Source organism: Gordionus sp. m RMFG-2023, chromosome 2 (assembly GCF_954871325.1).
Source record: "Gordionus sp. m RMFG-2023 chromosome 2, tfGorSpeb1-WG-v2, whole genome shotgun sequence".
NCBI lineage: Eukaryota > Metazoa > Nematomorpha > Gordioida > Chordodea > Parachordodidae > Gordionus > Gordionus sp. m RMFG-2023.
The window spans coordinates 58,108,619-58,169,566 of NC_088776.1; the positions used below are offsets into that span (position 1 = coordinate 58,108,619).

A 60,948-nucleotide genomic window follows, 5' to 3' on the forward strand; every position below is an offset into this window, starting at 1 on the left:
TCAATTTTCAATAAAGTTAGTTAGAGTGAAATTTTATAAAAAGAAAAATTTGTTTTACATTAATTATAGTATCTGAAAATTATAGACAGAGAGATTCTAAATATTTCTAAATAGAGAAAAGTAATACGATAATTTAATAAATTGGAATTATTTAAAAGAGTTTACATTATATTATTTTAGGTGTGCTCAAAAGTAAGTGGTTAGCAATCGTTATTATTAAAATTAATCCTTTATTTTATTTATATAGATTTAATATACCTTTGATTCCTAATTAGCTCTCCCAATACAACATTAACACCCTGAGTTAAGTTCGGATTTGTAACAATTTGGACCGAAGTAAATCAGGGCCTGTTAGATATTCACTTAGGAATTCAAAGGTAAAAACAAATTTATTTTTATGTTATATAAATTATTATTACTTTTAGTTATTATAGTAGTAATTTTATATGTATGCAAATTTTTTTAAATTATTTAAAATTTTATTAATTAAGTGGTTATTGAGTACTTTATAATGTATATTACACAGATTAATTTATTAAGTTTAGTTTTTGAATATATAGGTATAATTATAATTTTGTTATTAATTTTAAGTTTCTCGGTAGGATTAATCATAGGTAGAAATACTTCGGTAATAAGATTGGAAAATAAAGATTTAGAAAGAATAAAGAACGCTATAAGAAAGGAAAGCAAGATAAGTCAAATAAATAATGTAGGGACAATTAAATGTTACAGTTGTGGAAAGTTCGGACACATTTCGAGGCAATGTGATTTAACTGGACATTTAAATTGCACGAGATGTGGAAGGAAAGGCCATTTAGTAACAAATTGTAGAAGTTTTGCAGATAATAGTTTAATATGTTTAAAATGTGGACTAAAAGGACATGTTCAGGAAACATGTAACAGATGACTATATAAAAGAGAGAATAAGTATATAAATTATAATAGTAATAGTATATCTGATTTTTATAATTTTAATTGTAAATTAGGAATAAATGATAATAATATAAATGATTTAGAATATTCGAATAAATATAAGATAAATGATAAAAAAATTTTTGAAACAGAAAACATATGCAAGATTGATTTGGAAAATATTATAAGGAAAAATAGATGTCCTAGGATTAAAATAAAGATAGGTGAAATGGAAATTAGCTTTTTATTAGATACAGGAGCCGAGATTAGTTTAATGAGTGTAAAAGAATTTAATAAATATTTTTCAAAAGATAGATTCATCACAAAGAAAATAAAAGTGAGACAGGTAGATGGGAGCATGATTAAAATTCTTGGTTTTTATATAATAAAATTGATAGATATAAAGAAGGAAATAAAGTTATGGATAACGACACTAAATATGGAACCAATTTTAGGTTGGAATGACATTAAGAAGATAGGTCCTGATTATAAGTGGTGGTCTTTATTTGAAAATATACAAGAGAACAACAAAACAACTAAAGAGATAATAAGAAGTGAGGATAAAGAGAAGACTGAGTTACCTTGTTTAAGAGTCAATCAAGAGATAGTTCTCGATGAACTTAAAAATCGAACACCAGAATTTTTGATTAAATATAGAAGCAACTTAGAAGAAAATAAGAAAACAAGAGATATAAAGACAATAGAGGTAAATTCAGTCAAAATTAAACAAGAAATTAATAATATGGTAGACAAGAATGTTGTTGAGGATATTTTTGACAAAGAAATAAAGATTATTTTGAATAGGTATAAGGAAGTCTTTAAAGAGGAATTAGGTACTCTGAAAAATTTTGAAGTAGATATAAGATTAGAAGAAAATTATAGGCCTAAGTTTTGCGGCATAAGAAGATTACCATTTTCGTGGATAGAAGAAATAGATAAAGAATTAGATAAATGGTTAAAAGACGGAATAATCAAACCTATAGTGCATAGTGAATGGGCAACACCTTTAGTGCCCATAAGAAAACCAGATAACAGTTTAAGATTGTGTATAGACTATAGAATAACAGTTAATAAGTATGTAATAAATGAAAAGTATCCACTACCTAGTATAGAGCAACTACTAGCGAATCTAAGAGGAGACACCCTGTTTTCTAAAATTGACTTTTCGAATGCTTATTTGCAAATTAAGGTGAGTGAAAGGACAAGTAAGATACTAACGATTACAACACATAGAGGTTTGTTTGCATTCTGCCGATTACCTTTTGGTTTGAAAATATCTGCGCCAATATTTCAAAGAACGATGGCGGCCTTATTTCAGGGAATAAAAGGAATAAGGTATTATTTAGATGATGTTTTGATATCTGGTAGAACAGAAGAAGAACACAATTCGAGATTAGTTAAAGTGTTAGATATTATATTAGAAAATGGTTTAAAAGCTAATTTGAAGAAGAGCGTTTTTGGAGTAAAAGAAATAAAGTATTTAGGACATGTTATAAAGGGAAATGAGATTACGCCAATTGTAAAGAATATTGATAAGATCATGAATATGAGAGCCCCGAATAATAAAGCGGAGGTACAAGCGTTTTTAGGAGCAACAAATTATTATCATCGGTTTGTTCAAAATTTTGCAGAAATTGCTACACCGTTGTATGATTTATTAAAGAAAAATAAAAAGTTTGAATGGAAAGAAGCACAGGAGAAAAGTTTCGAAAATTTGAAAATAAAGATGGTAGAGAAGCCTATTTTAAGTTGTTTTAATGAGAATTTAAATATTATTTTAGCAGTCGATGCCTCTAATGAAGGTATAGGAGGAGTTTTATTACAGATGATCGATAATGTTGAGAAACCTATTTTGTTTGTATCGAGACGATTTAATAGCTCTGAGAAAAATTATTCCACGATAGAAAGAGAGGCTTTAGCAGTGAAATTTAGACTTACGAAATGCAAGGAATATCTGATAGGAAAAAGGTTTTTATTGTATACGGACCATAAGCCGTTGGTAGATTTATTTAAGAAGGAAAATAAGGAACTTATGATTTCACCTAGGCTGCAAAAATGGCTAATTTTAGTTGGTAATTTCGATTTTGAGATAAAATTCAGAGAAGGTAAACAAAATTGCTTACCGGACATTTTATCAAGATTGTTTAATAAAGATATTGAAGACAAAGAGCCAGTAATCAATAGGTTAGAATATATAGAAGAAGAAGAAAATGTAAATGTAAATGGTAATATTATAAGAGCTGTGAGAATAGATACAAGAGAAAAACCTATAACATTTGAAATAGTAGAAAAGATATCCCAACAAGATGAAGAATTAATAAGAATTAAAGCTTGTTTAAAAGGAGATATAGAATGGAAAAATGAAGATAGAGCGTTTAAAAAAGTTAAGAGTGAATTAAATATAGAAGACAATTGTTTATTGAGAGGATATAGATTAGTAGATACCGAATAAATTAAGAAAGGAAACCTTAAATGTAATACATTCAGGTCATCAAGGCATAGAAAGAATGAAAAATAAAGCAAGAGAATATAAGTGGTGGCCTAAGATGAATAAGGAAATAGAAGAGTTAGCGAGGAGCTGTGAAACCTGTAACATGTGGGCTAATGTTCCAGCAAAGAATAAGGAAGATAAATGGCCAAAGACAGACATTCCATGCGAAAGAATACATGTAGATTTTTTAGAATATGAGAAGAAAAGATATTTTATCATGGTAGATGCAGGTTCAAAATGGATAGATTGTCATCAAGTTTCAGGTTTATCAACAAGAGTAGCTTTAGATAAGATAAAGGATTTTGTAGGCAAATATGGATTAATGAAGACGATAGTATCAGATGGAGGTCCATCTTTTAAAGGTAGAGCATTTGATAAATTTTGTGATAGGTGGAATATTAGACATTTATTATCACCACCTTATTACCCAAGAAGCAATGGACAAGCTGAGCGAATGGTAGCGTTAGAAAAGAGTTGGTTGAAAAAGGAAAAATATGGAGAAGGTAAATGGTGGTTATCATTGTTAGCATACAACAGTACGGAAACAGCAAAAGGAAAGTCACCAGCTGAAATATTTTTAGGAAGAAAGACGAGATCAGAATTAGATTTTTTAAAGGAAAAAGTGATAAGGAGAGAACAAGTAGAGATTGAAAGATTTCCAGTAGGAAGTTTGGTGTGGGTATTGTTGTTTGATGGGCCTATTAAATGGGGGAAGGGTGTAATAAGCAAAAATATAGGAAAAAAAAAGTAGAAGTAAAGATTGAAGGACAAGAAGGAGTTTTTACAAGGCACCTGAAGCAAGTAAGGCTTAGAAGCTTAGGGCCTTAGAGAGAAATAAGAAATATACGAAGGATTAGAAGAAATAAATTGATGAAAGACGTAATTATGAGAATCAGATTTACTGATGAGACATAATTAAGAGATTCATAATTTAGAAAGGAATAAATTGATGGTATACATAGTAGGAGAATCATAATTGAAGGAAATAAAAGGGATGATAGACTTAAAGAGTTAGAGAAGAAATTTTAACCTAGTATAGAGAAATAAGAGTTCGAAGAATATATATATATATATGTATGTATAAAGTATTTTATTTAGATGGCCTCATATGTTAGAGTTGGTAACAAGATAATGATGATCGAGATAAGAGACGTTGACGGTTCAGAAGAATCAAACAGATGGGTAGAAGCGGAAAGGAATGAAGCCAGACGAAGATACGGGGAGTGGTTACAAGAAGTTCCGACTAGAACAAGAGGAGATCGAAGAACAACCCCATATGGTGCAAGAAGGAGATTAGATTTATGGCCTGTGGTGGAGAACATAAATTACGGTTTTGTCCCAGCTTGGAGTTAACAACGAATAATAATTCAAAGTTACTGAGCAGGAACATGGTAGAAGCGGCGAACACAATGGGGGTAGGGGAAAACTGAAGGAGGGAGATGTGGTATTATGTAAATTTAATATTGTACGAAATTTAACATTTTTATATTTGAATAATAATAGTTTAATTTTATATGTTTATTCTTCGAAAAATTAGTAATAGTTGTACTAGATTTTACATTTTTATATTTAAATGATAATATTTTAATTTTATATTTTTATTCTTCGAAAAATTATTATATTTAATATGCAAATAATTATGTATATATATATGATTCAATTTCAATAAAGTTAGTTAGAGTGAAATTTTATAAAAAGAAAAATTTGTTTTACATTAATTATAGTATCTGAAATTAATTATAGACAGAGAGATTCTAAATATTTCTAAATAGAGAAAAGTAATACGATAATTTAATAAGTTGGAATTATTTAAAAGAGTTTACATTATATTATTTTAGGTGTGCTCAAAAGTAAGTGGTTAGCAATCGTTATTATTAAAATTAATCCTTTATTTTATTTATATAGATTTAATATACCTTTGATTCCTAATTAGCTCTCCCAATACAACATTAACACCCTGAGTTAAGTTCGGAATTGTAACATAGACAAAGTATTATTGAAATTTCTTTTATTATTTCTTTTGTTGTACATTTGTATATATTATAATTATATATGCATGTGTTTTAATTAAATCGTCAATATGTTTCATTAAATCATCACAACACTGTAGATATAATTTAAAAAAAATATAATGCATATCATAAGTATCTATGTGTCCTTTCCTACAATATGATTTTATCGGAAATGTGTTCAAAGTTTGCGAAGCTAATCACCTATTCTGCAATTCCTACAAAATTTTGAGATTAACTATTTTAACTAACTCTAATTTATGTTAGTTGTTTGTATAGATTTTTTTATTAATATAAATCTTCAAATAAGAAAGAAAGAAAGAAAGAAAGAAAGAGAAGAAAGAAAGAGAAGAGAAGAAAGAAAGAAAGCATAGGAATTCATGATTAAAGTTGAATAAATAACACATTTAAAAAAAAAGACACATGGACGCCAACATAATATATTTATTGTGATATTAATTAGCCAAATTTTTAGTTCATAAATTTATAAGGAGCTAAAAAAAAAAAATCGGCTATATAAATTTTATACTCACATTGAGACTCGCAGAAAAGCAAAGTCAGTAAGATGAGAATTGGTAAAATATTTTTCATATTTTTTAAAATTTTAAAAAGTTTCTTATTGAAATTTTTTAAATATTAAAAAAATTAAGAAATAAATTAAGGGAAATATTTTAAAAAGTTTTTGATAAACTCGACCCAGCCATAATAAATATCTTTCTACAGAATTATTATTATCATTTTCTTATTATTTAATATAAATGATGTAATATACATATTGTTTTCAGAAAAAAAATGTAAAATTTTCATAGAAATTGCTTAACTTAAGACTGATAAAAATAAGAAATTTTTATTATTACTACATATATTTAGAAATAATAAAAGAAATATATAAAATTTTTTATTTCAATTTGTTTTTTGTAAATAAAATCAAAACAATTTTAAAATATAATATGATATTTTTATTATAGAAAAATATTCTATAGGGTAGATCTTTAAAAAATGAGCATCAAGATCAGCCAGCATTTAAATAGCGAAAATTCAACTGACTGGTTCACTTATTCATTATTTTATATCCTCTTCAAAAATTATATATTTTTTTTAATGTAGTAAATAGCTACAACTATAAAGAATGACACTCCTTTCTGAATAGGGCTTTTAAATGGTATAGTATAGTACTAGAGGGAAAAAAGCATGTAAGAAAAAAAAACACCATAAAAAAAGTAAAAATAGTGAGAAAAAATTAATATTATAGAGAAAATAAAAATAAAGAGTCCTTGTGCTGAATTCGTTATATAGACGTTTATATTGATTCCTCTAAACAGAATAAAAAGATAGAAGCTATTTCACACTCAAATACAGAAAATAGTATGTCCTAGTGTCAAAATTTGAATAGAACTGATCTATTACGAAATAAGTTATAAAAATAAGACTGGTCAGGACATTGCCAGAAAAGAAGAACCCTTAGAAATGAAAAAAAAAGTGCTGAAGAGAACATCTCAAGGTGAAGGGAGAAGGGTGAGCTTAAAAATTAGTGTTGTTAAACTGCCCAATTTTGGTTCGATTTTTTAAATCGGCCCGATATATTTTAGCCGAAATAATCAGAGATCTGCAGAAATACCATTAGCACGGCCCGGCTCGGATTGTTTTTTTTAAAAAAAATTTTCAGACTCAGCTCGTATTTATTTTTTTTTAAATATATCATATTTAATTTTCATAGCTAATAATAAGTGAGCCCGACCCTGGTATATTTTTGTATATTTAAAAAAAAAAAATGAATTTTCATAATATTGCATTTTTATCGTATAGAATAAAATAAAAAGCCAAATCAAAAAAATCAAAAAAAAAAATCAAATAATTTTTTTAAACATTTTGGCAAGACGACTTCAATAAAATATTTTAGATAAATGGAGGAAGGGTTGGCGGTAATTTCTTTTTTTTTAAAAAATTCTAAGCGGAAGGGTGGGGGGTTAAATTTCTTAAAACAATTGAAAGACGTTTAGAGTTTCAGACTTCCGAATAAATTACTCCCTGTATTATATCTTTATGTTACAATCATTACTAGGGTGTTGCCAATAATTTTAGCTATCCAGGGAGAAAATGAATTCGATAGCTCTTTAATAAACCCTAAACTAAGCTTAAAAAATTTATAAAAATAAGCGTTATTTTGAAATGGGGATTCACAAATGAGCAGCTTCGAGTATGAATTACATAATATTTAAGCAAACAATTCGTAGTATAATATAAATAATCTGTAATAAAAGACTTGATTAAATAATTAATGTAATATCGTTGCTTTTTAAAAAAATTACAATTCCCTTACAAATTCGTAAGTATAACCAAAAATTTAGCGGCCCTTAAATGGCCTAAGGTCGCTGTCCTACCCTCCCCTCCTTGCATGGACCTAATCTTTAGATCAGCTAACTTTTACATTCAGGACATTGGCTAAATTTTATATCACATATTCTATCTTAGCCCCTTCTTCTGCCACCCCTTAAGTTATTACCCAATCTACTGTTTTTAAGTATAATAAGGAAATTACAAAAAAAAATCTATAAAAATTTTTTAAACAGGTATATACATATTTTTTAAAAAAATTACAAACACCCCCACACCCCTCCCTTTTCCAACTTTTATTAAATTATTAAAATTATTGCTTATAGTGAACCTCCTTATTTGAGCAGAAAATTTGTTATATTTTTTTTTTTGATGAGTATTTTTATGGCCCACCCCTCCATAGGTGGAAACAAAAGATATCTGCGAAAAAAAAAATATATTAATAAAATTTCGATTGAAAAACTGTGCCATCAATGAATTAATTTAAAATTTGAATAACTTGATCATTTAAAACAACGGATCATGATTTTCCAAACTCATCTAATTACAAAAGAAGGTAAGAATTTGCTAATTGTTGCAGAAAGACTTGGACCACAATTTGCCAAATTTCGACCTGCAGGCCTGCCATTAATTTTTTTTAAATATCCAGGCCCGACCTGAAAATTCATTTTTTTTTAAAATATACAAAAATATACCAGGGTCGGGCTCCACTATTATTAGCTATGAAAATTAAATAAGATATATTTAAAAAAAAAAAATCCGAGCTAAGTCTGACAATTTTCTTTTTTTAAAAAAAAACAATTCGGGCCGGGCCGTGCTAATGGTATTTCTGCAGGTCTCTGTTTATTTCGGCTAAAATATATCGGGCCGATTTTAAAAATCGACCTAAATTGGGCAGTTTAACAACACTAATTTTTAGGCCCACCCTTCTCCCTTAACTTTGAGATGTTCTCTTCAGCACTTTTTTTTTCATTTCTAAGGGTTCTTCTTCCCTGGCAATGTCCTGACCAGTCTTATTTTTATAACTTATTTCGTTATAGATCAGTTCTATTCAAATTTTGACACTAGGACATACTATTTTCTGTATTTGAGTGTGAAATAGCCTCTATCTTTTTATTCTGTTTAGAGGAATCAATATAAACGTCTATAAAACGAATTCAGCACAAGGGCTCTTTATTTTTATTTTCTTCTTAATATTAATTTTTTCTCACTATTTTTGTAGTTCAATCCCCCTCCCCTTACTTTATTCATAGTGTTTTTTTTTCTTACATGCTTTTTTCCCCTCTAGTACTATACTATACCATGAGTAATAATAAAAATTTCTTATTTTTATCAGTCTTAAGTTAAGCAATTTCTAGGAAAATTTTACATTTTTTTTCTGAAAACAATATGTATATTACATCATTTATATTAAATAATAAGAAAATGATAATAATAATTCTGTAGAAAGATATTTATTATGACTGGGTCTAGTTTATCAAAATTTTTTTTTAAATATTTCCCTTAATTTATTTCTTTATTTTTTAAATATTAAAAAAATTTCAATAAGAAACTTTTTAAAAATATGAAAATTACCAATTCTCATCTTACTGGTTTTGCTTTTCTGGGAGTCTCAATGTGAGTATAATATTTATACAAATTTAAAAATTAAATACATTAAAATTTTCAAATTAACCGAATTTTTTTTTTCAGCTCCTTATAAATTTATGAACTAAAAATTTGGCTAATTATAATATCACAATAAATATATTACGTTGGCGCCCATGTGTCTTAATTTTTAAATGTGTTATTTATTCAACTTTAATCATGAATTTCAATGCAATTTTACCTTTTTAAATTTGAAGATTTATATTAATAAAAAAATCTATACAAACAACTAATATAAATTATAGTTAGTTAAAATAGTTAATCTCAAATTTTTTTAGAAATTGCAGAATAGGTGATCAGCTTCGCAAACTTTGATATACACATTTCCGATAAAATCATATTGTAGGAAAGGACACATGGATACTTATGATATGCATTATATTTAAAAAAATTATATCTACAGTGTTGTGATGATTTAATGAAACATAATGACGATTTAATTAAAACACATGCATATATAATTATAATATTTTACAAATGTACAACAAAAGAAAATTTCAATAATACTTTGTCTATATATTAATTATTTTTGCAAATATTATCATTTTATATGAATGGGTTTGAATTTAATCGTCAATATGTTTTATTAAATCATCTTCATCACAACACTGTATATTAAAGTTTTATTATTTTTTTAAAAAAATATAAAATCATTTTTAGCTGCCAATAGAGGTAATAAAAAAATGTTATTATCATTATATAACCAAAAACTTTCAAAAAGTAAATAAATTCCACTCTGACTTCTAAGACGTGGAAGACAAAAAAAAAATCATAATTAATACTTACTTTAGACCTTCGAAAGTTAGAAAGGTCTTGTACCATTTTATATGTAATTTATTAATTATTAAAAACAATAGACATCCTAAGGAAATTTCTTATATACTAGTATCAGAGACCTGCAGAAGTAGCATTTATTTTTTATAGCTAATAAAGGCGATGTAAAGTATTTAGTTTTAAAAATATACTGCCCGAGCCGACCCGGATATTTGAAAAAAAAACATTTTATGCCCGGCCTGGGTATATTCGAAAAATATAATATACGGCTCGGCCCATTACCCGGCCAGGCTTAAGACCAGGCCTGCCTGTCTCTGATTATTATAATATGGGAAACTTTTCAAGAGTTTCTAATATTTTATTATAATTGCTATTCCTTGTATATAATAGAATTAATTATTAATCAGAATTTAGTAATGTTATTTTCCACTTTTTATATTATGAATTATTATATAGAAAAACGAAAAAAATTTAAATTTGAAATGCTAAATCAGTAGCTTTGATACCTTAGTTATTTATTAGAGATAACATATGTATTTATACTTATGACATCTTTGGAAAATGTATTTAAATAAGACATAGATTAGTTACCTGTAAACAATAGATTATTTTTTTTTACCATAAAGCTTAGGGTTAAGCGATTGGTTTAGAAAAGCAAAAGTAATACTAAGTGATCGCTGTACTACACTTCGAAATAGAATATGTCACCATTTCCAAAAAGGAAGCTACCTTCTTGAATTCTGGCCACTTTTTTACTCAATATTTTAATTAAAGACACTTTTTGTGAAAAAAAAATATTTTGATATTTTTCTATTTTTACGACATTAAGGATAATTTAAAAAATAAAATATAATTTCAATGATAGTTTATTATACTTATTTAGTAAATATATATATATATATATACGTATATACTACAGATAAGGTGGGAAACGTAAGTATATTTTATCATTATAATTTACCAAAATTAAAATTATTTATAAAATCAAATTACAATTAAAATCTTCTAAACTACATTTATGGTAAATCTGCAGGGTATACCTAAAATCCTTATTAAATTTTCTTGAAAATAGAGCAATGGGAATGAATTTTGGTATATTATTCGCTCAGAATTATGATATGAAAGGCTCAAGAGAGCAGTTCTTGATTTCTCAGAATAAATACTGAAGCAATTGTTTGGAGGGTGTGTACCTTTCCTGAAAATTTTAAAAAACCTGTACTCCCCCCATCAAGATTATAGAAGCCCATGATTAATTTATATTTATATTTTGGGAAAAAATAAGTAAGTTTCTAAATAATATTGGCATCATCACTTTTTAGCTTTAAATATAAAAAAAAAATATACTAGGCCTGAATGTATGAAATATTTATTTTAAAAAAATCGACTAATACTTTTTGTTTTTTCAAATGTTAAATTTATAGAGGTTGTTTTATGCAATAACACTCGTAGTAGTTCCTAGTTTAGCTTCAGAAAAATGATGATTTTATCAAATATTTATCTATCTTGCCGTCAATATTTATAATTATATATAAGAAATAGGGTTTGAAATTATACTTGCATTTTATAAGATTTCGGCTATTTCTGTTATGAAAATAATCAGGAAGGAGAAGTTTTTAACATAATTTGTAATATCTTTCTCATATTTATGGTCAAATTTTGAAATAAAACTATAGAAATTAAGGAAAAAATGTAATTTTTTTTAAAATTCCAACTGAATCTACTAGAATAACTATATCTAATTTAGGAGATCTCTAATCTAGGGGTTAGACAGAGACGATTCAGATCGGATCAGATAAATTGGTCAGAATCGGAGTTTGAGTGTGGCCAAAGATGAAAACGTATTGAATGTGAAACTTAAAATTATCATTATGTAATATAAATCCATGTAACCTGAGCTAAGATAATAAACCCAGGATTCGGCTTATGATATGTGGCAATTCAACTCAGTGAGCCTAAACGCCTTTTTTAACGACTTGGCTTGAATTTGGAGTCATATAAACTCGACTATTTAACAATATATTAGCAATATTACACACAAACGTGAATTCTGGGTCTGATTATTGGTTTTTTTACTCATCGGCTTGCTCATTGTTTTTAACTTAGTACCTGCTTCAATCTTTCTTTGTAATTTTAAAATTAAACTTCGTTTTAATCTATTTTTTCAAAAAAGATATTGAAATATAATCAACCTAATATTTTATAATGTATAATCATTATTAAATAATATTTCCTTTCATTTGGCAAAATTATTCCCTTAATAATTAGAAAAAACTGAGCATATCTTCTAAAGTTATGCTTCGCCTAGTGAAGTTGTCTAGTTATTTAGCCAAATTTCCTCTCATAAACGACACACCTAACTATGTTATTTCTCCTTTCAATTTGGAATTGGGTTTGAGCGTATTAAACATGGGATCTCACAAGTGCAATATATCAATTCAAGGCTTAATACCCAAGTCAAAATATGGTGAAATTAAGGAATTAGTCAAATATTTTGAATATATGCCGCAAGATAAAAATTTAATTAGATTTTCAATGACTTTTATAACAAATAGGGCTAATATTGAATGCTAATTATAAGAAAAATGTGAAAGATAATTTTAATTCTACTGTAAAATCCATAGATTTTAAAAAGGATAATAATTAATGATATTATATCAGAAAAAACAAATGGACTGATAAAAGATGCTATCAAAGACTTAGATCCTCTCACGGTTCTCTTATCCGCAAATAGTCTTTATTTCAAAGGCCTTTGGGAACAACCCTTTTACGAGTATTTATATTCTGATAACAAAAATAATAATAAATATAGGCATGATAAGGTTAAAATCTCATTTTTATTTTAAATGAAATTCGGGAGTGAGATAAGGATATATTTTATATGTAAACTAAAATTTAACTTCTTTATAATGTTCATAATAATTATTCAGGGAAATGAAAAATATGACGTTTTTTGCTGAATCTGGTCCTAGACGCATTAAAATGTTATACGGTGAAAATATGGCACTATTAACAAAGAGGATCAGGTCGCTAAATGCTCAAATCTTTGTCAAAAATTATTACAATCAAGATTTTAAGCTCGTGTTGGTGAAACCTGATGAAAAAAGCAAATTGTTTGAGATTGAGAAATTAATCTATGAACACCCAGAGCACCTTATTGATGGAATAGCTAAAGCAGAAAGCATTACCTTAACATTTTACATGCCAAATATTGATGAGAAATTTGAGGTCTCCATATTAGATATGTTATCGAAACAACTTGAATGTTGGAAAAAGTAATCAAATCTTTCATTCATATATTGATAATGACCTTTTTTCTTATGCTTATTCATACTCCTCTATTTATTTATTAGACAATCATTTCACTAATGTAATCTATTACAATTATTTATATATGATATCTTTTTCTTCTTCTTATACTAAACGATAATTAATAGAAAGAGAAAATTAATTTGTATTATTATTCAGGGATGGTATGGACAATATCGTGAAACATTCAAAATTGTCCGTTAGCAAAATAGATCATAAAGTTAAATTGGAAATTACCGCTGAGGGCTCCGAAGGTTCTTCTGTGGTGGTATCTCATATCATGCCAAGGATGCTTCCTGATCATCAAGCTACAATAAAAATGAACAGGCCTTTCTTGTATTTTATAGTTCATAAAGATGGCCCCATACTTTTCAGAGGCCGATTCGCTTCACCTAAAAACAACACTATTATGAGCGTTTAATTTATAAAGAGCTAATATTTATCTTGGCTGTTTTTTTTTCCGTTATAAAATTCCTTATATAGGTTTGCTATAAATTGAATTTATTATATTTCCAAATTGTGATTAATTAATTATCCTTTGGCAATCATATTTAACCATTTGATTTTATTTTAAATATTTCTTCAGATTTTAAAATTAATTAGTTCATATCAGGACTTGTGGGAATAGCGGGATATATAATATAAAAATAAATTGCCTTTAAACCTTCTTTTTTAAAAAACCTTAGTTGGTTTCGCGTTTAAAATCTATTTTTTTCGGTTTTTTTTAAATGATAAGATTTTGACATCATATGATGAAATCGTTAAAATACGATTCGGTCAATTGACCGATATTTGACCGATTATATATGGTCAAATTTAAATAAATGTTTTTTTAAGACAATATAAATTTGATTTAGTAAATAATAGTAAAATGAATCTATAATATTACAAGAATATTTATTGTCACTCAATAACTAATGTTTCGCTCCCCGTGGAAGAGTTTTTTTTCATATTTTATTAATCAATTTTCCTGTTGTCATGATCTTCAATCGATTAATGAATTATATAGCTTACGATACCTGGAATTATTTCTCCTTCTTCACCGCTCACAGAGGTATAATATAATTATAGTTTGCATTGCCAGAGAAAGTTGGCAAGATATCGGATATTAAAGACGCAAAACTCCTAACCATAGGACGTAATATGACGGTGTTCTAGCTTAATTTGATTAATCCGTCACTATAAATCTTTTATTAATAATTACTTGGAATTTTGATATCCTCCTTTATCCAAACTCATAAATAATTTTCTAAGCTATAGAATTGTTTAAAATAAATAAAATTTAGCTACATTTTGATCTTCTCACAATATAATCATATACAAATAAGTCATCCCAAAAAAAAATCTTATAATTTGATTTCCTATTTTTAATAGTACTACCTTCGCTTAAAATGACTTTTCCTCTAAATTTTATATTATATTTTAATAATAGGTGATCAAAACATAAAAATTGGCAAAGAAGCCAAATATGTTAGTAGCAATATCATTGGGTATGCTACCCTACAACAACCTAAGCTATGAGAGTAAGAATTTTCTTGATATCTGAGAAAACAAGAATTGAAAATTTAAAATACCTTTTTTTTTAATAAACACATGCACTTTCGTGAGAGCGCGCCTGATATCCCAAATTGATATCTTCATATCCAATATTCGCCGGTGATTTAACGATGTTAAGACAACAACAAATAAAACGTATCAGATCACAGGATGCTTATAGCTAATATAACTAAGAAATATATGAGGTTTTTGCAAAAATTAAGATAATGTTTTATTAATAATAATTCATCTCGTTTATTAACCTTTTCTTTATCTCATATATATTTTTTTTGCAAAACCAAAAATTAGCAAATAATTATAATCTAATAAGAAAATGTTAACAAATGTAAAATGAAAGTAAAAGTTCAAATTTGAATAGATGTAAAATAAGTTAAAGATCAAAATTCGTCTACATATTTTTTTTTTAAAAAAAAAAAACTTTATCACGAAAATTTTTTTAACATAACATACGAAAATCGCGAATCTTTATTTCTTAAACAAAAACTTCAACTAGAAATTTTTAAACACAATTATACTTGCTTTTTAGGTACATATTCATTATTAAATTAGGCTCTTTTTAGAGCCTTTTAGAATATATATTTTTAGCTATTTGCTTTAAAAAAATTGAAAAAAGTTCAAAAATATTGATTATGACAATTGTCACCTATCTATGATACATCCTCACTGAATTTTTAATTTAACATGTTTAGAATATATATTTTTAGCAATTTGCTTTAAAAAAACTCAAAAAAGTTCAAAAATAGCGATTATGACAATTACCACTTATCTATGGTACATCATCACTGAAATTTTGATTTAACATGTCTACAATATATATTTTTATCTATTTCATTTAAAAAAGTTCAAAAATAATTATCATGACAAATGGCACTTTTCTATAGTACATCACTTAAAAATTTTAAAATATAACTATGATGAATAGTTAATCAGAGCATTATAATTTAAAGAAGCTTTAAGTAACTTTCCCGCCTATAATATTAATATATACTAAATGTTATTTGACTTTTGGTCGAAAAAATGATCTAGATAATTGGGTTAGGGGTGAAAAAAAGCAACCCTAACTTTAAGTCGTCTTTAAAAAAAAGATCCATATTTTGGGTCGGATTGAATAAAACGACCCGATGTTTGAGTCTGAGTCAGAAAAACGACCCAAACTTTGAGTTGGAGTCGAAAATTACGACCCAAACTTCAAGTTTGAGTCAAAAAATATGACCCAAACTTCAAGTTTTAGTCGAAAAATACGACCCAAACTTCAAGTTTGAGTCGAAAAATATGACCCAAACTTCAAGTTTAAGTCGAAAAATACGACCCAAATTTCAAGTTTGAGTCGAAAAATACGACCCAAATTTTGAGTCGGAGTCGTAAAAAACGACCCATATTTTGGGCCGAAGTCGTTTTTTTTGGCTTGGACTTGGGTCGGAGTCGAAAAAAACGACCCATATTTTGGGTCAAAGTCGTTTTTTTCGGCTTGAACTCTGGTCGAAGTCGTAAAAAACGACCAAAACTTTGAGTTGGAGTCGAAAAAAACGACCCAAAATTTGGGTGAGCTCTGTTCGAGCCGACTCGGCTAAGCCGATTAACAACACTATTATAATATATATATCTCTATATTATAATTTTCCGATGTCCTCACTACTTCATCGGTACGTCATGTCATCGGTACGTATTTATTTATTTATTTGTTTATTTTATTTATTTATTTTATTTATTTATTTTATACAAACAGATGATCCTATAATTTAAATTTTCTATGCAACTGTAGGAGGCCATATTAAATATTTAGTAATTTTACATATTTTTATATACTTGTTTTAATATTTTAGTGTTTTATCATTTTTTTAAATAAATAAAAAGTATCATGTATAAAAAATAATAAAATAAAATAAATAAAATAATTTAATGAATGCGTGATATAAAATTTAAACATATCACTATTAAATAACCAAATATATAATATTTTAATTTATTAATTCCTATTATATATCAGTTTTTCAACATAATTAGCCAAAACTCAACTAGACCAAGTACAAACCAATTGAATAATTTTACACATAAACTAACTAATTTGCAAACGCCTGAAGACGAAAAACATTTTGATCAGGCGTTAAACAGGTAAAGAGCTAACTTCATAAATGACACTGAGCACAGAACCGTAGAAGAATGGTAGAAACTTTTTAAAGGTGATCTAGCAGAATCCATTAGAAAAAATAAATCAACTTAGAGCGAATAGACTTTAATAGCCACTTATGAAAAACCATATAGAGATTACTATGGAGCGATAGACAGATCAACATCTTAAATAAACCCTTTTATATTGATAAAGATATGAAAGAAAATAGAATTTATTACGCCAATAAAAAATTTAAATATTGTAATCCTCACAGTTATAGAAAACTGTATAGTTTTAAGGAACGATAATGTAATCATTAGCCAGGACGAACAAATTACAGTATGGCTTGATCATTATATGATGGTCTTCGACTCATCAAAAGTAATTCCACCCACAAATATAAACATAAATTACTCCCCACCCCCGAATGACTTCTCCATTAATGAAATATCCAATGTGGTCCAAGGAATAAGGAAAAACAAAGCTCCGGGTCTTGATAATACCGCAAACATAAGTACCTGTAACAATAACTTTCTTCCTATTAGCCTTCTTTAATAAAATAGGGGAAAGCGGAAAAACTTCAGTAGAATTGAACAAATCCTTTCTATATAATTTGCCTAAAATCAAAGATCCACAATAATCCATACAGATTACCAAGCTGTATCTCTTACATCCTGCATTTCAAAGATTTTTATGGTCCTCTTAAAAAATAAAATTGTATCATCCACACCCCACCTTTTCCCCAAATATATGTTCGTATAAACCAAACAAAAACACACAAGAGACAATATTAGCCCTAAAATAATCATATAAAAATGTTGCAGATACTAATTACCCTTATACTTCATCATCGTAGATTTCCGTAATAATTATGAAGCTCTATGGGCAACGCTGTCAGAGTGCGATATAGAACCCACATTATTTGCATTTTAAAAAATCACTACTCCAACCTACTTGCATGCTTTAAAATCAATAATAAAATATTCCCTTCCTTCAGTATTAAAAAGGTGTAAAACAAGGTTGTACTCTATCAACACTTTTGTTCAACATCATAATGAATAAAATTATTAAATGTACTTGGCGCGGCTATTCTAATAGATTAGGGTTAAACGAGATGCAACTCTTAGAAAATAAAGTAATATCATATGCAGATGACTTTGTAGTGATAACCAAAAATATAGAAGAAACCAAAAACTTACTCTACCTATTAAAGACCTTAAATCAAGAGAAAAATTTCATCAATATAAATTTCATATTATTAAATCAATTGTTTGTTTGATGTTAACATTTACATATAGTAAATCAAGATCATCAAGATATATATATTTCAAACCTCAATATAGATAGAATTCATTTAAGTGTTACATAGAGGAATTTAAATTTAACATCAATCACTTCTCACCCTTAAAGTAATTTAATTAAGTTGAAAATCTCGGGTATAGGCTATTGCTTTGCCCACTTTTTATTTTATCTCAGACTTTGTGCATACAAATAAGTGCGGCTTGCCCCCACTAATAGGTAGAGAGCTTCTCATTTTTAATTTTTTTTACACAACTTGATTAATTCCATTTAGATGGAAATAAGGAATACCAACCATAGCTCTGTTGCATTTTCAACGATAGAGGGTAAAAACACTATAAATCATGTATCACGTAATTGTTTGTTTGGGTATAAATTTAGTTTCGATTTTCCATATTACAAAATTAATTGTTTTTATATTATTTTATTTTTTTTTACCGTTCAGAATAAAATTAAAAGTTAGTTGTTCATTTTGAAAGTGAATGTATGTGCAAGAATATCATTATGATGTTCAAATTTAATATAATATTAATATAATGTTAATTGCGATTAAATAAGATTTATATAGCGCACTCTTGTAAATTTAAATGTATTACAAGATCTATAATTGATACATATTTTTCATAATTTGATGAATACTTATAGATGAATAATATTATAGACCAAAAAGTAAAATAAATCAACACTTCTGACTATGATGGTTCCGGAGGTATACAACTCCATTTACGATCTTGTTTATCCTAAAATCCCTGGACAATTAAAATATACAGAAATAATTGATCTGGTAAAAAGAATTATCAAGTTAAAACGAAATAAATTCATGAACAATTTAAATTTCAAATAGCGGGGTAATCAGTAAATGAATCAATAATAAATTTATTGTAAGATTAGAATGGCTCTCAAAAACTTACAAATATGGAGAAAATCTTAATAGGATACTCCAAGTTAGATTTGTGGCAGGCGTAAAGAGTAATAATATAGTATCGAAATTATTATTAACTGAGAATTTAATATGGGAGATAGCAAATAATATAGTATAACCTTGGAAAATACCAATTAAATAAAGAGAATGCAAAATAATGTGTTGATAAACGATATTGAGAAATGGGAAATTCAAAAAGAACGTAGATGTGATTGTTGTGGCAGAGATAATCATATGAAGACTTCATAGATTGAATTTTTAACAAGTATGGTATAAAATAAAAGGAGATTTATCAAATGTATGCCAGTTGATAGGTACGATATAAAATAAAAAGAGGAGGAAAGGAAGAAGAGACCAATAATAAAATCTTATATAAATAATATTGAATTAAAAATTGTATATCGTATCATTACTAAATAAAAAAACTTTTGATGTACTCTCATATATGCATGTATGTATCAATATATAAAAAACAAGTATAATTACATACAATTTTAGAAAAAATTTAAAAAATAAAAGATATAAATTTAATTTTTTTTATTGTACATAATGGTAGGAATATAATTGATAGATATGATTTAAGACATTATCCGAATTCGAAAAGATAATTCATAACATTAATTTAAATACTATTCATGAAATTAAGGTAAGATAAATTATAGAGTGAAATTTTCTAAGTTACTTATGCCTAAATTATAAACATTACTTAATTTTAAAGCAAAAATAACTTAAATGAAAAATGCATAAAAAATGGTTCTCTAAGGTACATCTGTTACCTTTGTGAAAAAGTAAGATTAATAAAACTTTAAATATTGGTAAATCGTATAGCCACACATATAGCCCATAGTTTAAAAAATGATGGGAGGATTGTTTGAGTAGGAATATATTGATTATTGATTAGACTCTATTGATGATTATTTTTGCATTGGCATGATATAATCGTTTGATTTATAACCATCATAATAATAATAATCATTAATTAAACAATGCAATTTATATAAATAATAATAGCAATAATAATAAGAATTATAATTTATAATTTGAGATTATGCTAATTAATCTATTAATTTTCTTATCTCTCAATTTATTACACTATTTGCATTACTTTAAACAATAAGTAATTTAAATATATCCACAAAATACCAATATATATTTTTTGAATTTAAATACAATTGTATTAACAAATCTATCTTATTAGTTTTCGAAAAAATATGTATCCGTATGAAATATGAAAAAATAATTTTATATTATCTCATCCATCAATTTTAATTTTTTTTATTTTAAAAATGATTAATATTTTTTATTGAGTTTATATTTTTATGCAATTTATTTAAATTATAAAGTAATTATGGGATCAAAATTATTTTATATAGTCATGTATATCTAAAGAGAATGAAACTATGTTTCATTTATACCAAAACCAGGAACAAAATATGCATTATTTAAATTTATATTCTAATATATCGTCATCTCCTTTGATGCCTATACATTCACCAAATGCTTCATCCATGCTCACACCCTTATCTAACATCCCTGAGAATTTAAATATATCTGACATTGCAACTAATATTCATAATTTAAATCACAATCATATTTTACAAAATGGAATAAATAATACACTAAATTCTATCAAAAATACATCACTAGTAAACATATCTAATCTTAATAGTCCATTATCACATAACAATGGTAATATAATTAATAACACAGTCGGGAATAACAAAGGAAATAAAAATTCTACCTCAAAGAGAACAAGGCAAACTTCTCATAAATTCAAAAATGAATTGTGCAGAGTTTGTGGTGACAAAGCATCAGGGTACCATTATAAGGCAATTACTTGTGAAGGGTGCAAAGGTTAGAATTATTATATATGACTTTCTTTCTAATTTTTATTAACCCTTAATAATCATTACCTAGATATAAATTTAAAAATATAATTTAATTACTAATACCATTAGGCATTTAAATTATATTTTAATTTTAAAATAAACATTTTTTAAACCTTTATATTTAACAAAGCTCATTTTTTTTAGCTTCAAAGACAAATTTGAAACATTTTAAAGCTTAAACTTTTTGAAAATTTTAAGAATATTTTAGACATATTTTTATTTTTCAGTAGAAAGAGGGTTGAACTAGACCAGTTTTAAAATTTGCTTAGACTCCAATTAATGAACCTCTTGCCTGTCAAAAAAGGAAAACATTACATTAATTTGATATTTTTGCCAAATATCAATTTCACAAAATGATGGTCATTTTGTTAAGTTCGAGCCATGTTTAAATCCATTGATTTTGCTACAAGATGTATATAATTATATCCATTAGATTCCTATCTAAAAATACTTTTAATTTATAAAATTATAGATTACTTAAAGTAAAAGCTTTATATCAATTTAACATGTTTACAATTTTTTAAATTTAATAATAATAATTTTATATATAAAACATTAAGTTATTTGCCCATTTTACAATTTTTATATTGTTTACAATGTTATTAAACCCATTTTAGCTCATTTTTTAAAATATATTTTACTATCTTATTGCATTATTATTTAAATAATATATCACTTAACTTTATATTATATAAAACACTTATTACATTTTAATTCAATAACCATTATATTAATCATGCAAACATTTCCTATATAAATTTATTGATTTTTTTTTCTTCTAAAACTAATATCAAATAATTTACTAATTTTTACAAAAAAAAGGTAAAAAATTTTTTTTTTGTAAATTGTATAACGCTTTTATCCAATTAATAAATGTCAATTGCCATACTAAAACTACTAAATTACAAATAAAAAAACAATTGCCATATTAAATATGAGTTTAATTTTAGTATTTAATAGAAGAAACAAAAAAATTACACTTAAAATGCCACAGGTAGAAAGTGGGGGTGGGGGATGAAAATTTTAATCTTTATAGAATAAAGAGAATAAAGAAATGGAATAATTTTTTTTGGTCGATTTAAATCAGTCAAAACTCCAATAATTTTTATATCTTTTACTTACTATATTTTTAAATCAATAAATTAATCTTTTTTTTTAATAAAAAAAATCAAATTAAATATATGTTATCCCCTTATTTATCTAGTTCATTCAATTAAAAGAATTTTTTTTTTTAAACATAGAGAATCAAATGTGGGATATGTGCGTTGTATTAGTAGAAGGAAGTGTGACAATAATAAAATTCATCCATCCTTAAGGGAACTAATTTATATAAATCTAATTATAAACAATAAATAAAAAAGAAAAGAAAAGAACTATAATAATTGGTGGAGGGGGGAGCATTTATATTTAAAAAAAATATATGTATCATACATCCCCACACCCACATAAGGGGTTTTGTTATGTGGCTTATACGATAACAAACGTATCAAAAGAATCCCCCCTTAAATATTCTTTCTAGACACCGAGAAAAAAATGCAAAATGATAAAGTTTGGTTCTTATATATATATTTTTTTTATACTTACCATCTTTTTAACCCAATTAATTAATTATTTTTATTTCTTTTTACAAATAAAAATTATTAACTACTATAATCTTAATTTTATGACATGACATTATACTAAATAATACGTTTATCATGCACAATATTTAAATTGTTAAATGACATCAATTCCTCTTCCCTCCATTCCTACCACGGGGTGAAACCGGTTTAATAGGTATATAGTTGAGTAATTACTATATTTTTAGTCGTTCAAGCCAATTTTTAGCCGGATAAATCGGTTAAACCTCACTTTTGGGCTTGAGGTTTTTCTTGAAAAGATAGCAGCGAAACTAATATAAATTAGAATGCCTTAATGTTAAAGGATTTTCTCCGGCAAGCGCCTGAAGGTTGAGCCGAATTAACCAACTATACTATAATTGGGGAATCATCGAGGGCTGGGCCGACTGGCGAATTACATGTGACCCCATATTCGGATCACCTTTGATTTTTTTTTAGCATGACGTTAATTTTCAAAATTTAAAAATCATTATTTTTTCTTTTAAATTTTATTTTCAGTCTTAATTAACGATCACTATTTTCGCAGGAGACCTTGGAGTTTGGGTGGAAGTTGGTTTACAAACTAAGGTTACACGTAACTAAAACAGGTATAATTTTTGCTCCCTAGTTCTTATATTTTTGGAGACATATAAAGGGTCAAAAAGTATTATAAAAATGACCCATTTTTATGCTTGTCGATTTGCCATCCAATTTAGGATTTACTAGAAAACTGCAGAATTATAAATGATGATTATTAAAAAATTTTCTTAATGTGGCGGGAAAGGGTAACCACATTCTAATGTTTACTTCTATCTAGCAAATTTTTTGATGATTTTTATCAATTCTGGGTATTAACTCCTTATATATATTAAGAAGGGCAAACTCGTTCAGTCTATTTCCAGAGGTAGGAATTCTCAATAGCGTTTGAACGGCTCGATTTGAGTATATTTATAACAAATGAAAAAAAGCTTTCTCATATTTTTATAAATTTTTTTTTAGCAAAATCTAATGAAGACCAATCTATATTATCTGTAGTCAAAAAAAAATAGGAATGCCATGTTTTTGCTTTCGTGATAAAAATCTACGATAAAAAGCTATAAAAAAAGCAAAGAATTATTATTTTTTGGCATAATTATGTAATTAGTTCTAATATTATTTAAAATAGTTTTATATGGCATTCCTTCACATCACATATCCATATGCAAATATTTTAATTTTTGTAGACAAGAAAATGTTTAAACATGTCTTTTTAAATCATCCAAACTCACAATTTTTTTTTGTATGTGCTATAGATTCTCTAATATTATAATGATGTCATAAATACATTTTATATAAAAAACAGTACCGTTTGTTTTTTAGTCTTTTTTTTTAAAAAAAATAATCTATTTTCCTTATTAATTCCAGATACAGATGGGTCAATGGAATTTTCTTAAAGTTTTATAAAATTCGGTGAAACTCATAGGGGTGTTTGTAATTTTAGACGCTTTGTTTTTGTATTGAATGATGAGAAATATTTTATGATTTAACGACGCCGCAGAACAGTTTGGTTTCTTTATAAAGATACGTGCCCTTTCGCATCGAATATAGCGGGGAATATTACTTCTTGCCTGATTGGGTCCGCTATTAGAAATTTTGAACTGCGTTTTTGAACAATATACACGTATAAAATGACTTCTACTAAACTAGTTCGGAAACATTTAAAAAAAAAAAGAAAACCATACGTAAAAATATCATCCACCCCTTTCTTCGTATTATATTCAATTGCCCTCCAGAATATCAATTTTTTTTTGAAAGGTAAATGAATTCTTAGAAAAAAAATATGAAAGGAATGAAAATGTAAAAAAAGAAGAGAATAAAAGAAAAGAAAGAAAAGAATAGAAACGAAACGAATAAAAGAGAGAGAAAGAGAGAACAAAAGAATTTGAAATATTTTTTTTAATTTCTATAGTAAATTAATTTCGTATTATGATATATAAATTATACACTTATTTACTTTCAATTTAGTGTTGAGTGAACTATCAAGATCTAGAGCCCGAGCCCTGTCTGATTTTTTTAAAAAAATAAATAATGGTTTTGTCCCTTAATCAAAGATAAATTCTAAATTTGATAAAACATTGGGGTCTGCAGCCCCGGAATCCCTTCCGGCTATGAGATTGATCAGGCAGAAGGAACCGTAAAATGATACGAATTTTTAAAATAACATAAAGTTGAAAAATCCGAGCCAAACTCATAAAATTTTTGTCAATTAATCCGGTGATAATACAGCGTTATATTCATTTATTGTTCATATTCTCAATTCCTCTTGGAAAAATTTGCATAATACAAGCCAAAGAAATAACGTAATTTTGAAAATTCCAGGCTGTGTTTAAAATTTCGATCCTCTGTAGATTTCTTTGTTAAAACAAGAGGAGACATCATTTTCTGTTATTTCCAAAAAAAAATTTCCAGTCAAACTATGCTCTGGCCGAAATATTTTTAAAATTTTGCCGACTAAAATCTACCATACCAACTATAAAAAAAAATTTCCGAACACTAATAATTTTATTTACTACCTTTTTTTGTTATATCGCGGGGCGTTATTATCCATATGACTAAATCCCTAAGAGTCCCTAATCCGTTGCACTGCTCGCCTCCCATTGGAGAAAACTATTCCAGATATTTTGAAGAAAAGAAAATATGATAAAAGATAGTTTAAAAAGATATTAATGGGAACTATACACCACATTTAAAATTATATCATCTTAATACAACAAATGCCTACTTAGCTATAAGGCATAGGTGAGAGCGAGAACCGATGGAGATACCAATGGGAAACATGAGAACTAATTAGAAGGGAACAAGAGAATCAATTAGAATTAGATCTGTTTGGGATACAAAATTATGATTCCAATAGTTTATGATCACGTGCCGTTTTAGCACGTGTTCATATGAATAAGAGTCAGTGTGCTATTTTCCAGTTGTTTTTTTTATTTTTTTAAAAAAATCCAGTTCTTTATTGATTTACGAAAAAAAAATTAATCGATACAAAAAATATATTTTTTTTATCCGAATTAAACATAAAATAAGTTATGTAGAACAAATTCATATTTTATGGATTTTATTTTATTTTTGATTTGTAATTTAATTTAAAAAAAAATAAATAATAATTAGGTTTACGATTTATCAAAATAATTAGAAAAAATGGAAAAATAAGAAGAGAATGAAATTAAAGAAAAGGTGAGATGGAAAGAAAGGAAAAAGGGAAAACAGAAAAAAATATAAATGATTCTTATAGTACTTGCATACAAATCGAAGGGCAACGTTTTTGATGTTTGAAGCGGTGTTTTTTTTTGTTAAAGAAATGTGAAAAAGGGGTAATGATTTAGATAACATACAAAAAAAATCGATGTTTTTTTAGTAGCTTATAAGTCGGTTCAGTGCGTGTATCACAACCATAGTTCTAGGTTTGAATCCAGTGAGGATCATGCTTTTTTCTAAATCCAACTGTGGTACCATCATCATAATTTTGCCTTTTTTTAACCCAAAAAGAATACTCTCAACAATTTTCACTTTGCCATATATAAAACATTTACGTGAAATAAATTAAAAAACAGAAAATGCTTTAAATTTGTAAGCAACTTACCAAAAGGTTAAAAGTTGAAGGAAATCGCAGGGCAGCGCAGTCTACTTAAGATTGAAGTTATTAACTGAAGGAGGGGAGTAAATGGTAATAACCAAAATATGTAGGGGATATGCCCCATGCTGAATCGGTTCGAATATTTATATGGAGTGGGGATGATATTATATCAGCTGGTGTGCCGGGTCGATATTTCGGATGAATCATCCGATATTCAGTACCCCCTATAATCTACCTTTATTTTTTTTTAGACTAAGAGGAGAGTAGAGTAAAGTAAAAATGTGTAAATTATAAATTAACTCGTATTTAAATTTTTGGCGAAAATGATATTCATTATTCTCTCAAAATAATCATTCCAATATGCACATACCGACAATTAATCATGAAATTTTATAATGATTATATGCCCTTAAAAATATAATTAGTCGTAATATGATTTTTCTTTAATCATCCCATTCCCCTATTTCACAATAAAATAAATAAATATATATATATTTATTGTTCCATTTCGCAAAAAAAAATTTTTTTTAACCTATATAAAAATTTTTTTTATTTATCAATAAAAATTTTCTTGAATCTAAGAAGGGGAGGAAAAAAATTTAAAAAATCGATTTTAGCCAGTTTATATTAAAAAATGTGTAATTTATTTTACGAAAATAAAATTGAGTATATAAAACAATCTTATAATATTACATATTATAAACCCCGCAGCAGGTGTACTCGGTTATCCGTTCATGAGTTGGGACCGGTTTTAAATTTTCCGGGGATGCCGGGGTTTTCACATTTTTTTTGACTGAAATTTGGTTATTTTACGATGTTGCCCAGTTTTTTGAAATTGGGTCATTTTAGTATATTGAGTAGATTGTATGCATTAAAAATTAAAACGATCACTATGTTCACAGAATATAAAATCAGATATGATATCTGATTGGATCGGTGATAGGCCGATATCAATTTAACATCGGGTTGGATCGGATTTCAAACATGGTATCGGATATACCCCTAACGAATATGAATAATTGATGGGCGTCATTTCTTCAGTTGATAATTTAAAAAAATATTGGATCCTAGTTGGTTCAATTAAATTAAACTCGCTAAGATCAATAAAAGATAATATTCTTAAGGATTTAACTCCCCTTTGATGTTGGACCCACGGGTTTCTGAATATATGAGTTACAATGGATTTACAAACAATCATGGAATGGCATAGTTGATGATCGATGAATCCGAGGTCGAAAGATTATATGAAGATGTTTATTAACCCTAATTACGTTTTGGGATGGGGGGAGGGGGTTATCCAAAATACTATTTGAGAATAAAAAAATAGATGATGTAGTGTAAAAATAAAAATTTAGGTTTTTATAAGATAATTTTTTTTTGGAGAGTACTATTTTTCTAGCGGACTGAATTCGATTAGGCTGTCTAGCTGTCGTACGTTCTCATCTATACGGTCTCGAGAAATTAGCCTTTCCTTTCGGATCTGCAGCTTAAGCCCTACCCTATCATTTACCATTTTTTTGGAATACTTTATTGAACGAACCAAGACTTACAACCCCTCTCCCCACTGCACGAAATATTCTCTCAAAAACTGCAGTTCTTATCTAACCTTGTTTTTTAAAATCAAAATCTTCTCGCGTTTAAAAAAAAAATCAGGATATTTTTTATTAATATTTTTCGCCCATCAAAATTTTTGTATAAATATCTGATAATCTTTGTTAAAAAATTTTTTTTTCTTTATCGGCCTAGCCAGACTTCTTATAAAACATAGAAGAGATATTATGTGCAAAAAAAAATATATATATATAAAATGATATGATAAATTAAAAATGATATAATATATATTTAATATATTATTTTTTTTTAATGTCTGATGCACTACACTATAATATCAAAGGTTTCTCGTGCTGACTAAGTATAGCGCCATTAAAAATGGCGCCTCTTGATGAGATAACGAAGATGTGTGACTAGAAAAGGGAAAAGAATAGTCGTGGCAGAAATAGGGAATTTAGATGGTTCTTCCCGTTCCTTCGAAAAGGAGTTTTTAAATAATTCGCGATTTTTTAAATATAAAATCCTAAAAACTTATCAATATTATCTTTGAGATTTTTTATACTACATATTCTTAGTATTTCGCGTTTCTCATCTCATGTGCGAATTTCGACAAAGAAAGGTAAAACGTATTTTCCTCGTTTAACCACGATTGTCTATGCCAATCATGGGGTAATTAGATAATCAAATACGAATAATTTGGTATTCGCTTTTATATGAATAACGAATATTTTGATTTTTTAAATTATTATATTTGTTGCTCAAACATTTTTTTAAAAATTTTGCAAAATTTATTAATCAAACCTTTATATACCGTAATAATAAGGACAATAATTAATTGTAATTTTAAAATAAATTTGTAAAGTTTTTTCTGATTTGCCTTTTTAGAAAAAGGTTATAGTTTGGTATTGGTTAAATGTCGGCTCAATCTTCTAGCCCTTGCCGGGAAAAAGCCGTTAAGGCGTTCTTAATGTATATTATTTTCTTTATAATTTGAGCTACTCTCTTTTTAGGAAAAATCCCGAAGCCAAAGTGACAGTTTTCGGCTAAAATTTGATTTAGCCGATTTTTTTAGCCGGCTTAAAATTGGCATAAATGGCTAAAAATATAGTAAAATTACCCAAATATAGAAAAGACACGCTATTTTCGGTAATCAACGTCTATAGAAATAAAATTGGATGTGTAAGAGCCCCGCCATTTAATATTATTTCCTCTACCGATTACGTAATCTTGCAATTCACATTTTGTTTTTAATTTGTTTTTAGAAAATATTTTAAACAAGCAGTCACCTTCACTATCATAATCAAAAAAAAAATTAATTAATTTTGCTAGATGCCAATAAAAATAAAATAAAATACTTGATTATAGAATGGTATTAATTTTTTTAAATAAATAACCTATAATTATTATCAAATGAATACGAATAATTTAAATGAACTATTCGTCAAATTTTTTAAACTTGGCGAATAATTTGTTATTCGCAAATTTCGAATAATTTACTATAGGTAATTAGAACCTTGCGCTTAAATTAGGGGTATACCGATACCACTTTTTGGAGGCCGATCCGATCCGATTCGATATTTAATCTTTATTATACCATAACATTTAATCGTTTTAAAAAAAATATTTACTATTATCTATCAAATTTTAATGAAATTTAATAGGCTTTTATATTTATTCAGTTGTATTTATCATTGTAAAAATATGTAAACATTGATAAATCATTTTATTACGGCGTATTGTTTTTAATCTTTTTTTTGTTCCAAAAGTCTTTCTATCAGGTAGAGAAATTAGAATTCCATTCTAATCTATCCATGATCAAAATAAATTGTCAGTTTTAAGTTTTAAAAATAAATTAATATATTTAATTATTTAAGTTTTTTTAAAAAAAGTTATCACTTCTTAATTTATATATAAATATATTTTCTTAAATATTAATAAATTTTAAAGAAATTTAAATTAAGACGTCATTTATCGGATTACTTCGGTAAATTTAACCATATCGGTTGATAGCTGATATTTAAAAAAAAACGAAATTCGGCCCGATCCGAAATAAAATTTAGATACATACATGATGCTAAAGTGTTTAAAACTATGTACACATAGTAAAATCAAATTATTATCTCATATAATTAGATCTGTTTATAATACCTATTTGAACTGATGTTTTGTTTGTTAAAAATATATTATCTAAAAGAAGGGGTGGGGTGGAAATAACAAATTGGTATTATTACAATATTTAAAGTTCAAACTTTTAAATTTATGATGAGTAGACTAAAAAATAAATTTGCTTAACTTTCATGGTTTTAACTTTATTACGATTAATTGTTAAATATCGTTCTTAATATTTTTTTTAAAAAATGACAATTTATCCTTTTGTGTTACGGCTGGTTCCCTATGTCAATGACGCTTAGAACTCCCCCTCCCACCCACCGATTACAATTTATGCTAACTAATAGGTATTCCACCGGATACTTCAATGCCACTATTGATTCGTACACCCCCTCCCCACTCTTTAGAAAGTCATGGATTGATTCATTGTGGAGATAGAGACGGACTTCCCTTCCATCAATATTTCATTAAAAATAGTAGGGTTTTCATTCGATTTTTAGTGTACTATGCGTTGACAAACAATTTAGCCCTCTACTTCTTTAACCTTTTCATTCACGCTAGGACAAAATATAACCCCTTTTTGTATGATAATGCAAAATCTCATCTCCCACCTTTAAGATTTTTTTATAAAAATGTTTTTTTTTTACAGCTTCAAAAAGATTGCTTATGAAATGAACAATTGGTTTATATATTCCATCTTTAGAAAAAATCTTGAAAAAAATACGTCATAACAAATAAATATGACATATTTTTTTTCTGTGCATGAAATGGTTAAAGGAGATGCTAGGAGGAAAAGCATAAATAATTACCCTTTTTATTTACTATAGGTTTTCATTTATTAATGATAATTTTTTAAAAAAATTTGCAATTATAAAATTGCTGATATTTAATAATTTTTTGAAAAAAGCCTATAATTTTTTGGCACCTTTTGCCTAGAATCAAATTTAATATCTTCCTTAAAGGAAAAAAATTTGTTTAATAAACATTATTTTTACAAATGTTATAAATGACTATAGGTACAAAAAATGAGGAGTTTCTACGACTTAAAATCGATTAATATTTTTTTATAATAAAGATGGCGCATTTTATTTTATCGCTTAAATAATTACTAATTTTTTTTTTATTTAGGTAATTAAATTATCTTAAAATGGTTTTTGATCAACATTTTTCAATCGATTTTGAATTTTTTTTTTTATTTAAAGATTTATTTTCTTATATACACAAGTAGAAAGTCTACGTTTCAAATTGTTATAAACGGTGACAAAGAAAGGCTATTTTAGTATTATATATATTTTTTTATTAACTACTTGGTGAACAAAAGAAGTACAAATTACATATCATTCAATCAGAATTCAACAATGATTAGCACGATATTTTTTTGCAATCATCAAAAAGATATGATAAACAAAACTTACAATTTGGATACTAAATTAATTATTACTATCGCGTGATTTTTAATCAATAATTGATTAGATGAAAACTAACACCCGATATCTCCAAAAAGTATTATATTAGGTATGCTAAATTTCGTAAAAATTGAAGGGGATCTGCCGAAAATCATGTTTTTTTGATCGATTTGGCAAGCGACAACTCCATACATCCATTTTAATTTGTGCCATCATGAAATCCAATCCAGCAAATTATGATTTACATACAGATGCTAGATTGGAAGCTGTTAAGTCACAGATGCTCTAAAAATCGGGATCCGACTCTAGCTAGCTGCAATAATCCAGTTGGGTGACGGAATTTTTATTGAACTTTATTTCCAGGATTCAAAATTTTAACCGCCTTCATTTTTTTATAAATATAGTTATTTTAAAAAGACATTTAGCGGCACTTAAAAAAACAGTTTCTTATTACTTGTTTTTTTTACGAATAAAAAAACTAACAATATCTCTTCAAGAAGGAATATTCTTACAATCCGAATTTTTTAAAAGCACCTCTTCCCTACCATAAATATCTCAACCTTTTTTTTTACGCGTCATGCCGTGAGCGAAATGAAGGAATCTTTAAAAACATTAATTTCTACCAAAGTACCGTTATAATAATTTAATTTTCGTAAGTGTTTACGAAAAAACATAAAATGATAATCGAGAAAAATTTTTTTTTTGTAACATTAACGTATTACCTTTTGCTATCTATTTCTATTAATTATTTAATAATTTTAAAGAATAAAAATTATACGCCAAAAAAAAATTTCCCATGTTTTTGCTCTGTTTTATCATTGTCTGACAAAATTCTATTTATTAACTATATTATCGTATATTATACAACTTAATATTCAAATGATACAATCAGTTAATTGATATGAATGAATCATTCCTAATTTGTCTGCGTCTTCAAAAGCTCGGATAAATTGCTATATTATCACATTTTGTCTGCGACTTTTTGGAAAAGATAAAATAAATGAATTTGTTCTTTAAAAACTTATTATTTCAAAAAATTTATTATAAAATAATAAAATATATTTTTTGCGCTTATGAGATTTGTAAGTTCCAAGTATTTTCATTATATACACCCCTTCCTGATACTTTACAGCACCGAATAAAATATATTTGGTAAGGATAGTAGATGAGTTATAATAAGAGATTTGGGAAGATATGATTCTCCTATTAGCTAGCACGCTTGAAAATATTATTTAATTTGTAGGGAAGACATTATAAATGAATGGAATTACAGATTGAATCTGGACCAAAATTTCCCCATTTTTTTTTTAAAAAAAGAAGATTAAACGCTTAAAAAGGAGGAAGATTCATTTAAACTAATTTCTAAAATTAGAGTATTTTTGTACAGGATAATTTTTTTCTAAAATAAATGCGATTCGTTAGACATATATGGCTACTAAATCCAATTTTTTCAAGTATAGTTTAGAGATAAAATCACAAACGAGCCCGGTTCCCTGTTCCGAGCAACACAGAATTCGGGAAACTTGGCCAAAACTTGCGAAAGATAAAATTGAAATAATCTCGACAATTATTTATCACAGTTCTAAGAATTAAGCTTCTCTGATCTGGTTTATATCATTGTCGTACGCGATCTATCATGCACCCTGGGTAGAATCTAATAAAAATTGGCTGTTTAGTTTATATTTATAGCGAAGGGGATAGAAAGAAAACTTTTCGTTTCTGATATTTTACCCTACATATTTTATTCCCATGTCCTACTCACTCCTAAAAACAACAAACAGATAAAACTAAAATAAAATTATATGTGTCACATCTTGATACCAAAAAAAAGGGATTTTTTTGACAAACTAAAACAAGTTTATGGTTATATATTTTTTTTTGTATTAAAATTGTAAAATATACAATTATCCTTTTTAATTTTTGCGTTAAACAATCGTATTCTATATAATATAACTTTATGAAACTTTTTTTACACTGATCATTTTTATGTTACACAATGGCTTCTATTTTTTTTTTTGTTGCGAAAATAAATAAATATATATTTTATTTATTATATAAAAATAATTTTAAAAATGATTACGACACGAATACTACTTGTGAAATTTGAACGACATCTAAGAGATAACAAATACTTTTTTTGACAACACATGTTTGTAGGGCTCAAACTAACCCCGATTAAATAGCCATAACGATATTTGTGTAAGTTTAGAGATTTTGCTAACAGATGGCAGAAAAGTTTAGAATCTTTATTTTTCAAAATCTCGAGGTCTCACAACATTTTATTTTTTTTCTAAAATCTAAATCGGGTCATTTTTAAAAAATCGGCCCTTATCGGAAGTTTAGCAAAATTTTTTTTTTGGTTCCTTACACTTGATAACCCGCATTGCATGCAATCTCTCTTTTTGAGAAATTAAAGTACGGTTTAAACTTCGCTCGACTTAACGACGTTTTGAAGTAGATACTTTCTCATTACCCTTCAAAGTTTTTAGACCTGAAAAAAGAGAGATTTAGGTGCGTCTAGATATTTTTTTTTCATTTTACAACCCAGCAGGCTAGATAATGATAACGGAATTTTTGGTCTCAGGAGCTAGTGATAAATATGCTGAAAATCTCTTAAACCACCAATGTATAAACTTTTTATATCAGAGACATTTAAGCCCCTGCCCGAATTTTACCAAAAATATTTATTTTTCAAAAAATTAATTTTAATTTTACGGTCTCCGACTTTTATGATGTCAACTCTATTTTGGCCATGTACTCTTTTCTTTCTTTCTTTAAAATTCGACATTACCGCGACAAGCTAAAATAAATATAAAGGATATAAATTTTTTTTAATAGACATTACAACATTACATAACTCTTTTTATAAATAATAAAATAACATTTTATACGTGTTTTTTGTTTAACGTGACAATGACACTCAAACGAAATTATTTTGTATTACAACTGCTACTTTTTTTGTTATATATTATTTAATATAATACTATATTTATTTTATTTGTCCTCCTCCATCTTTCTTTAATATTTTTTTATATATTTATTTTGTCATGTTTTTTATTGTTATTAAATAAAATTGTAAGTTAAGTACTTTTTATTTATTTATATATACATAAAATAATTAGGCTTTTAAATATAAATAAATATATAATAAACATTTTATTATGACAAAAACAGTTATCTAATTCTCCTTTTTTAATGAGAGAGATAGAGGGGGAAAAAAAACTTTCCGTCAGCTGACCAAAGGGGGTCATCATTTATTGGATCGGATTTGGAGATAGAATTCTTAAAATTTAAACAATAATCTTTAATGATTGGATTACTTACAGTCGCTAAAAAATTGTTCCTGATTTGAATATTCGTTACTTTCCTTACACTATAAATAAAAATTAGGACTATAGTGGTGACGTTAAAAAATTTTTACGCAATTATTATTATTTCACTGGACAATAGCATTATGTTTTGTGTACACTAAACAAAACAAAAAAAATAACAATACTTTGATTTTAAGTTTATTGTTAAATGTTATATGATGTACGAATGTACAGTAGGATGTCACATGATTATTGAGGAGTAAAAGGTCAAATTTTAAAACTTGCAATTTTTTAGAAAATTATTAAATAGGAGCTGTTAGGATCTTATTAGAAAGAAAGGAAAATCTTTTAGCCGGAATCCCTGTTGGGTTTTTGGAGTCATGAAAGTTTGATATTATTTAGTAGAAAAAATTAGAAATATAAAACGCAATGTTTATGGATTAGGTAAAAATTTCTGACTGATTTTCCTACTTAAATATCCCAGAGAATATTGGAAATCATTGATTTATTTTAAAAAATAATTATTAATTTAAATTTTTTAAATTTGAAATTCAAATCTGGTAGAAAGAATTTTATACAACTCAAGAATACGCCACTGCCTTAAAAAAGTTAATAATTTTTTTTGATATTTTGGGCACGTCTTATCTAAATTCAATAATTATTTTATGATAGAAATGAATTTATATTAAAATCTATTTCATTTTTAGAGATATGTCAGACCGGGCTCGTTAAAAATTGTTTGGAAAGGTTTTTCAGCCTCAGCCCATTATATATTTTTAAGGAAAGTTCTCTAGCCTTAGCGCGTAATAATTCTTAGGAAGGAAAAATACAAAAATTTGCATAATTAATTCTAATCTATAAAAAAAGGTTTGCAAATTTCAAACCCAGCTCAGTTTTTACACAAATGCGCTGACCTCAAATTCTCCTAGTGGAAGTAGTTAATTGTTATTAGCTAAGCAGGCAAAAGCCATGCCGAACGCATAATGTTTAAAGATTATCAGCCAAAAATAGAGCACTACAAAATATCATTTACAAATTATTATTTTTTGATATTTCAGGCGTTGCCACATTAAAATTTTATCGTCTGCTTAGTAGTTGTATTTCATTTCGAAGAATTCCCATATTTTAAAGTGATAGGTGTGTATAATATATTTAAAACTATGTATAATTTATAACTATTATTTTTGTGACTGCACTAAATTTCTCAAGCGCGGCTAGAACACCTTGGTATGATATTTAACTTCTGATACAACTAATGATGCTAATAGAATATCTGTATTTAGTTTGCTGACTAAGATATCGAAATATTGGGCATTCGTCTATGCCTTATAATCAGAAACCTGCCAAGGTCGAATTTTGACCTGAGTATTGATTTATTCCTTCCAAACCCGGATTTAATATAAAACCCCGATCTGAGAGAAAAAGTTCTGTCAGACGGATTCAATCCCTGAATGTCTTTTAGAGCCCAACCATCCCATTTAGGTTATAACTAGCCCGTTCGACCGGAATTCCCAACGTTTTAATAATTAACAAGCTGCATTAAACGAATCCCTATTCGCTATCGCATATTTTAAGGAGAAGGGAGACAGTTATGAAAAAATAAATTTCAATAATAACCGAGGCGCGATCAGAGAAAATAATCCTTTTACAGACTAATAAATCTTATTATAAATTTCATTTTCAAGGGTGATCCATCATAATTTGAAAAAAAAAATTTGTTAGATAATGGTGCCAAAAAAAGGTAATGATTTTTTTTATAGAATAAAATTACTCATCCTCTCCATTCAGAGCCCAGAATTCAATTTTTCATTTATCACGTAGTAAAAATTTTTTGGGAGATAATCAAATACATTATTAATAATTCGATCTAAAACACTGGTAATTGACGTCATATAAAATCCACTATCGACTATTATATATGTTGACATTTAAGTACACACTTTTTTTGCTTTTTACATATTTCAGAAATTGAAATTTTTTATTGCGAAGGGTAAGGAAACCATTTGTATCATCTCCAAGGTTAATATAAAATATTAATATAAGAAATCTAAATGGAAATATATATATTTTTTAAAATAATAAAAAATCCAATCCTAAAATTGCGGCCAAAATGTGTCATTAATATTAATAACAATTATTTTTATAGATTTTTTTTTAAAGTATAATTTATTAAGCATTTATTAAATTAATAACAGATAGGTGTATGTAGTTATCATCGTTATTGATATTAATGATCTGCATCAAGTCTAATTTTTCAAGCCCGACCCTAATATATTTAAATATAGAAATTAATTTTTATAATTACTCAAAATAAAAGATATATGTTATATGGCGTATAGTTTCTCTAAATTAAATCAAATATTTTTATTTTACACAAAAAATTCAACATAAATTTGATAAATTTGGATATATTTAAAAAAAATTTTCAAGGCCCGACCCGGCCCGAATTTTTTGAAAAAAAAATAGGCCCGGCCCGTGCAGATTTCTAATTTATATATTATATTTAACTTTATTAGACTGAAATATTTAAGGTAAGGGAAATTAGAGACTAGAAAATTTGACATCCAGCTATTAATTCAGCAAACCTTTTTCGCGAACGCTGTTTTACAGTTACAAATTACCTCATTAACAAGTTACTGATTTCAGGGGCTCGCCATATTCTTTTTTAAGAAAAAGCAAGCAAATTCGAGTTACTCGTTAAATTTATCAAAATTAATTTAGGGTTTTGCCGATCCACAAATTTTTAGCCGATTTCATATTTTCGGATATTATATAACCGATCCGATATTAGTTTTTTATTTTATCATCTATCTTTGAACCAATGGTATAAATATGATTACTTTTCTTTTCCAATCCGAAGAAAAAACCCAACTAACCTTCACGAATGATTGTTTTTTTTAAATTCTAAAAGTGGATCATCTCATTCCAAACATGTGCAATTTTTGTGGCTGAATGTAGTGTTATTAAACTCGAGATTTAACCGATTAAGATTTTAGCCAAAATATTATTGCCTGAGCCTTGAAATTTCGCCAATAAATCTGTGATCTATGAGCCAAATCTTTAAACCTGGGTAATTTATTTTTGGCAAAAATATTTAGGTAGCCATTTTCGAAAAGCGACTAAAAAATTATCCAATTTTTAGCCTAAATATTACAAATAACTTTCATTTTTGGTACCTTTTATATATTATTATGACAAATATTTTGGGAAGCTTAAAGATAGTTTACTCATTAAAAATGGTGAACAGACTTAGGATGCGATGAGTGGGCCTAAAAACGATAATAGGAAGGCTAAGAGTTTAAAAGGTGATGGGTAAACGTAAGAGAGGAAGACCAAAACTACAATGGACTCATAAAGTTAAAGCCAATATCACTAAAAAATTAAATTAAAATGAACTGTATGAAAATGAATAAATATAAAATGGAAAGAGTCAGTGAAGGAGTTTTACTACCCGAAAAGGCGAAATCTAAAAAGTGGGAAAAAATTAATATAATAATTCATAAAATAACCCAAAACAATAAAAATAGTGAATCTTATAAATTTTTTAGAGTATCTCCTAGACTGACTATGCATTTATTAAAAGTGTACATCAATGAAAACAGCTGGGAATGCCATCTTGATTACCCATATCATTATTAAAAATTTTAAACAAGAGGCCAATATGTCTGACGCAAACTTTATTAAAGAATTGCCTGGTCATCGTGATAATAAGGAAGCAAGTTATTAATAGTAGTTTTTAACATGAGAATAATTACTATATGGGTTACCAAAATGGCGGGTCCAGCTGATTTGTACCGCTACACTAACGCATTATTATGAATGCATCGTCAGTCTAGTTATTATTATTATGTCATTGGTATCTACCCTTATTTTTTTAAACACTAAATATCGGCCGATTTGATAATTATGATTTAAAGGACTTGATTGCGAGTAGTTTGAAATTACGCAAATTTTCTCAATAAAATAATTCGTTGTCAACTGTCAACCATATGATTTTAACGACGCTGTAACCTAGTCACCCGCGCATATTTAATATTAGAGTTCTAAAATGGGTCGGTTTTTTATCCCGCCTCGCGGGTAAATTTTAACTATTCGGCAATTTCCTCACGTCACTCCAAATTTATTGAGGTAAATATTATTTTATAATTTCGGGTTTAATTTTTTTTTCTTCTTTCAATAAACAAAAAAAAGTAAGATTTTATATTTGTTAATTAATATTTAAGGTTTTCGTAGACGCTGAGCTCAGGTCCTTAAAAAATATTTTCCCCATTATTTGATAAAAACATTAAATTTTGTAAAATATTTTAATCTTATTGTATTTTTACTTAAGCCAAAACACCTTCCTTTTTTTTTAAAAAAAGGAAGGTAGCAATTTATACAAGCTTTTATATTTAAATTGCAAATAAAATGGAAATTATCAGTTTATTGATATTAAATTGACCTTAGATTATTTTTTTCTACTACATAAACATCTCCAACAAATTTGAAAATACCCCAATTTTTTTTTAAAAATACCTTACAGATACTTTTAAATAATGTATCGAATTTAGATATATTACATTATTAAAATTCTGCATACTGTGGGTGGATTGATTAGAATCCAAAATTTAATAAAATATTTGTTCCAATAAAATATTGGAATATTTATTAACTCATTTGATTTATTTGTAAATTGATCATTTCAAATTCCCTCAAAAACTAATGTTGTTAAAACTGCTCGATTTGAGCAGATTCTTAAAATCGGCTAACTCAGTATTTTATCCCAAAAAAGATTGCCTCGAAATTTCGCTAATAGATATATATATGTCTAAACTTTTGTGCCATCTATGAGTACAACCTTTTTAAAAATCACCTCATATCGAGCCCATTAGCATCACTACTCAAAACATGTATCCATTGTTTTTTTCATGATTAAATTTTTTTTTTACATTTTGAATGAATTTATTATTGATTAAAAATATTGATTCAAATTACTTAAAATATAAAGGGAAATGAAAATAATTTGGTGAAAATTTTTGACATTTTATAATTAATTTTTTATTATTGATCAAATTATTAAAAATGATATAAAGTAAAATGAAAAATTTTATGGACTAGGTTTCGACTTTAGGTGCGAAAAAAAATTTTAATAAAATTTGTCCAACCGATCCAATCCATATATTTTTCGTCGAAGATCAAAGACCAATCCTAAATCTTATATCAGAATCCAATCCATTTTTTATTGATGGACACTGTTAAAAAAATCCTGAAGGAACAACTTGCTCTATAACTTGAAAAGAATAATTATAAAAACGTTTAAAATTTTTATCGAGGTTCGAGCAGACACCGTAAATAACCTCACATTCACTCGACTGGAAGCCATGCAAGTCAGGAAAAATTTCTGGTTCTATCGCCTTGTCTCGGAGATTCCCTACAGGTGGTTTACCGTGACACCAGCATTCTCAAAGACTCCTCAACAGGTTTAAGGAAAGGTGATCAATGTTAAATTCGAATCACTGATATGACCCCAAGAAAGAGACATCCTATAAAAATACCAACGGATAAAAATACATTTTAAACAAAAATGCGCCAAATTTTGAAAATAATTGTAAATGCTTAAAAAGATAAAATTTTTTAAAAATACCCTTTAGTATTTAATTTTTTTTTCTAATATTGGGTTCTTTTTGTCAGTTGGTATATTTATCCGGAGTACTTTTAGTCGCCGACCATTTTGTTCAGGACATTTATATAAGTGATTCGTTGAATTAATGGATTAATAATTTACTTGGACAGCTCAAAATCTCACTTTATAGAGCAAATCATATTAGAATTCTCCACATCAGCTACCATTGTTTTAATCGTTCAACACTTCCACGATTTTTTTTTATCTTAACCGCTACATAAGCAAGACGATGTTATCGCTACGCGATATTACATCACAGTCATTTGTCTCATCGCGACGTTCATTACTATAAAATGCTTCCTATTATTTACTTGATTTTGTATTTTACATTTCGAGATGGAGCGCTATGTCGCGCTATTTTAACCATTACAATGACCGAGCCCTTAAGCGCATTATTTTTTATATGTACGGTCTATGAAAAATTATTCCGCTTTCTTTCTAAAAAGAAAAAAAAGGCGAGTTAAGCTAGTGCACCGCCCTAAATTAAAGTTTTTTTTGAAAAAAAAATTCATAAATTCATTTATAAGAATACTGTTATTTATAATTTTCTTAGCGGGGATTGGAATATCCTACTCAATTTTTCTAAATTTTATTTAAAATTGGCACCTAACTATCACAAGGGAAAAGGAAATATTATTAATTTTGATGATTGCATACTTATTTACGTTAAAAATTATATTATATTTAAAGAAATGGACATTTTTTATAAATTTTTTTTTATTCATTGGTTTATAAATATACCCCAAACGGCGGCTATTAGATGATTAAGGGGTTTGGACCACACCAGTCTTAGACTTCCGGATCAAGGTTTGGAACCCCTTTTCCCCTCCGACCCAAAAATATTTAGACCCTGGTTTAAGAATTTTAGTCATTTTATGACCAATTTCTAACAAAAGTAAAAAAACGCTAGTAGGCTGCATAAAAAACTTGATTTTTATTTTGTTTTTTTACTCCTAATGTATTAACATACAACTGACCTAGCCTTGATTGACGTTTTTTCAAAATTTTTTACTATAATTTTTTTAAGATGCAATAAAAATAGTGATGACGAATCTATCGTATAACCCGACCTAGATTAAACCTGTCTGGACCTCCTTAGACCGAACCCATTTCAAATTTCACCTTGTAACCTAATTGTTTTTTTTCCACAACCTAACTTGGCGAAAGTTTTTGTCGGGTCCAAATCCCTTGGATTAAATGAATAACATTTTTTAAACCATAAATTTTACCAATTCTCTACTTTATTCATATTAAATTTTTTTTATCTTTATTTTCCATCTTTCTTCTGTAAGAAAAATGGGAATAAAAATTAAGAAAATTTTTTCTCTCTCAAATAAACACGTGCATACATGCATTATAATTTTTTTTTATAGATCTACCAAAAATAAATATTTTTTTTGTAACATAAATTACCAAAATCTGATTTATTTATTATGTTAAAAATTTAATAAACACGTAAAATGTATCCTCTAAAAAAATACGAAAAATTATCTAACGATTTTTATACGAATTTTTCTTCTTCTAATACATACGTTACACTTTTAGATATCAATTTTTGTTTTATAATATATTATTAAACTAAGCCTGAAATCGCTATATTTAAGAAACTAAGAATCGAATAAAGAAAAGAACGAGGAGAAGAAAACAAACTACGGACTGAATGAACCACCGGAAAAAAACATAAGAAAGAAGAAAGGAATTACAATATTTCTGGGAATTGCTTTCTTGCTTTTTTTTATTAAATCTCTCAAGAAAAGTGCTAAAATGGCAGAAAACATACCAACCTGAAATATAATTAGAACTTAAAATTATGTCATTCCAACTTTGCATTTTAAGCAAAGATCTGTTCGAGGATAGAGTCTTTAGCAAGATGGGCAGGAGGGTTCAATTCAGGCGCCATTAAAACGATGACATTGATAGGAATCAATGAAAACGGAAATACAAATGGTAGGAGAAGCTTTTTTCGCCCATTTTTAAATGGGATATAGTGGAATTATAATGCATTATTTGTCTCTTGTAAAAAAAAAATTAAAAATGTTGAAGGGTTTTCCAATGATGATCCATAAACGCCATCCCTTTAAAGACCTGTCCGGAATCGGGATTGGACGGACTCAACCTCTTTAAGTTTTGGACATGGGCAGACTTGTTCATTAAAATATAAGCAATATTTGTAATTTTTATTGCAAATCGTATGTTAGATTAAATTTTTGTCCTTTATCTATCAATATCAGATACTTGCAGAGTTACCATCTGCCCGGTTCGGGTTTGAAAAAAATTTGGTCCGGCCCGGGTTTTACTTTCGGGCCTGACCCGGATTTTTTTTGGATTTCTTTAAAAAAATTTCAGTCAGGGTGTGTAAATATTTTCTACGGGTTTGGTTATAAAAAAAATTGAAATATATATATATACCTATTCGGTAATCGGATAGTTTTTCATCGAATATGAAATCCAATAATAACTTTTCAAATTATCTCATCTCCCCATATGTAGTAAAAGGAATGAGTTTGAATCACCACTCATTCCATTTGACTGATCGATAGTAATTTCCATATTTCCTGTTCCTCTTATAATTTAATATAGTCTTTCATATAATTATCAGTTATTTCTAGCGTTCTCCCTGGCAACGTAATTGCCTGAATTTAGGACAGAGAAAAAGAGAAATAAAATGATAACTCATCTAAAATAAATTTTTCCCTTAGAAAGTGCATTATATTTTAAATATCGAGGGCATCTTTGTTGCATTTAATTTGATTGTGAATCCTAAAAAATGATTAGTTGAATAATATTTTATTTGAAATATTTAGGATTCATATGATAAGCGAATGAATGCGATATATTGTTCTATGATATATAATTTTTTATATTTTTATAGATAATGATTAGCGATTTAAAAAAGCCCATCCCGAGTAATTTTTTAAAAAAGTTTTTTAGACCACTTTCCCCCCCCTCCCCCCGGGTATATTTTAAAAGAAAATACGTATACCAATGACATGCAATAATACCTAGATTGACGATGCAATCATAATAATGCATTTGAAAACTTCGTTGAATGCAAATCAGCTTGACCCGTCATTTTGGTAACCCATATAGTAATTATTCTCATGTTAAAAACTATTATAAAATTGATAACTTGCTTCCTTATTAATCTCGATGATCAGGCTATTCTTTAATAAAGTTTGCGTCAGACATAGGAATAAATTGGCCCCTCGTTTAAAATTTCTAATAATGATATGGGTAAACAAAATGGTGTCCCCTGCTGTTTTAATTGATGATCAATTTTAAAGAAAGCATCTTTAGTCTAGGTATTATTATATGTCATTACCTTATATCCAGGTTTAAGACCGGACCTGTAGGCTTCTGATGAATATTATACCCAGGCACTTAATATTTTGAACCATCTGATTAAATGTCGCTTCATTTTTTTTAATAAACATTGTATGTTAGTTTTTTTAATAAAATCAATTTTTTTTTACAATGTTTAAAAAAAAAGACCGACCTAACTTTAAAATTTGTAAATCGGACGGGATTGGGCGGATCTGGCTCGGAAATGGCGGATACAAAAATAAAACCTAAATGGCTTACAGATCCGTCACAGCAATAACATACCTAAGCAGAGTTTCAGGCCCGGATCGATTCTTAAACCCCATCGGGACTTTTTTCTGTTAGGGATTTTGCCGGTTCAACCTTTTATGGAAAAATTTAAATGAACTAACCTCATCTTAAATTTACCCTTTCTTTAGAAGTTCATTCTGTATTTCACCACTTTCTTTATATTTTTACGATTATAATTTATAATATAATTAAGTCATTTTTGATGATTATTTGATTTTTTTTTCTTTGAATATATATTTTCTTTTTTTTTTCAAAAAAAAATATATATATTTAACTTGAGGCTATATTTTGTCAATTGTAAGTTGCTTTTTTTTCGGTAAAATACCATTAATATTCATTATTATTTACGATTTTTTTTAATCAAAAATATCATGTCTATAGTTTTAATTCTGCAATTCATCTATCCATAAGTACCGAAATACCATCGTAATTCGGAAATGTAACCTTAGACGCATTCGTATATGTTATGTTTTGAAATCCCCCTTAAAAACTTGACACTCTTACGCTGCGTTCATAGCAAACGCGTTAGCTTTGAGTATTGCGTTATTTAACGCAGCGTTATTACAGCAGATTTAATCGAATTCGCTAATTTTACAGTGGTATCGCATTTTTTTTATCAACGCGTCGTAACATATGTTTTTCGAATTTTATCATAACGTTATCATCATAACGCTTCATATTTATAAATTTGTACCTATGGGATTTTGCAATAACGCTTGAACAAAACGCGATTACTGTAAATGCGTCCTTAGGGAAGGGGGCAATATAATTTTAATTTTGAGCGTCATCTTTCCTCTCCCTATCTTTGCCTTGCTATCGATTCGAACCCTAATCGCGATACTCAATTTTAACGCTTTTGAGAGATAGCCTTATTGAATCACGACGGCCTATCCAAGTTTTTAACCTAAGAGGCTTCTTTCAACTCAGAGGTTGAAAAGCGGTTTTTAACACAACAAAAGCTTGGCTGAGTCGTTTCATTGTTGGTAAAATTAGATGATTCTAACAACAATCATTAATAAATGATAAAATAGACTAACCCCTCATCCACATTTGCGTCGAAGTATATAAAATATGCTGTGGTTTTATATTCTCCCCCGCGAAAACTCTGAATGCAAGGTAAGGGTACCTCCAAATTCAGTAGAAAAAAAAATAAAGGTTTAAGTATTTTAACCTTACCTCTCATTGGACAGATTGCGTGTTAAATTGCCTTAAACCTTTAATCTGTTTTTTCGAGTTTCGACATACCTTTGTAAAAAGCTGATAATTATATAATTTCTTAAAAAGTGTCATTTTATATATTTTTTCACTATTTGAATTTAGTTTTGCGTGTATAATATAAAAAAAATGTTATAAAAATATTAAGGGGCTTCAAAAATAATTGCCAGTCTTAATTTAATTACTTCATTCTTAATTAAAATATTGGTCTCACTGACACCTGCATTGTCGAACAAAATTCTATAATCTTCAAAGCATCCAAAAGTTAAAAGATGTCAACTTTTTTTATACCCTGCATTCATAAATGTCGCGAATTTTCGGTGTGAAGTAGTGTTGTTAAATGACTCATTTTGAGCCGATTTTTAAAAACGGCCAACTCAATATTTTATTAGGAAAAATTTTTATGCAAGCTTTAAAATTTTGCTCATAGGTGGCACAAAGGTTTTAACATCTATTAACGAAATCTCGAAGCTCAGACGATATAGCTACAATATTGATTTAACTGTTTTTAAAAATCTGCTTAAATCGAGGCGTTTAACAACACTAGTGTGAAGTATATAAAAATACACAGCATATTTTGTATATGCTTCTTATGGCAGATCTTTACCTTTACACATTATGATTACTAATCTTATTATGATGTTATATCTCTTTTCAAAATATTTAATTTTTTACTTTTTTTATCACCTAACAGTGTTTTTCTTGCGCTGCGTGGCCACCAACGCCCAATTCAATCAATGCCACTCCGGGGGCCATTGCGAAATGGACCTATACACCAGGCGAAAATGCCAGTACTGCAGATTCCAGAAATGCCTGGCCGTAGGGATGAAACCAGAATGTAAGGGCACTATTTACTTTACACTTAATTGTTTTTAAGAAAGGTACGAAGAGAGAGAGCTCATAGAAAAGAAATTAAATAATATTATACAAGTGCAGATACCCAAATAATTTATGATTATTATTAAAAGCGTAATTATGCTCTACAAAGAGTATCTCAATAGAAATAGGATATTTTCTAACCAGCTGATTCTACACTTTAAGGGTAGTATCAATATGAGTGAACCGCCGTATTCACCAGGAAACCTGAGTGTTTAAAATTGTTTTGTAAAAGCGGCTAATTTCGCTCTTCCTTAATTCGAAAAAAATTAGCTAGGCCTTAAGGCGTATGTTAGAAGGCTCGGCTTTAACCAATTTCTTAGTCGGCACATAAATAGCCATTAAATAGGCCATTTTTGATATTAGCGTAAAATGTTCAATCATTTTATTTACGCGCGAAATTTGTTTTTTGGTGGGTATTAATTTTTTTAAAATTAAACATGTATGATCAGGCGTAATACTAGATCGCCAGCGATCACGACAAAACGATAAAAATGCTAATGCCAACACTTCTAACCTTATTAATAATACCTCTAACCCCAAGACGGCGGATACTAATCAATCATCGTCTAATGCGAACTCTCCGCCTACCCCTCTGTCTAATAATAATCCCGCCTCCCTACCAAACACATTTGGTTCTGCAGGTAATCAACAGCACATTTCCTCCCAAACCACGAACGGCGCATCATCGAACTTAAAATCTCCCAAAAATGCTGCAAACCTTAACAATTCCAACCCTTTGAACGGGAAAATTTCGGCCTCCACCATAATTCTGGCCAATAAAAAACTTTTGAAAGAACGCGAAGATTTGGCCAATACGAACGATGTTAACAACCAATCCGATATCGTCTCGCCTCCTTCCCTTCTTTCCCATGCCCTTCCTCACAACTACCTCTCGCAAAACGGGACAGAAATACCACACTCTTCCTCCAAGAGCACGACTGTGGTCGATGATAAAAATACCCATTCAAACCCTGATCCGAATCCCGTTTCTGGTGTGAGCAAGAAAAGAAACAATGTCAATAACATAAACAATGGGGGCAGCCATAATAAACTCCAGTCTAACGGTTACCAACAAAATTCCTCTACTAACGGAACAGAAAATTTGAACATGGCCAACCCTAATCAAAGATTCCACCTTCAAAATAGCGAGGACGTTTACAAATTCGGGTCTAGCTCGGAATTCAACAACCATCACGAAATTAATAATCGCCATCTCAACGCTAACACCGGTTTCAACAATAGAACCGGAATCACCATGAATAAAGGTTTTTAACCCGTTCTCGAAAATATTATTCTTGACAATAGGATCGGGAAATTCAAAAATCAAAAAAAAGCGCAGTTAAATTTTTTTTAGTTTTGAATTATTGAAACAAAAAAATAATTTAATTTTGCTTTCCCAGCCCTACTTAACATAGTATTTTGCAATTGATTTAAGCGGCCTGGGGACCCTAAAAAATGGTCACCATGCCTTTTAAATATCGATCCTATTTTCTAAGAATAAAATTATTGTTATTATAGATTACCCCATTAAATCGAAACATATTTGCTGGAGGGAGGGGATAGGAATCTTGAGTAGCACTTTAGATTAGTTTTATTTTCTATTATTCGAAATGGCCCGTTTCTAACCATAAAAATTTGAACCCTCATTTGGGAGAACAGTATATATATATATATATTATTTTGGTTAAATAACAATTCGATATCATTTTTTCTCGCAGTAATTAGTAACGGACTCGATAACGTTATCAAAACAGAAAATACGCACTATTCAAATAACGATTTCTCATCCAAGCCACCGGTCAATGGGAAACTCGCCTCGTCATGTCCACCTGGCATGGATCCCGAAAAGAGTGTCCCAAATTTTGCAAATCTTCCCGCTTCGGTCCCGGCGGCTTTCAATAACCAACAACAAAATAACAAGTCACTAATAGCCCCTCACGGCCACCAATTCCCTAATTTCCCCGGTGGCCATTGCAATTTTAATTTCCAACACAATGGCGCGAATTGCAAGGAGGATAGTAATAATAACGCGGATGATCTGAGGCCGGAGCAGCGGAAACTGATAGAAAAACTTGTATTTTATCAAGACCAATTCGAATTGCCTAGCGAGGATGTCGTCAAAAATATAGAGGTTTTTTTAAAAAAAAACAAAGTTGTTATTGTGAGTGACAGACACTTATTTATTGGTTGGGCTTCTTAATATCAAGAAAGAAGGTAATAAATAAGTATTACTTAGATTTTTTTATTAGTTACGTGCAAAGGTGATTTACTTTTCCGGATACAGCTGTACTAAAATTTATGCCTATGAAAAGTTAATTAACTTTGGACCTAGGAGAACCTATTTAGAAAGTTTTAGATAGATGGACACTCAAAGTCATCGATTAATATTACGGATTTTTGGTTATAATATATTTTTGTCTGTCAAGAATATTATTTTACTGTCAAAAATATGATTGGTTGTGACTGTGAGTTATTTTTTTATTTTTAACGGGGATTGGTTAATTTATTTTTTAATACTTAACCAATCAAATAAGTAAACCTCAATTTACCCCAAATCCTAAAACTATTTATTTTAACGTGATTTATAATTTATTATAAATTTCGATTTTTATCGAAGTTAAAATTAAATGAGAACCTATTTTTTTTTTAGAGTAAATTAAAATTAGTATATTTCTCTTTGATTTTGACAGATGTCAAAAAGATATTAAAAATACTAATTAAGCAAAAAAAGGATAGCGTGATTATTAAGTTTAAAATAAATAGTTTTAATATTTTTTTATTTACAATGAATCGGGGCTAGATGGAATTCAAAATATTATTTTATTGAATGACTGAGTCAGATTTCAAATTTTGCGCGCTTTTCCATGTCAAATTCGGCGCGGTTATGTATCCCTTCTAAAATAGAACTCAAATTATAGGATTTTTTTTTTAAATTAAGCAATTCAGGGGAAAGTTGATCGAAATAACTCTTAAAATATTGTACTATTGTGTTCCGCTTTTACCTTAAAAGGGGAATGTATTTTTCACCCTCGCGATTCGGTTGAAGTTTTAATATTCCATAATTAACGGCCATTTTATTAGCTTAATAATTACCAAAATCTACCCTTAAAATTAATCACGGTGTTCCTAGATGACCCTTGAGTTTCCTAGGAATTTTACATTTTTTATTCATTGCAGTTTTTAAATAAATTCTAAGCGTTATTTGAGAACGATGTTAAAATTAAAAGTGAATAAAAAATTAATACGTTCGGGCACTTAAAGACCTGCGGGGCTTCACCATGAAAGGTTAGACAGCGTGGCCCTTACGTCTTGGGCATAATGATAGCTCTTGGCCTTACAAATGTTTGTCTGCGTAGTTTGCCAAATCTGACCCTAACTACTCATCATTTGCCACCCCCGAAACATTGTAGTACAACAAATGTGCCGCCTATTTTTTGAAGAAAAGACCGCTCTAGCGAACTTCGGCGGGAATTCAAGTGGACCCTACCAGAATGTTTTTTATTTAAGGCAAAAGGGTATCAATTCCGAGATGCGGATCAAATTGCATTTACATCTTCGGTTCTATGCCAGACAAATTCACAACCGATTTTTTTAATTAATGTTTTTAAATCGATAAATATCTTGTTAAATGTTTAAAATAAAAATCAGCACAGTAAGTTATTTCTCTTAATTCTGTATAGATCATTATATTCCGAAATGCAGATATGGGGAACCATTTTTTAATTTTATTTTATGGAATTAGACATAAGGTGATAAATTTATACGTGTACTTATTTCTTATAGTACTATAAATTACGTTCTAATCAGACAACTATCTTGAATTTCTAAAGAAGATTTAGGATGGGTGTCTAAGTATTTTCAGCAGCATTGGGGCTAGTAGTACCAAAAAAATTGAAACTGTAACATTTTTGAGACTAATAATTTTTAGCAGCATTAATATTTGATTACAACTATTATGCCCGATCCACTTCCATAAATTAAACGCTTGAAAGGTAAAGGATACCTATCTTTAAACAACGATAGCGTTTTAAACGAAGAAGTGTAGTACAGGACAAGCGTTGTTGGCTGCATTTGAGCCGATTTTTATAAACGGCTAACTCAATATTATATCTCGAAAAATATTATGCAAGCCTTAAGATTTTTCTCTTGGACATCTATTAACGAAATCTCGAGTCTTGAACAATATTTTTCTGGCTTAATCGAGCAATTTAGCAACACTAGATAAGGTTTAGTCCTCTAATTAAAATGATTTTCCACAAAAGATTAATAATAATTTATGTTTTTTAAATTAATTATTAAAATTTTTATACACGAATTTTTTTAAAAAAAAAATGCGGTGGGAAATTCATTTATGTTATCCAATTATTATGACATTTTTTTTATGTTTCAAATACAAAACATTAAGATTTTATAAAAATAATCTTTGTCTTGAAATAATCTTTGTTTTGGCGCCTATTTTGTTTCTTATCATTCCTTATCCCGTTCTTACTGGCCCCACTATTCTTAACGCTTTTTTTTCCAATTGGAGAAGGGGGGGGGAGTAATAAGGAAATAACTCTTTACTCAAGAAAAATAAAATGGAAAGGTATAAGAGAGAAAACAGGTATAGCTCTAAGATGTGTGTTAAGAGGTTATTAAAACACATTTTTTATTTTTTTTAAAAAATATATATTTATTTATATATATATTTAATGACTTAAAAATATTTTTTTTACAATCCATAAATTACCGGAGAATAATTAACAAATAATTTAATTTTTTCTTTTTTTAAAAAAATAAAAATATTACATACTTTCGTGAACGCGAGACGCTAGGAAAGTGAAAATTTTATTTTTTTAATGTGTTATCGAATTAATTAAAAAAAGTTTTACTCTTTTTATGTTTTGGTTATATGCGTTTTTCTTTTTTTTTTAAAAAGAAAATTATATTATTATAAATATGCGCAAAAAGTTGTAAGATTAATTTCTTTTTGCTTAATTGGTAATTAGATTAATATCGTTTATTTGTATTCGAGTTTTGAAGTTATAAAAAAATATCTACGATAGTTCCGATGTAATGTTGAAAATGTTATCAAATCTATTCGACACCTTTAAAGGGTTCGGTTATCTAGATGGATTACTTTTTTTAAATTTAAATATTTAAATCTGATATCAGGGCGTTGTAAGAATTCGCTATTGGAAGGAGGCGGGGGCTAGAAGTTCTTGAGAATATCTTAAGTTTCAGGAATTTATTAGGAATAGTAACTTGTACATTTTTTTTGAGCATATAAAATTTGATATATATATATAAATTTTAAATCATATTTAAGATATAGAATAATGCACGAAATTATTCTTAAGAATTATTGCATTGTATATGTAGTATTTGGGATATGGAATTTACTAAGGGCTATTTTTTTTTATATTTTAAAAAATATTATTTGATAGGAATCGTATTTCAGCATGTGTAGATTACCCGAACTTCAAATTTCAAACAATTTCGCCACGAACTTTAGATTAACCCCCTAATTTATATTAATTTTTTTTGTACGGATTTTTCATATAAATTGCAATTGTTGGCTGTTTCGTACCGAATTTTAAAATATGCTGTATTGTTTTATATTCTTCGCGGAGATATTCGCACAATAATATCGCCAGTAAGCAATATTATGAGATAAAAAACATTTTTTTAATGCAAGTCCAGTCTACTCAATTCATTTTGCACGAAAAAAATATTTCAAATTTATGCGCTAACCCGCCCGCTTATTGTTTCCAAAATAGTTTTAAACAGCCCGTTGCAGATCTCTCTTCCAGGGCTTTATATTTATCTACCATTTTAAAATTTCCCATCAAAGCATTAGAAACTTTTCAATGCCAAACTTAGGTAAAAGATTTCAAAAAATAATGATATCGATTTGATTGAGACTACGAGAATAGCTGAAAGAATTATACTGGAACTTAAGGATTTTAGGGCAAATGTAGATGACGAATTTCATAAATTATGAGTCATTGTTGAGTCAAAAGCAGAGCTATATGAATTTAATATACGTCTACCTAGATTCGCAGCAAAGCAATTCTAATCGTTCAAATATATAAGGTCAGTCAAAGAATACTATAAAAAATAATCTTTATCCTCCTCTTGGATACTTTTATAACTCAAATATATGAAAGATATTTGATTAATCAGACAGCACTTACAAATTTGCAAATATTTTACAGCCGAATCCTTCCTAATCTATTTCAAAACTTGATAGCGAAAAAATTAGAATATTTGACAGATTTCTATTGCGAGGATGCTAAAATATCCCATGATGACTCAGTGTAAAAGTGAAAATGTTCCAAAAAATGTTTTCGCATAATTTCAAACACATTTTAGATATTTTTCTAATGTATACAAATTATTATAATATTTTGGTAACCCTACCCAATAATGTCTCTACCAATGAAAGAAAATTTTCTTCTTTAACAAGAATAGAAAACATGTATGAGAAGTAGTGTGCTCAATATTTTAGCAAGAAATATATTGCCCCTCGAGAGATTTAGCTACTAGATATCTAAACCTATGTGCCTCATCTATGAGGAGAATTAAGCTTGCGTAATAAATTTTTGGATAAAACATTGAGTAAGCCGTTTTTAAAAACTAAGCCAATTAACAACAATAGAAAGTAGTGGAATGGGTGTTAGCCCTTCTTAATATACGTAGAATGTTGACACCGTGCACCGATAAAAATCCCTGAAGAATTAGCTCAATCTCAAAGAAGATTGAATGTTTTAATAAATTTCAAAATCTGATCTAACCGGAAATGTATTATAGCATGTATAGAGTATTTACCAGAGAATGTGGTATCTATATCTAGATAGATTTTTGATTAAAATATCTGTATCTAGATATTATTTTAGACGATGTATCTGTATCTAGATCCATTTAAAAAGTATTTTTTAACAACTCTGGTATTTACCCTATAATTGCCATCATAGAAACATTTTAGAATCTCGCTTATATCTCTTAGAAAATTATTTAAAGTAAATTTGAATTGATATTAATAGACGAAATAACATCATTGTCCTCAATTTGATTCCCAAATTGGGAATATGGAGAATATTTCGTCCATTTTTGGAGATTTTTTTTAAAAAACTTAATTTAAATAGATGTATTTAACTTCCCTAGCATCTTATTAATATCGATTTCAAAGATTGTTGTAATTATCCAATGACAATCATGTAATGTTTAAATGTAGATGGGTAGATTACATATTTATTTATATAATATTATTATAATAAATATAACAAATTTTTGACAAAAATAATCGAGATTTTTATAATTTATTGCCTACTTGCAAAAAAAAGGAATATTTTGAGCGGGACAAGAAAAACAACCATAACCAAAAAACTTTCATGAAGATGGCGCAATTCGGGATGCTTAACATTCAACTCATCATAGAATTCAGCAAACGGTTGCCCGGCTTTCAGACCCTAAACCGCCCGGACCAAATTACTATACTCAAGGTTTTTCATTTTGTATAAAAAACATACTTTACATTTTAAGATTAATTCGCTGATTTAAAATATAACGATGTCATGTATTATATGCAATATAATCGCGCATAGGCATGCATGTACGAGGTGATGCTCATCAAAACGGCTCGGCGTTATGACCTCAACACTGATACCATAGTTTGCTGCGATAACCGACCCTACACCCGGGACAATTTCAAAAACTCTGGCATAGTGGACGTTTGCGATTCCATGTTCGATTTTTGTCGAGGCATGGCCACCCTGAAAGTCGATAATGCCGAGTACGCATTACTCACGGCGGTGTGCTTGTTTCAAGGTGCGATTACATTTTTTTTCCCCCTCTTCTCTTTATCCCACTGTAGATCAGTTTTACTTTTTTCCTATTCAGAGTCTAGCTTCCTTTTTTTTAAAGATTCCTTCCAATTTTACTAGGGAATTTATTTTTAAAATCTGATTAAGCTAGAAATGTATTTCAGTACAAGAGGAACCCTAACCCTTATATATAAAGGTTCGGTGATACGGTTCAGTTGGATAAATTAAAAAGGTTACGGATCGATTGCGATTTTAAAAAGTTTACCATTCGATTACGGTTTTAGAAAGTTTACGATTTGATTACCTTTTTAAAAATATTCGATTCGAATACGGTTTTAGAAAATTTATATAGGTTTATTCGCGTTTAAAAAAAATACATTTTTACTATGTTATATTCATAGTTATGGTCAGCCATATTCAAATAATTTTTATCAAGTATGTGGGCAGCAATGTGTTATTTTGCCAACTTTAAATCATTTATTTTGAGCGCGTTTTCTTAAAATTTAAAAATCTGATCTTACGTGAATCTAGCATGTTTAAAATATCTATCTTATGAATTGTAGACAATTTTGCTGTTAACCTTTGACTCATTTACAATTTACATTTTTAAAAAAAAACTATGGAAAAACAAATATAAATTATATTAAATACAATAGCTGAGAGCCAAAATTGTCGGAAATTTATATGGTATATGCCTTAAAATCACAAAGAAATGGCTTGAAATTCACAGTTTGCCTTAGTACTTTATGTGCTGGAATCCATTTCTGGTCGAAGCCTTCACTAAATTATTCGAATTCGAGAGGCCCTGATTCTCCGTGATGGAGAAAAAAAAAAGTGGATGTCTATACGTAATTTTCATACTTTCCTATTTAACTTCAATCCCTCCTTCATTTCTTCACATTTCTTGTGCGCAGCATGGCTCTCGCCTATCAATCAAGCTCATTTTTTTTATATCATTTGTGCCCGACATTTTCAAATAGCTTCCTACTAGGGCTGTGCCAATCCATAGAATATTTTTTCCTATCCAAATCACCCCAAACAGTTCCTATAGTTACAGGATCAATTTTGGGCGAATACCGGACCGGATGGATTTGAACTGCTCTCCTTCTTTCTAATAAAGACTCGACATATATTTCTATTTTGCGTTTTTTTCTACTTTTCAATTCTTGCAAATGGAGAATTTTAAAATTCTCTCTTTCTCTACAATAGCGAATATTTTAAAAGAAACATTCATATCTAAGGTTTTTTTTATCGAAGTCTTATCTAATATATAATAATATTTTCGATTTAACCCCTTCCCTCTTTCCTCACTCTTCAAGCGCAAATTGTATATTACTTCATAATCCAAAGGATTTTTTAAATGAAAAACTTCAGTAAATAATGTGATACAAGTTGAGAATTTTCTTACGCTCGCATTTTTGCATCGTTAAAAAAAATTTATTTTCCCTCATCTTGACAATAATGTGTCAGGTCTTCCGTTAACCTCCTATAATGATATCATTTAATATCGTGAATTGATTTATATTTTCAGTCATCTCGTGCGATTCTAAATCATAACTAAATTCTTTTATTTGTTATTCTCAATGAATATGACATAATATAAATTATTCTGACAAATCCATTTTTTCAACAATAATAATCATGTTCGCCCTTTTTAGAACGCCCCTCCCTGATAGAACCCCGCAAAGTGGAGTGGATTCAGGAGTACTATCTCGATACGCTTCGTTCTTACGTTCAACATAGGAGACCCGCCGGCTCCAACACGTTGGCCAGACTCCTGGTAAAACTCAGGGACCTGAGAGAGATAAACAACAGTCACAGTAGTATGCTGTACAGTCTGAAGGTCCAGAATTTCCACATACCTCCACTCATGGCCGAGGTTTGGGACTTAACGGATGACATTCTTCCTTCCCCCATTCACCATAATGGCCTGCCCGTTTCTACCCACGACCAGAGCTACCAATATCAGTTTGATTGCAAGCAAAATTATTCGCCCCCCTTTCCCAATCCTAGCCCTCTCGACTTTCGGAAACTTGAAGGCGGGGGAGATGTCAATTTCGAAGGCAGCGACTTTATCGGCAATTTTAATGGCGGCGATTTAGGTAATTTTGAGTCATCTAATTACGCGAGGAACAATGGTACTAACCATGCGAACCATTTGAACGGGTACAAAAACGACATTAACGGAGTAGTCGAAAATGTCAACAATTTAAGACCGTCTAGTAATGATTCCATCAATTCCAATAGATCTAACAACTCAATCGCCACCCAACACAATTTGGGGAGTATGGAGGATAAGTTACTCCAAAATGCTAATCATCATCACCCCTTCGATTTCGGTGTTCTTCGTTCGTAAAAAAATAAAAATTATACAATAATCAATTATGAATTTTTTTTTATTCATCCCCCATTCATATATATATAATATATTTTATATATAAGCAAAAAAAAAGCCATTAGAAATTTTTTTTTTTGATTTCGCGAATTTGTGGAATTATTTATAAATTTTTTTTTAAAAAGAAATATATATATTATTATTATTATCACTTACCAACCAGCTAATTTTTAAGTTGTGATTTTTTTTTTAAGGTTTGGATATTTTTTTATATATATATATATATTGATTATATCTTTTTTATACAGAATTCTTATTCAACACCGTGTCGCGGTAATTTACGCAATTTGCCATTTACAAAAAAAAACATATGTATTATAGAAAAACGAATTATCTCCTTTTTCCTTACTCTTTTTTTTGGAAATATTATTAACTTGGATTTTTTTTTCTTTAAAAAATTTTTTTTTTAAGTATTTAGTAAAGACCCTAAACGGGTTCTCCATAATGAAAAAGAACAAAAAAAAATCACTGTGATTTTTAAACCGAAAATAAGTTCCCCCGCCTCCTCTCCGCTTTCGCCACACGCAAGATGTGAACAAACCTCTTCGGTATTCAGATTTAGCGGTGGCGCCCGTACCTTAGAAAAAATTATTATATTTTTTTATAGTCCCAAATTTTACTTCTTTATTTTTAAATCACCAACTCTATCAAAATTTTTTTAGATCCAAAAGTTTTTTTAATTCATTATATTGGGAGGCGTACAACAAATAAATTTTTATACCCCCCTTTCCTCCCATTATCTATCTCCCTCCCCCCTTTCAATTTTATATATAATATATTATTACGTATATATAGCATTTATAGGCCTAATTTATAAGTCCTCTTTTTTAAAATTTAGTTAGTGCCCGATCTACCCCTCAAAGGACGATACTTATTGGGGTATTATGGACACTTAAATTAGGTTTTAGGAATTGCTATTGTATATAATAATATTGGTTTCTTAAATAAAAAAATTTTTTTTTAATAATTTTTTTATTTTTTATATACTATAAAATCAACGAAAAAAAATATATTATAAGATTATGGAAATTTATATTTAAAAATAATTAATTTTTTTTTAAAAAAAAATAAATATTATATTTATTATTAACGAGAAATCAACCATTTTTTTTAACTAAAAAATATTTATAAAATTTTTTTATTTTTGTCAAAATGAAAAGAATTATGGATTTATTTATTGTTTTTATATAATAAAAAAAACTTTTTCTAATAATTTTTTTTTGTTATGTTGAGATTTTAGAGATAGTATTGTTAACATAGATCCCAAAAATCCGTGTTACCACACCTTAGCATCTACGAATACCAAAACCTTTACAAATATGGCATGGGCCGATACAAATAAATAACTGTATATATATTGAAAAAACCAAAGATTTATTATCCTATTCATACGAATAAACAAATAATTCAATTAAAAAAAAATAGATCTTGGATATTAATTTAGTACACAAATTTTTTTTAAATAAATTTTATAGCAAAATTTATTAATTAAAGAAATGTTAAAAATATCCGTATTTATTCACAATAAAAGTATTGGAGTTTTAACTAGTCACAAATAATAAATTTAAGAAATCGTTAATTTGAGAAATGGAAATTACGTGAATGAATGAATGACATATGTTAGATTAAAAATAATGTAGAGAAACTAGATCAGTGTTGATGGAATGCGAGGGTTTTGATATAATTATATTTATTCAACTATTAGTAAAATATATATATTATAGTAAAATCAAGTTTATACAAAATAACATAGCCGCTAGATAATATAATAAAGTTTGTTTTAATTATAGAAAACGTAGTTGAAATTGGTATTTTAAATAATACTACAAATAACATGTGATTTTGATTGACAATTCGCTGAAACAATTATTGGGCATATTTATAGTACTTAATTTTCGCTAGTAGCATGATAATTTTGCTAATGTCCATAAAAGTCATTATAAAAATCAAAAAAAAAATAATTCTTTAAATCCCAGAAAAATATAAAATATTTGATTAGTGTCTATGTCTATCCTGACAAATAAAAACGCCTTTGAAGTTGAAGGGAAAAGTTTAGATAAGCTGCTTGAGATGTGTATAGTTTATGGCAGCGAAACATGACATGGTAATGAAAGTGGCTCACAAAGATAAATGGAAAGCGAAGATGAAAATAAAAAAATAGCCATGATGGGAATAGAAGCGATTGAAATAGTAATAAGGATAGACTGAGATGGTTCAGCCATGTGGAGCGAAGGACGACTGGGTAAAGATGCACCAAAGAAGAAAGAAGATTGCCAAATCATTGAAAAATTAAGCGATTATTTAAATATTCACTAAAGTTTACAATTTTTAAAAATAATAATTTAAATTTATTTGTCAAATTTTTCTATTCGAGTCGAAATTTATTATTCATAAATATCAAGTAATTTAAAATTGGCCTACATAGCCCACATAAATCTTTACCATTCTTATGAAATATCTAAATGTGCCTTCAATGAAGGATTTACAAATAAAATCAAAATCACGTGATTATCCATTTCTATGGTATTGCTCCTAAATCACCTACCTTTATCCAACTCTAATACAGCTTAATCAAGATTTTAGCCTAAAAATGATTCAAACTTCTAAGTTGCGTCTCAACCCAAACATTGAGACGACTTTCGCTGTTTTGGAGTTAGCTAATTGACAATGCCATAATCCAGTTAGCTATCCTAGTGTAGGCAAGAAGGAACTTCGCATGTAAGACAAACTATTTTTTCTGGAAATAATCAGGCTGAGTTTTTTATCGGAGCTTGGTAATTTTTCATTCTTTCAAGTATTAAATTTTTGACAATTATTTTAAGGAATAAGATCATGTCCTGGTTCGACTTATTTTCACCCAACTATCTAGCTTCGACTAAAAAGTATGTATTTCAATATGCCACTCATTTAATTTTCTAAATAAAGATTGTACAATAATCAATAAAGTAAATGAAGTACATATATAATATTAAAAATTGTTTTTTCTTTCAAAGGACAAATTTTTTTTTTATAAGACAACAAAATATAAAGCCGCCTAACACTTAAAATAACCAAAGTAGTGTTCTAGTTCAAAATCTTCTGCCTAGTCTAAACAGAAATAAGTCAAACCACGGCCCGATCTATATAGTGTTTATGTAAGAAATAAGTTAATTATTTACCTAAACACCAAAATACTGTGGACTATAATCTGTTTAGAGGCATAATTGCTTACGATAATTAAAATTAAAATTTATTGTGCTCATATAATATTTAATAAAATAGTATTCTAATTTATACATAGTCGATTTTCAAAAATCCATACTTTTATTTAAAATTTTTTTTTAGGGAAATTGTAAATAAAACATAAAGTCAGATTTGCTTAAACTTTATAAAAATCTATTTTTTTTTGGTCAATTCATCCTCGGTCTTGGGTTTGCTTGTATCATTACATTAGATCTTACAGCTGTTATAGGCTCTCTCAATCGCGGTGGAGGCAGATTAGCGGTGCTCGGAGGAGCTTGCCTTTGCGGAGCCTGAGTCGGAATTGGTCCTCGAACAAATCTATCCCTATTGATCGATTGTTGTAAAACATTTTCACGGGAAGAAAATAAAATATGATTAGATTTCTGAAAATTCTGTTGAAATATGTGGGAAGATTAATATTTGTTTTTATTTAATAATAATAAATACAATAAACCTGTTAATGCCTGTGTAAAATTGTCTTCCAGGTAGTGCGTTATCGCCAACGCGCTGGGGCGGAGGCCCCCTCTCTACCAAATATCTTCTCATGGGATAGGCTTCAGGATAAGTGAAACGTTGCGGAGGAATATTAGTAAAAGAAGTATAAGGTATGGGTGCCATTCTAATTGGAGCAGCAGCTCTTTCTTCTTGGGGGACAAAGATAGATGGTGTTCTTGGTCTGACTATCACTTGAGGTGTCCTGCTTCTCCTGGGTTCCTCATTGACCGAACTTATCCCAGACGGTTGTGCTTGCACGGCTACCTGGCGATATCTATTGTCCATGTTCAGCCTGTAAATATCTCCTCTATCCTTTGCACCGATCGGAACTTTAATCTTTGGCCTTTCATCTTTCTTGGCGGCATCTTTTTTTATCTTATTCGCCATCGCTGCCGCCACGCTTGGGGGAATGAGCTCAGACAAGGAATCGACCGTTATACCAGTGTATTTCCTCAATAACTGTTTTGTTATTTGTTTTTCCATGATGCGTTCCTTGGCTCGCTCGTTTTTGTAGTTGTTGAACATGGTTTCCAAATTTTGGGCTATTTTCCTGGCCTTGTCTCGCAGATCCAAACAATTTTTGGCCTCCCTTTTCAGCGTCTGCTCGAATTGAATGGGCGTCATCTTGCTTTGAATACGGTGGACCGATTGGATAGCTTTTCCCTGCAGTAAAGTGGGCATGGGATCTTGCCTTGTTAGAGATTCTTTATTTTTCCTCCAATAATCGAAGGTATTACAAGGGCGATTTATGATCCATTTGTTGTCCCCGGTATCATCGTCTGATTTGAGTTTGTCGAATATGTTGACATCCGCTCTGGCGTT

General features: G+C 28.4%; 1 protein-coding gene across 1 annotated transcript; it reads left to right on the top strand.

Annotated features, from left to right (window-relative positions):
* Positions 1 to 20,652: 20,652 nt before the first annotated feature.
* On the top strand, positions 20,653 to 57,780 carry LOC135925166 (ecdysone receptor-like). Its single transcript, XM_065460379.1, has 7 exons — positions 20,653 to 21,215; positions 46,025 to 46,168; positions 46,659 to 47,474; positions 47,928 to 48,340; positions 53,535 to 53,693; positions 53,796 to 54,018; positions 55,673 to 57,780. The coding sequence occupies exons 1-7, from the start codon at positions 20,762 to 20,764 to the stop codon at positions 56,368 to 56,370; spliced, it is 2,907 nt and encodes a 968-aa protein (XP_065316451.1). The 5' UTR covers positions 20,653 to 20,761; the 3' UTR covers positions 56,371 to 57,780.
* Positions 57,781 to 60,948: the final 3,168 nt, after the last annotated feature.

What these genes read in the sequence shown, in the direction of transcription:
- LOC135925166 (XM_065460379.1), top strand. Translation starts at nt 20,762, where the DNA reads ATGTTTCATTTATACCAAAACCAGGAACAAAATATGCATTATTTAAAT. An exon ending in TACTTGTGAAGGGTGCAAAG is followed by an intron (nt 21,216 to 46,024) that starts GTTAGAATTATT and finishes ATCACCTAACAG; the next exon opens with TGTTTTTCTTGCGCTGCGTG. An exon ending in ACCAAATTACTATACTCAAG is followed by an intron (nt 53,694 to 53,795) that starts GTTTTTCATTTT and finishes AATCGCGCATAG; the next exon opens with GCATGCATGTACGAGGTGAT.